This window comes from Littorina saxatilis, linkage group LG1, assembly GCF_037325665.1.
Source record: "Littorina saxatilis isolate snail1 linkage group LG1, US_GU_Lsax_2.0, whole genome shotgun sequence".
Lineage (NCBI taxonomy): Eukaryota > Metazoa > Mollusca > Gastropoda > Littorinimorpha > Littorinidae > Littorina > Littorina saxatilis.
Window position 1 is genome coordinate 22,591,706 of NC_090245.1, and position 71,448 is coordinate 22,663,153.

The 71,448-nt window shown below is 41.2% G+C and overlaps 4 protein-coding genes across 8 annotated transcripts in view; 3 read left to right on the top strand and 1 right to left on the bottom strand.

Moving 5' to 3' along the window:
* The first annotated feature begins 14,242 nt into the window (after positions 1-14,242).
* Positions 14,243-17,222, top strand: LOC138961990 (uncharacterized). Its single transcript, XM_070333713.1, has 2 exons — positions 14,243-14,526; positions 15,005-17,222. Exons 1-2 carry the CDS (start codon positions 14,433-14,435, stop codon positions 16,993-16,995), a joined length of 2,085 nt encoding a protein of 694 aa, XP_070189814.1. The 5' UTR covers positions 14,243-14,432; the 3' UTR covers positions 16,996-17,222.
* Positions 17,223-19,970: 2,748 nt separating this feature from the next.
* On the bottom strand, positions 19,971-28,489 carry LOC138964848 (ankyrin repeat domain-containing protein 50-like). Of its 2 annotated transcripts, none has more exons than XM_070336904.1 (7): positions 27,803-28,489; positions 26,998-27,411; positions 25,111-25,189; positions 24,046-24,177; positions 22,480-22,627; positions 21,974-22,093; positions 19,971-21,354 (listed from the first exon to the last, which is right to left on the bottom strand). In XM_070336904.1, the coding sequence occupies exons 1-7, from the start codon at positions 28,061-28,063 to the stop codon at positions 21,081-21,083; spliced, it is 1,428 nt and encodes a 475-aa protein (XP_070193005.1). In that variant the 5' UTR covers positions 28,064-28,489; the 3' UTR covers positions 19,971-21,080. The 2 variants fall into 2 exon arrangements, with proteins under 2 accessions (XP_070193005.1, XP_070193014.1); XM_070336913.1 differs by having other exon boundaries at positions 27,815-28,469.
* Positions 28,490-28,752: 263 nt separating this feature from the next.
* LOC138964860 (cytoplasmic dynein 1 light intermediate chain 2-like) lies at positions 28,753-53,253 on the top strand. 4 transcript variants are annotated; one of them, XM_070336925.1, is made up of 13 exons: positions 28,753-28,838; positions 32,371-32,444; positions 33,443-33,559; positions 35,289-35,519; positions 36,937-37,127; positions 37,539-37,632; positions 38,190-38,325; positions 38,674-38,785; positions 39,201-39,308; positions 40,125-40,229; positions 42,524-42,626; positions 43,341-43,367; positions 46,375-53,253. In XM_070336925.1, exons 1-13 carry the CDS (start codon positions 28,759-28,761, stop codon positions 46,476-46,478), a joined length of 1,482 nt encoding a protein of 493 aa, XP_070193026.1. In that variant the 5' UTR covers positions 28,753-28,758; the 3' UTR covers positions 46,479-53,253. The 4 variants fall into 4 exon arrangements, with proteins under 4 accessions (XP_070193026.1, XP_070193034.1, XP_070193041.1 ...); XM_070336933.1 differs by having other exon boundaries at positions 40,125-40,214; XM_070336940.1 differs by lacking the exon at positions 43,341-43,367.
* Positions 53,254-61,567: 8,314 nt separating this feature from the next.
* The window catches only part of LOC138964887 (calmodulin-like), a gene marked incomplete in the record, with an annotated part of 27,125 nt that continues 17,244 nt past the window's right edge, over positions 61,568-71,448 (top strand). Inside the window, 2 exon segments of the mRNA XM_070336959.1 lie at positions 61,568-62,112; positions 68,149-68,227. Coding sequence (XP_070193060.1) covers positions 62,074-62,112; positions 68,149-68,227 — 118 coding nt within the window.

A 71,448-nucleotide genomic window follows, 5' to 3' on the forward strand; every position in this document is an offset into this window, starting at 1 on the left:
ATAAGTGTTTCCATTCTTTCTAAAATGGCTAATATTCGTTAATTTACATGACGTTTTACGTGCTAAAATTAGACCACCTGCTCACTTCAACTGAATATATCTGCTAATAGGACCGTTAAGAAATTGTCATAAAAGTTTGACATAATGTAGGGGAAAGTCCCCAAATACCGAACGGTGCCTAATACCGAACAGCTGATTTCTCGAAAACAAGAGGTGACTACTCAAATTGGACTGCACGAGGTGATAGAGTACCGTCCCTGATTATCCTGCACCAAAAATCATGGCGGATAAAGGCGGCAAAAAAAAAACGGTGAGTGATTTTATGATTTTATGACTCTCAATGCTATTTCGACCCACAGCAGACTAGGATCATAGTATGAATTTGAGTTGCTTTTTGTGAAAAGTTATGGTTGAAATTAACAGTGTGATCTATCTGCTTGCCAAATATGTCTGTTTGAAAGCATTCGTCTTAGATCTTGCCTGAGCGCCCCGTGGTTTTAAAATAGTTAGGTAGATTTCAATTACCGAACACTCCATGTTTCAAATACCGAACAGTGTTCGGTATTTGAACTTGTGTGTTCGGATTTTGACTCTCTCTCTCTCTCTCTCTCTCTCTCTCTCTCTCTCTCTCTCTCTCTCTCTCTCTCTCTCTCCCTCTCTCTCTCTCTCTCTCTTCTCTTCTCTTCTCTTTTTATTTTCTGTGCATGTGTATGCCAGAAGTAGATCTAGTTAGTACAGAGTGATGAGCGTTGTTAATACTTGGTGTACCGGTATATTGTGCAGGGCTACATGGTCAACGCAGTCACTGGCAACAGCCATGGCAGCTGTCATAGACAAGAGGCTTGGACTTCGAGCAGCTGCAAGAGCGTATGGAATCCCACCCACAACACTTAAAGATCATCTTGATGGAAAATACGAACATGCCATGGGTGATACAAAACATTTGGGGAGGCCGTCCATTCTTCCCCCAGCAATAGAAAAAGAATTGGTTGACCATATCATTAAATGTGAGAGGATGTTTTTTGGCCTGACCAGATAAGACGTTATGTCACTTGCATACGAAATACCGAGCAGAAATGGAATTCAACATATTTTCAATGAAGACAAAAAATCCTCCGAGCCAGCAGGTTCCTCATCTGAAGAAGCAGGACCCCCCTCTGAACCACCAAGACCCTCCGCTGAGCCTGTAGAACCCCCCCCCCCCCCCCCCCTCTGAACCAATAGGACCCCCCTCTGAACAAGCAGGACCCCCCTCTAAACCAGCAAGACCCCTCTCTGGGCGAACTGGACATCCAGTAGACCCACTTTCTGAGCCACCTAGCCCATGCTCTGAGTAAGACATAGGCCTATTTTTGGCACTTCCAAACAAAACAGTTATCCAAACCAATCCCGATGGACGCTGCTTTTTTAGATCCATTGTCATCGGCAACACTCCTGCGTTCCAAACTGCAGAAAGGGACGGTAATGGGTTACCTTCAGAGTGTCACACGAAAATACAAGAACAGATCCAAGCTGATGCTCTAAGACAAAAGATGACCAGTCACATGCTCAGCAACATTTTTTTTGCTCTCCCTCACCCCTCAACTCCCTTTTCTGTACATAGTCTGATTTCTTTTTGTTTTAGTTCCTTTTATTTGGTGTTGAATGAAATGTGTTTTTACTGTGTTTTTTAATTTTCCATGTACCCTCACGGGGTTTTATTGGAATAATAAAACTTGACTTGACTTGACTTGACTTGACTTGACTTGACTTGAAGGCTTCCGCGAAGTGTCAGCTGCAATAAACTTTGACATGCCATCATCTTTCGCTTTTTTCTCCCTAGAAGAAAAGATTCTTCACATGGCTCATTCAACTGCTTCAGTGGGAGACATGGACATTTCTGCTACAAGTGAGGTGTTGCAGCAGCCCATCCACATCATCAATGCAGAGTCTGGGAACGTTCTCAAATACAACGATGACTCTTTGGCTCAACCAGTGACTCTCCTTTACTCACATCATTTGTTTGTATATTTTGCTGCGAGTCCAGTATATTAGGTATTACTCTTAGTTTATCATCTCGCATGCAGTCACTCCCTGTTTACTCCACCTCATGGGGACAATGCAGGACACCATGACTGCGTCCTTGGGTCAGCTGTTTCAGTGGCGCTGATTTCTCACAATCCCAGTGTTTCACAACAGAAATTAGCGGCGAAACGAAAATCCAGAAAAACAGAAGCTGAACTTATCACGTCAAGTCCATACTTCAAGTAAACTTGAAGAGTGGCAGGCAAAACAAAAACCAACAAAGAAAACAAGCAAATCAAAGCCAAACACAGAGAACACAGAGAAACAGAAAGCTAGAAACAAGAAAACAAGCGTCAGTCATCAGCAGGAAGCTAGCTGGTTCTGTTTTTGTGTGCCGAGAATGCACCTGTGAGGACATGATTCAGTGTTTGATGTGCTCAGAATGGGTACATGTGGATTGCGCTGGAACAACAGAAAGCCAAAGAGAGTACTTTTGCGATGTTTGTCAGTCAAAGTAACATTGGTTTTTGCTGTTCGGATTTTGAACCTCTGTGTTCGGAGTTAGGGAACAGGTGTTGTAATTCCGAACATATTCTAAAAAAAATGAATTTAAGATAACTTTCTTTTATGTTGATTTCTGTCCACAAAAAGTGGTATGAATGTTGCTGATCAATTACTTTATTAACATTCACATTAAAAAACGGTCTGTCTTCTGTTGTTTTTGAGATGATGGCAGATTTGCTTAAGTGTTCGGTATTTGGGGACTTTCCCCTACACCTGGGTCTACACAATTAGATACACAAAAATAAAAATAAATCGATCGTTAAATTTGTGCATAAGTTTACAACGTAACCCCAACCCCATTTATAATTTTAGTACAAAAGAAGGTTGACATTATGACACTCGTTGCGTATGGAAAATACGCTTGAATCTAATGATTTTGTTGTTGTTACATATTCGTTGTGTGTTACATCAAATCGATATTGTTAGGCATCTGTCCGTGTTTCCATCTGTCCGTCCGTTCGTCCGTCCGTCCGTCCGTCCGTCCGTATGTCCGTCCGTCACACTTTTGATCGCTAATAGCTCCTGGGTTTGTGGGCCCGTTATTGTGAAATTTGGAATGACATATACCATTGTTATGGTATATATGGGGTCAACATTTCTACCCAATGGCTACGCGAGTACCGAGGTTGCACACGGTTTAGCGCTCACACGTCATTTCCTTTGCGGCTATACCTCCAGCGTTTCTTGACCGATTCACCACAAATTTCGTGTGGATGTGGATATGCTGATGCTTAAACCTGGCGCAACACTTCAAAACATTGCTTAATAATCGTTGGAGTTGTAACTGAAACAAAGCATGGGCGACAGCTTAATCGCTGAGCGCAACTAGAGGTGTTCGACCCAAGCGTACGGATAGGCATAGAAATTAGAGCGCTTACCTCTCACGCTAGCATAAGGCGTTTGGCTGCCAGTCGGGGCGACATTATTATTAATATTATATTATTATTATTATTATCATTATTACCATTATTATCATTGTTGTTGTTTTTGTTGGCTCAGGTTACATCGGATCGGTCAATTGTTCTTGTTTTTCTCCAAATTTGTCTTCTTAAATGTACTTTTTGGAAGGTGTATTAGGGGAAGTTTATTGGGTCAGATTGTACCAGAATACTCCATTTTCCTTGTTATTATAAAAAAAAAAGAAGTTGGAAAACAACATTTCAGTCTCGAGTATAATATCGAGTGGGTAATATGACGGCCGGGGCCAAGATGTCAGCGTCACACCGGCATGGTTTCAACAAGAGAATGACCGAATGCAACACACACACTACAAACTGGTCATGGTTTGCCGAAACAGTCTGAAGCAATGTGTCAAAAATCGCTGGGGGTAGTCGCTGGTTAAAAATCCCTCATAATTGTTGCTGTCATGCTTTCCTACTAATTCCGGGCCCACCCCCGGCCTCCAGCCCCCTTTCCTCCACCTATCTCTTTTAACCCCGTGTGACGTTTTCATCTTTCGCCGTGGTGATATTTCGATTCTCGGCCTCGTTGATCCAGTATAAACTCTACACTGAACAAAAAAACCACCCTTCGATAGTACTGATGAGCGACCTTGTGTACCTTACATTCATGGGGCCAAATTTGTCCAACCATTTTTTTAATTTTATTTAACTTAGAAATTTGATTCATCCTAAAATGTTTCCCTTCTTACTGAAGGGACGCAACCACTCGGTACACGTTTTCGAATAAATCGATTTTGGGGGTGAAATCTATTACATTTCACCACCAATTTTCTTCACATGCAAGAAAGTGACATGCTTTTCGTCCAAAAATAATTTCACTTCTTAATTTTACCAGGAAACAACATTTCAGTCTTGAGTATATATCGAGGGGGAAATATGTATACAGGCGAAAGATGAAATCGTGACACCCGCTATCTTTTCTTCCCCACCCCCTGGGTCCCCCCTCCCCCTTCTACTTTATTCCCAAAATTCAGCTGAATTACCATGCTAATCAACGTGCTGTTCGGGACCCTTATCAGTTTCGTATACATGTACACACTGTTCTGGGCAACTTCTTGCGCCTGACCAGGTGCAAACAGCTTACACGGCAATCCGTACACGCAATGTAAATCAAACGCTGATAGCCTACAGTCCACAGCCACTTCTTTGTCATTTTTCCTTGTATATCACGTGAGCGCTGTCCGAGACGGGTGATTGGTCAGTCGGCTCAAAATGAAGCAAAGCGTGAAGCCAGGCGTGCATTGCCTCGGAAAGAGCTAACAACCTATGGCTATTGCCTATTACGGAGGAGGAACTGAGGAGTGAACACACGTGCCCGGCCTTGGACAAAGACTTCATCAGCTGCGAGAAGGAAGACTATCGCTGACAGGTCATCGAACGCGAAGAAAACTTTGAAGAAAGTAACAGATTGATAGGCAACTGGGTAAGTTCCTCTGTAGGCTCCTGCATGTTAGATAGGATGCTGATATTTTTAGCCTTTTATTTTAAAACTATCGTGCAAATGTTATCATGGCGTGTGCCGTAAATTGGAAGTTGAGGAAAATGCAAAGTGTGCACCTTGTTCTTTGTTATGAATGACGGCGGCCATTGCATGGATCTCAGTTATCAGCATTATACAGTGATGGAGAACTCATGAACATGCTTGTGCATAATTATACAGGGATGCGAACGGCTTGCCGTATGGGTGTATTTCTGCATGCATGCACGTGTTATACATATATCCCTGCAGTCGTAACATGAATAGTTTCATGCAATCTGTTTGGTTTGTCGCACATTTCGGTTATGTCTAATCACTTCGTTAATAAACTAAGCAGTGAGCAAAGTTGCTTTCAACACGGGTCACAGATGAATAATCATTTGTGTCATGACATAATCATGGAGTAATGGTCATCGGTAGTGTATAATTGTTCTTACAACTTCTAACACTGATTGCTCATCCTAATAGCGCCTATCTAGTATTAGCTGTCGCCGTTTATTTATTTTGATAACCTCACAGTCATAGAATTAAAAGTTCAAACTAGCGCTTGTGTTCATTGAGGTTGACAGTTGGCTTGACCATCCCAGCGAAACAAAAGCAAAACACAGAGAGAGGGCGAGGGAGAGAGAGAGAGGGGAGGGGGGGGGGGGGGGGGGGGTGCGCGAAAACTCATCGCAAAATATAGAAAACAAATAAATATGTTACAGTAAATTGTCAAAACCAGGAAATTTACAAAATCCCTGAAAATGTCAGTAAATTTGTAAATTTCCTGTTTCACTCAGGGCTTTTACAAATTTCCTAAAATGTCTAGGAATTTGTAAATTTCCTGGTTTGGAAAGCCAGGAAATTTGCAAATTTATTAAAAACATATTTCAAGAAAAACGGATGCTTTTTTGATTGAATAAACTCCATTTCTTTAGTTTGGCAGCATTACATTCAACACACTTTTCTCTCTCTCTCTCTCTCTCTCTCTCTCTCTCTCTCTCTCTCTCTCTCGCTTGCTCTCTCTCTCTCTCTCTCTCTCTCTCTCTCTCTCTCTCTCTCTCTTTCACTGTAACTGGTTCTTTCTCTACTTGTCACTGTCTTTCTCTCTTGCTCTCTCTCTCTCTCTCTCTCTCTCTCTCTCTCTCTCTCTCTCAAGGACAGATTGTAAGACTAGGCAACGCCTAAAATCTCCATCCTTCTGTAATAAAGTTTAATCAATCAATCAATCTCTCTCTCTCTCTCTTTCACTGTATCTGGTTCTTTCTCTACTTGTCCCTGTCTTGCTCTCTCTCTCTCTCTCTCTCTCTCTCTCTCTCTCTCTCTCTCTCTCTCTCCCTGTCTCTGACTTTGTCCCTGACTACTTCTATCTATCTATGTGTCTGTCTCTCTCTATCCGTTTTTCTATCCTTCTGTCTCTCACTCTCTTTCTGAGCTGCCTCTCTCTCTCTTTATTTCATTATCTCTCCCTGTAGCGCCCAGTCTCTGTCTATCTTTTTTTGTCCTTCGCTTTCCCTGTAGGCTCTGCCTCTTTCTCTGTGTCTGTCTTTGTCTCTGTCTCTCAAAGTTTTTGAACAAATCGTAGACAATTTGGCACTTTCACTGTGTCAGGGTTTTTTCTCTCCTGTGTTTTATAGTTAGTAAAATCATCCAAATCTGCGTGAAACATTCATCTAATTCACAAAGTTCGAAGAAACCTGAAGAATTTGCCAAATTCATTAAAATCAATGTTCCTGTCCAGTTAATTCATTAAATGATAAAGTGGAACATTCAGATTAAGAACTTCACTAGAAATTAGATTAATCAGACACATTTACTTAGATTATTTTGTTCAGTTTAGCAAACTCAGCAACGATCTGCATGCAAAATACACAAATTTCCAATGAAATTGTAGGGGTAATTCACAATTGTCTTAGAAATTTGAAAAATGTAACATATTTACTAACACATATCTTTCTAGATAAATTCTTAACAATAAAGGAATCAAAATTGAAAAATATTCGTTAACAATTATTTATTTGACAAATGTACAAAGTCTGATTTTTCTGTTTAGTGAATTTATTAGTGTGTCAGAACCAAACTCTGAAGGTCTTCGGTTCACAAGTCATGATCAAATAAACAATTTTTTAAAATTTTAATTTCCTTTTAGAATTTTAGTCAATCTGTTAAAAACAGAATTCAAAATGAAGAAAGTGTACATTTTTTTATTTAAAGAATTTGACAAATTTACTGAAACTGATTTTTCATTGTTCAGTAAATTCATCAAAAAGTAGCATGCTAATTTCAGGAAATTTACAAATTTCCTAGAATTTTTAGGACATTTGTAAAATCCCTGAGTGAAACAGGAAATTTACAAATTTACTGAAATGTTCAGGGATTTTGTAAATTTCCTGGTTTTGACAAATTACTGTAACATATACACGAAACACGTATTCAATTTTTGTTTGTTTGTTTGTTTGCTTAACGCCCAGCCGACCACGAAGGGCCATATCAGGGCGGTGCTGCTTTGACATATAACGTGCGCCACACACAAAACAGAAGTCGCAGCACAGGCTTCATGTCTCACCCAGTCACATTATTCTGACACCAGACCAACCAGTCTTAGCACTAACCCCATAATGCCAGACGCCAGGCGGAGCAGCCACTAGATTGCCAATTTTTTAAAGTCTTAGGTATGATCCGGCCGGGGTTCGAACCCACGACCTGCCGATCACGGGGCGGACGCCTTACCACTGGGCCAACCGTGCCGGTCACTTATTCAATTGATATGCATTATAACTATTTCATAAATGTACTTGATTCGATGACAACAGTGAGGGTTTCTCTTTGCAGAAGCTGCCCGTGTGACGATGTCATCTTTCCCCGTGGTCATATTTCGATTCTCGGACTCGTTGATCTTGTATAATCTCCAAACTGAACAAAAAAAACACCCTTCGATAGTACTGATGAACGACCTTGGGTACCTTTTTTTTTTTTGGACCTCAGTTGCATGCAAGGCTGCTTCAACCCATCTTTTTTGCCTCTTTCGTATTTTTTATTTATTTATTTATTTTTTGGGGCGGTGAGCATATCCTTCTTCATTGGTCTTTTTTTTTCTCAATGAAATTTTAATTTTGCTTTCTTTTACATTACAGGTTACATTTCCATTAAATTACTTTTTAATTCAACAACAATCTAACTAAGGACAATGGGGATAAACCTTTCGTAGCGCAAGTTCTTGTTGAAATACAATTTCCAATGGAATATGCGATTTAGTTTTCTTAAACTTTGCTAATGCACATTTTTGCTATCAATAAAACATGGTTAATTAACGCTGATTCCTGACATTTTTCAATTCCGAATAATACATCTGTTCAACATTTGTTCAATATAAGTCCAAAACCTTCTAATTCGGGGACACTCATAGAAAAGGTGTTCCATGACATCCAAAATATGTGGGCACTCGTTACAGTTTTTTGTTTGACTTACTTTCATTTTATATATGTAATAAAATATTGGTGGGATATAAATTGTGACAAATTTTCCATTGCAACACCGGCAGGCGCACTTCTTTTGTCACCTGTCGTGGCAACAACCACGTTTGTTCGACAAAAACAAAATCTAGTTTTCTTTTCCAAAAATCGATTGCATGAGATTTTTCAATGCTATAATTCTGTTTTTTCTTTAAAGGCACAGTAAGCCTCCCGTAAACCATCACAGATACGGTCCGGTTAGGGTTAGGGTTAGTCTCGTGCGTTTCGATTCATTCAAAGATGCAAAGATTTTCGTTGTTGATACAAAGGGACTTGACGCTCACTTTCTGCACGCTGAGAACGCCACTTCCTACGGTGACGCTGAGAACGTTCAAAAATACCATCAAAATATTAATTCTGCCCTACAGCGTTTTAGTTGGTCCATGATGGGCCCAACCATTTGGTTTCCTAATTTATGTCAAGCCTCTGATGCCAAGAAATTGAGTGAAGCCGACCCGCTTTGAATTTTCAACTGTAATATGACTAAGGAGTTACGCCCCTTATCCGTTCGTTATCAAAGCCTTGTGTAGGGAACGTCATGGCTTTGAGTTCAAAGTGCTACGACCCTTGCGTGACCCTGCTTCCGGGCTTTTCTTTTTTCAAACTTTCACAACTTCGAATTGTACTGATTTTGTCTTGATGAAAAAAGAATTCTTTTATGATTAAAGAATGTTTGTGTAACAAGCTGTCCATTTATTATTTAGATTTTAAAAGTTAGGTCTAGCACAAAAACGCACCACGGTCCAAAACCATTTTGATAATCATCGATTCACGGCTATCGCCAGTTTACATCGATAGAATGAGACCCGAAGGGAAGTAACTCATGTTTGACCTGAGTTCAGGATGGGTCCAAAAAGTGTTCGAGACAATCTGCAAAATTAATTCTTTAAAAATTGCTCGCTCTTTACGTAGGGCACCTAGGATGTTCCCGTTTGGTGAGCGTTCAAATGGAAGTGTGTTTGTACTGTGTGTAAAAGTCTGACAGTATCTGTGATGGTTTAGGGGAGGCTTACTGTCCGGGCGTGAATTCCGGTATTCATAACAGCCGTCCAGCACCTAAAAGAGGCGCCATTGCTGTTGAGGCCAAGTCCACGAAAATAAATTCTTTGAAAATTTCTCACGCTCGACAGAAAGCAGCCAGGATGTTCCCGTTCGGTGAGCGTTCAAATGGAAGTATGCTTGTACTATATGTAGACGCTCGGGGAGCTCTGTGATGGTTTACGGGAGGCTTACTGTGCCTTTAAATATAACTTAATTAACTTGGGTTTGCTTTTAAACACATTCAATTCATCATCAATCATATCTACATTAACTATATGTGCTGGGTTGTCTACAATCCAATCTTTCCATTGTTTTGGAATTGCATTCATCACAGCGTTGTATTCAAAAAAGGTTATTGCAGGGTGTTGCTGCACAGTCATCTGTACATCTTCACATAACAGAAACTGATTTCTTTCAACATTCAACAAATCATTTATAACATTAAAACCTTTCTGGCGCCATTTTACAAAATTCAACACTTTACCTTTAAACTGAATCAGTCTATTATTAAATAACAGTTGATTACCAACATCATTTCTGTCAACTTCCTCCTCGGGTACCTTACATTCATGGGGCCAAATTTGTCCAACCAATTTTTTGTATTTAACTTAGAAATTTGATTCATCCTAAAATGTTTCCCTTCTTATTCAAGGGACGTAACCACTCGGTACACGTTTTCGAAGAAATCGATTTTGGGGGTGAAATCTCACCACCAATTTTCTTCACATGCAAGAAACTGACATGATTTTCGTCCTCAAATAATGTCACTTCTTAATTTCACCAGGAAACAACATGTCAGTCTTGAGTATATCGAGGGGGAAATATGACCACGGGGGAAATACGTAATCGTTACACCGGTGTCTGGTCAAGTTTTGTCTGAAACCAGCTTTCGCACTCGATATTATCTATACCGGCGACTGAAATGCTGTTTCCCGGTCAAATTCAAGAGGTCCACTTATTTGAGGGAGAGGAGCTTGTCAGTTTCTTGCAAGTCAGTGAAGGAAATTGGTGGTAATATTCAATAGATTTCACTCAAAAATTCGAATACTTGGAAAACGTCCACCGAGTGGTAAGCAATGGTTTAGTGATGAAGCTAATTTCTAAGTTAAAGGCACAGTAAGCCTCCCGTAAACCATCACAGATACGGTCAGGCTTTTACACACAGTACAAACACCCTTTCATTTAAACACTCACCGATTGAGAACATCCTAGGTGCCCGGCTCCGTAAAGAGCGAACAATTTTCAAAGAATTTATTTTTGTGTGGTTTATCTTACCCCTGAGCCATCGTGAACCCGTGTGATCCAGTTTCCCTTTTTCAGAATGTAGTCGTCAGTTAGTCATTTGAATGCGACTCGATGTGAGCTTATTTACAATAGCACGTTTTTATGCACGAAACAAACGGCTGTGGTTCACAAGAACTCTAGCGATGGCTTTTGACTGTTGAGAGGAACGGCGATATGCACTGATAAACCGTCGTCTGCTACGACCCTTGCGTGACCCTGCTTCCGGGCTTTTCTTTTTTCAAACTTTCACAACTTCGAATTGTACTGATCTTGTCTTGATGAAAAAAGAATTCTTTTATGATTAAAGAATGTTTGTGTAACAAGCTGTCAATTTGTTATTTAGATTTTAAAAGTTAGGACTAGCGCAAAAACGCACCACGGTCCAAAAACATGCATGTTGATAATCATCGATTCACGGCTATGGCCAGTTTACATCGATAGAATGAGACCCGAAGGGAAGTAACTCATGTTTGACCTGAGTTCAGGATGGGTCCAAAAAGTGTTGGAGACAATCTGCAAAATTAATTCTTTAAAAATTGCTCGCTCTTTACGTAGGGCACATAGGATGTTCCCGTTTGGTGAGCGTTCAAATGGAAGGGTGTTTGTACTGTGTGTAAAAGCCTGACAGTATCTGTGATGGTTTACGGGAGGCTTACTGTCCGGGCGTGAATTCCGGAATTCATAACAGCCGTCCAGCACCAAAACGAGGCGCCATTGTTGTTGAGGACCAAGTCCACGAAAATAAATTCTTTGAAAATTTCTCACGCTCGACAGAAAGCAGCCAGAATGTTCCCGTTCGGTGAGCGTTCAAATGGAAGTATGCTTGTACTATATGTAGACGCTCGGGGAGCTCTGTGATGGTTTACGGGAGGCTTACTGTGCCTTTAAAATACTTTTTTTGTTTTTTTGTTAAACGAATTTGACCCCATGAATGTAAAGTACATTAGGTCGATCATCAGTACTTTGGAAGGGAGGTGGGGTTTTCAGTGTGGATTTTGAATACGACATCTGAATGCAAAAGCTGGTTTCAGTCGAAACTTTGTTTCGTTGTACCGGTTGGCGTTTCTGCCTTTAGTTAGCTCGAAGATGTAGGTAGGCTAAGTACATTCAGTCATTGTACTTTTGTAGTAAATGCAGTTACTTAGATTGATAAACCACATAGCTTCTGGTTTATCAATCTAAGTAACTGCATTTACTACAAAAGTTCTTAGAAAAAACCCACGTTCTGAGAGCAAGGTAGCGTTAATGCATTGGTTGTCCCTTTAGACACAATTGGTTGTTTTAGTTACGGCTTATTTCTAAACGATTAAAGAAAAGCAGTGAGCTTGTGTCTTTTATTCGTAAACAGACACATGATAATATAACAGCATCATTAAAAAGGACCACAAGTTCAAAACTTATGATAAGTGCTCACATAAACATGCCTGAAATTTCATGGCGGAGTATGATCAATGCCACACATTTTTTGAAAAAAGAAAAGAAACAAAAAAAGAGAGAAAAACAATAAGGAAAACTTTGTTTCAATTATCGAACACAATCTGTGTCAATACCAAAAACGAGAACGAAAAACGCAACAAAATATCAAAAAGTAGATGGGCCCCAAGTAATATATTTTAAAAAAACAACAACATCGAACTAAGGTGCCCCAAAGCGGTTTGATTTCTCAATATAGCTTTGGACAACAACAAAAATAGCACTATTTTCAAATATGGAAATGTTTGAATCACCTGTGTCTTGTGTCTTTGTTATGTGGTGACGTGAAAAAAACCCACCTACTAAATCCCCCTGTCCCCAAAATGGGACACTAACATTTCATGCTCCAAAATTAAAATTTACTAATCTGATCGCACAAAAACGTCCAAATATGTTCATAAGACCTAAAAACAAATAGTTTGTAACCTCATTTGTGAACAAATAAAATGTGAGCATAAACGGGTTGATGAACCACATAGCTTTCGTTCGGGGAAAAAAAATTGAATGTTTATGTGCACACGTGTGTGTGTTTTGTGTGCATGGATGGTGTGTGTGTGTGTGTGTGTGTGTGTGTGTGTGTGTGTGTGTGTGACGTGGCGGTTTGTGCGCGCGTGCCTGTGTGTGGTGTGTGAGAGTGGGCTGGGTGGCCGAGTGGTAACGCACTTGCGCTCGGAAGCGAGAGGTTGCGAGTTCGACCCTGGGTCAGGGCGTTAGCAATTTTCTCCCCCTATCCTAACCTTGGTGGTGGGTTCAAGTGCTAGTCTTTCGGATGAGACGAGAAATCGAGGTCCCTTCGTGTACACTACATTGGGGTGTGCACGTTAAAGATCCCACGATTGACAAAAGGGTCTTTCCTGGCAAAATTGTATAGGCATAGATAAAAATGTCCACCAAAATACCCGTGTGACTTGGAATAAAAGGCCGTGAAAAGTAGGCTGCGATCTGCTGGCCGATGTGAATGCGTGATGTATTGTGTAAAAAAAATTCCATCTCACACGGCATTGAATATGTGCGCGATATAAATTGCATTAAAAAAAAATCCCTGCGCTTAGAACTGTACCCACGGAATACGCGCGATATACGCCTCATATTGATTGATTGATTGATTGAGAGAGAGAGAGAGAGAGAGAGAGAGAGAGAGAGAGAGAGAGAGAGAGAGAGAGAGAGAGAGAGAGAGAGAGCGCGAGAGAGCGCGAGAGAGACTCAGACTCAGACCTTTATTACAAAAGGATAAAGGCTTTAGGCAAAGCCTATTCTTCCAACCTGTCCTTTATACAACACATAAAGACAGACGCACATTACAAATATAAATTCAATCATATAAAATACAGAAATACATTGTACAGAATGCAACACAATGTGCATTTAAGGAATTACATAAGGAGAACTCAAAAAATTACAAAATTACTTTAACATAGTTATACCTTTCATTTGGGAATAAGTTGCTCCGATCAGCTACACATCCGTTAACATTAGTACAAAATGTTTAACAAAATAACAATCGAACAAGACATTTCATTCACGAATGATGTGTGAACGAGACTGTCTCTTAAACATTTTCACTGAAGTTGCATTTCTTATCTTTTGGGGTAAGGAGTTCCAGAGAAACGCTCCCGAGAAGGCTAAACTCGATTTGTAGAGGTCTATGCGAGGTATGGGAGGGATGATTTTTTGGGACCCATATCTTTTTGTGGCATGTTTGAAATGTGATTGCAAATATTTAGGACAGTCGTCATTTAGAATTTTATACATGAGAGAGAGAGAGAGAGAGAGAGAGAGAGAGAGAGAGAGAGAGAGAGAGAGAGAGAGAGAGAGAGAGAGGGAGGGAGAGGGAGGGAGAGAGAGAGGCGATTTGTCCTTGCGGGGGGTAGGCCCCTATGCAGTGCCTTGGCAATGCACTTCTACTTAATTTGGTATTTAATTTTGCCTGGCATCAGATTTTTATTATGAGCTCCACGACAAATTCAGAGTAGTTTTGTGGTCCATCTACAGAGTTATTGTTTTATTTTGGAAACATAGGACACTTTCAGACTTGTTCATGTTTCCTTGTTCTCATATCATTGTTTGACAATTCCACACGGACTAAGCGTCATTTAACCTCTTGCTTTCATATTGAAATAACCGTGGATGTGAATGTTATTACAACTTGACTTTGCTCATTTGTTTTCCAGTAACGAACGCACAGCTGTCGTGGCGATGAAGGCACATAAACTGCGCTATTTCCCAGGTAAGCTTACGACTAACCCATCGCCCTCGGTTGATGTTTATCATGGTTACCTGTTTCCTTGTTGTTGTTTGCGTGCGTATATGTGTGTGTTTTCGTAACATCTCTCTCTCTCTCTGTCTGTCTGTCTGTCTGTCTGTCTCTCTCTCTCTGTCTGTCTGTCTGTCTGTCTGTCTCTTTTTCAGTCATTGCTTTCTTTTTGTTTGATTTTGTTTTCGCTATACTCCTATGTTACTCAGGTTAACATGTAGGCCTACATTTATACAACACTCAAGCCTCTTTAGGTCTAGTACCGAATCCCTTTAGTGTAAAGCTGGCAGCAGATTTCTTTCATTTGTTGTGGAGAGAGAATTGTTATCACATTTATTCAAGTTCAAGTTTTCTAATACTTTAATCTAGCATACTATACTCTGTGCGTATTACACACTGATAGACTGCCCTCGCTGTGTTCTCTACCTGTAAAGTGCTGTTCGTTTTGCAGCCGGGATGGACTTGGCAGGGATCTGCAGAAAGCGAAAGGAGGCAGCCGCATCAGCTCGGCTACCAGCGGAGACGATGTATGAAGACTGCTCCCACTGTGTTGCAAAAGTCACGGTTTGTACGTGTGACGGCGGGAAGCAGTGCCTCAGATTAAAAGGTGTTTACAGCGGCTGTAACATCCAGCTGGACACAGACACGAACACAGCAGAAGGGGGCGGCTTATGCTGGGCTATGGGCACAGGAGCCTGCTACGTCCCCATGCTGGAAGAAGGTTACAAAGGGGGTGCAGCTCACAAACAGGCCATCCTCGGTCCCAGCACTTTCAAGCATCTCTGCAAAATCATCCTGATCGACCCCGATGTGCTCGTGTCGCGGGACAGTGCTGGAAACACACCCCTTATGCTGGCCTGCGCTGCCAATGAACAAACTCTCGGCGTCATCGGTTTTCTCTTGGAGCAATGCCCTGAGGACGTCGTCAACGCCCACAACAAGGAAGGCCTGACTGCTCTTCACTTCGCCGTGCTCAACCATCGACCTGGCATCGTGGAGCTGTTGTTGAACAACGGGGCCGACGTCGACGCTGGAGTCAGAAAAAAAGGCGGCAAGAAGTACGGCCTGACGCCTCTGCACATGTCCATGTACCTGTCGTCTGACGACTGCATGAAGCTCCTGATTGATCACGGTGCTGACGTCACAGTGGAGGTGACCAAAGCATGCCACCCGAGCCACGGCGCCAACCTTCGTCGTGAGTGCCTCTGTGGAGGGTGCTGGTCATTCGGCAAGCACGCCTTCTGGTACCTGATGCCTCCTGCGCTCATTGAGACCCACAGGTTCGTCAGTAGGGGCACGGTGTTCAATATCGCCGTGGAGCGTGGCGACACGACCAAAGCGAGCTTCCTGTTGGAACGCTTCACCATGGAAGAATCCATTGACATCAACCTAGCCGACGGGAGCGGAATGACGCCTCTAGCCAGGGCGTGTGCCATCGTCAAGACATCCACGATCAAGCTGCTTGTGAGACACGGTGCTGACGTCAACCTTGTCGCGACGCAGTACAAATCCAACCGGCATGTACCACCCTTGCACATCCTGATGATGCACCACCGCGCGCTGGCTGGTGAGTTCGTCTGCAACTGCTGTGACAAGGTTGTGTTGTGTGAGGAAAGCAGCATCAACGAGGCCTTGGACGCTCTGCTTGCCAGTGACAACGTCAACATTCACCGTGGGAACGGACGTGGCAGGACGGCTTTTCTGGAAGCTGCTGGTCGGGGTCACGACCACGCCTGTCGGGAGCTGCTCAGGATGGGAGCTGATCCTCTGGCGGGGGACTACACGGGCTGCTCGGCGATGTTCCTCGCGTGCCAGCTACAGCCTGAACAAGATCGTCTTGGCGTCTTGGCCTGCTTGCTGAGCGCAGGAGTCGGTCATATATTCGATAAGAGTGTTTCCACCGCAGGTCTGGTCTACAGGAGCAAAGATTGCACCACTCTCACCATGCTTAACAACGCTGGCGTCTTCAGGAGGAAAGATCTTCAAGTCCTGTTGCGTGAGGTCGAAAGCAGACCAGTCCCTGCTACAGAACAAGAGGCAGAAGACGAGGACCAGTATCGTACGAAGGTCAAGGACTTACTCTCTTCCCCCATGTCCTTACTGCACAGCTGTCTCCTCCACTACTCGCGCCGAGCCGGACTGAGGTCTCCAGATGAACGAGTTGAAAAGCTGAAGGAGTTGTTGGCAGATCCTAAATTGGATAGCAAAGACGAGGTGGACTCAGGCGTGTTCTCAGACAGCGAAGAGGAGAGCGATTCCCATGATAACAAGAACTTCGCTGACGTCATAGGGGATGCTGTGCACACCTTTGAAGCAGAAGATGCTTCTGGCCTCGGAAAGAAAACGACAGTGATCGATCCCCTTGGGTCCGAGGCTAATAAGTATGCGGTGTGGAACATGATGAAAGGCAAATTCAGGGAGCTCCATCTTATTAAGATGTAGATTTACCGAGTAAAGCGTGTAGAGTGGAAGTCTGGATGGGTCCGGATTCCCCTCTGAAGCCGAGACCCATTGATTTCAGACTCCCCCCTCTTTTAAGATCTAGTTTTTCAGTTTCACTGTTTACATTACCCGCATAGATTGACCTCCATTTGTAGACTTTTTTATTCAAGACCTGATATTCATAGTTTCTTTTTAATGGTTTCTTTTTTTTTTTTTTTTTTTGGGGGGGGGGGGGGGTGTGCCATGTCTGCATGAATCCGTTTGATGATACATGGCGGTTGGGACCACTGAAGGGACTTTTGATCAGTTGTGATGTGGATGTTGTGCTTTGGTCTAAGCATGGTGATAAGACCAGTCTTTCATTTTGCTATTTAAATTACTTTATATTCTGTATTGGACAGAAGAATACGGACAATGTAATGTATTATTTGTGTGTGTGTGCCATGGCTTACTTAAGTTGAAAAAGATCTCATACTACAGGGACGTAGCACCCGGTAGGGCATGTAGGGCGACCGCCCGACCACTTTTTCCGTAAAAAAGAGAGAGAGAGAGAGAGAGAGAGAGAGAGAGAGAGAGAGAGAGAGAGAGAGAGAGAGAGAGAGAGAGAGAGAGAGATCTACCAACAGAACACCCCACGTAGTATTCACGCGATGGCATAAGGTCGGTTTTTTGGGTTTTTTTGTGTGTGTGTTAGTCAACTGCTGGAATAGGATGACGTCTTATTTTGACGAGAACGTCACACGTGACGAGTTCCGTCAGGCCATAAAAGTATTGGCGCCAATTTAGTGAAAATTGCTTCTTCGTCCGTCTGCTCCCATGAGAAACAATGGAGGTAAGAAATGTTTTGTATATTCTGTGTGTGAAGCTGGGGTCAGACTGAGGGGTGAGTGATTGTGTGTCAACCGTAAGTACGCCATAACAATTGAGTAACACAGTAACTTGTGGGGTTAACAGTGTCACATGAAACAACATGTAGAGAGAGAATTGAACAATGGACACAAGTGTGCATCCTGGTTGTGATGGATCGAAAACGCGCTAAAAATATTCTGACAAATCCCTCTATTTTTCAGTCATCACTCAGGCTGCCAATGTTGATGGCTGGACGGATCAATAAATTGCTTGTTTAGAAGTAAACCAGTTTGTCAATCCTTGCTTTTTAACACACTAGACAATAATGAAGACGAAAGTCATTTGAAGTAAGTGCTCATCACATTCAACGTATCGGAATTTAGATATAAATGTAAGTCGATTGATAATCACTGAAACATTCACCAGCCCGTTGTTTGGTGGAGGATGGAAAGATGATTAGATGGAACTGAGCTCAGAAGGCACGAAATCGCATCATGTTTTCTTTCTTTTTTAGACCATTACAAGGGGACGGGAAGGGGGGGGGGGGCGGTAGTGTAAGCCCCATATTTCCTTAGCTGTCTCAGCATTTTGTCTTCCATTTTTTTCCGCCCTACCACTTTTATTAGGTGTGCTACGTCCCTGTACTATACATCTTTTACTCCATGACAATTTGAAGCAATAAACCTGTGCAGTATGTGAGACGGTTTTCTTTCAGAAAAAGTCCTTCCATTTGAATAAAACTGAAGACAACTCTTTACTTGCTTCCATGCCTGTGTGTATTTGTGTATGTTGAGTGGAGGTCTGGATGAGGAGTCGTACATTTGTCATTTTAAGAAGGATAACACTATTGGCACTGTCTCTGGCCTACAGATTAATGACAACACACACACACACACACATACACCTTTTTGTTTTTTAGCAAGTCACTAATATTTTGTACGCTCCCGACAGCCCGCTCAACTAACAGCAACAGACGGGCGAAGTGGCGCAGTGGTAAGACGTCGGCCTCCTAATCGGGAGGTCGGGAGTTCGAATCCCGGTCGCTGCCGCCTGGTGGGTTAAGAGTGGAGATTTTTCCGATCTCCCAGGTCAACTTATGTGCAGACCTGCTAGTGACTTAACCCCCTTCGTGTGTACACGCAAGCACAAGACCAAGTGCGCACGGAAAAGATCCTGTAATCCATGTCAGAGTTCGGTGGGTTATAGAAACACGAAAATACCCAGCATGCCTCCCCCGAAATCGGCGTATGCTGCCTGAATGGCGGGGTAAAAACGGTCATACACGTAAAAATCCACTCGTGCTAAAACCATGAGTGAACGTGGGAGTCTAAGCCCATGAACGACGAAGAAGACTAACAGTAACATAGGGAAGTAAATGCTCTACATGTAGACACCGATAAGTGAGCGATAAGTGGAACCAACACAAATAGAAGCATTGAAGTGAGCAAGCAGCTTTCATCCTGATAATCGGTAGTCTTTAGTTTCCATATTTGACATCACACACACACAAGCACGCACACACTTCTTCAAACAAACAAATGTTCATATGGGCAACACCACATACATTTTGATCATAACATTATACATGGGTGAAACTTTTCCGCCTCAGGGCGGAAATCCGCCAAGTGAAATTGGTCAAATAAGGAATTCCTTATTTTGAAAATCTTTAAAGAAAAAAAAAAAAAAAAATTTCGCCGGCGATCCGATCCGTATTTTCTTTAACACAGTGACCGGACATCGCTGAGTCTTTGTTTCACTGAGCGAGCGAATTATCGGACTACAGCTTGGCATTTGTTACCATTGTTTAATGTGCAAATTTGTGTGTTTGAGATACCAGGAGAGGCCTACTTTTACCCTTAAAAAGCCTGATTTTTCGTTTTCTTCGTTTTCTTCCGGGGGGCGAAAACCCCCCTGGGCCTGGGCCCCCTAGCAGGGCGTTGCCACTGCACCCCACCAGGGCCTGGGCGGCCCCTGGACCCCGGCCTCATTTTCTTTATTTTCAATTCTGAACAGTTTCACCCATGATTATATTAACAATTGTGCTTAAAAGCATGCTTCAACAATGAAACTAGGGGCACAACTATTAAGAACAACAACTAACAGTAACAACAGAGAAAGTAGCATGATAAGCCTTGGAACTCTTTGATTTTATTTTATCCACAGAACTCTCATTATTCCCTGAAAGGAAATCCAAGAAGCAAAACAGAAGCTATAAGTGAGTGCTCAAGATATGCCATATGGAAAGTGTGGGTTGCAATTAATAAAATACACAAAGGATAGTGTGAAACATAAACAACACCTCAATGTATAGATTCTTAGGAATAAATAAATATAAATAATAAAACATGTAGTGTGTAATAAATAATGTATCAAAAAAGACTCGAAGGAATACAAATTAAATACAGTAACCGTTATACAAGTACACATTTCAGAGACCTACAAGCCCAAGGGTTGCTTGTTGCAGAAAAAGGGAAGCAGTGGTAGGTAGATGTTGAAAAATATCCTTTAAGAAGACACAAAATGTGTCTTCCGAACAAGCGGGGTGTGATTAATGTAGCTGAATTCTGTAAGTTATTAAAACCCTTGTAGACAGCGGTGACACTGAATTTACTAATCAACCTACGATGATTATGGCAAAAATTACCAAAGAGTACCCAGCAATCACAGGGTGTGTGGTCAGGGTCAGAGTCACTCTCAGCAAATTCATTTATTTCACCAGCATCTTCATTATTATTCATTTGCCATTCTTCTACATTCATTATGTACACGTACTCAACAAACACAACAAAAACATGTGGGGGAAAAAATCATGTCTTGATTGACTAGTTGACGACCCTTCCCCACCCCGCCCCCCTCCCCCACACTCTTCAGAGGTTTTTCACGCTGCTCATCAAGAGTATGGGCAACATCAAAACAGTGTATTCATTTTTCATAAAAAATACACACTACATTCGTTGGCACTGAGCATCCCTTTCATATGAGGCTGTAATATTCTCATCAATGACAATCTTCACACTTCACATTTTCTACCAACATCAAGAAATGTGAGAAAAACAAAGACTCCACGAATTAATAGCTGCTTGCTTGTGTTACACAAAATACGCTTCAGAGCATTCAAGCCTCAATCACAGTGCAACCAAGAACCATGCGCAAGAAGCAATGTTTAGGTGGTTTCTGCAGCGTAACAGCAGCATGATATGGTTACTGCAGCGTAACAGCAGCAGGATATAATGTTGTTAGTCGTCTATCACAGCATCTGCAAAGGTCACGTAGTTCACAAGCATGGCAGGCAAAGGAAGCTGAGGGGCACTGCACAGGATGGTGTTGCCCAGACTGTGTCGTACACAGCAGCGTGATAAGTTCTTCAGAGTCTGGGGGGTGGTCCTGAATTCCTGCAGCCAATGCTGACAAGCAGGTTCAAAATCATTGAGGTCCTGCTCGGCCAGTAACCGGGATGGCGGATGACAGAGTCCAGAAGCTAATGCCAGCTCCAACATAATTGGGTGAAACCTAGAACAGAAAACAGATTTGTGCACCAAAGAACAAGAAAGGCAAGTTTGTTGAAAATGTAATTCTTGATGAAATGAAATATGCACTAGTACTTTTACCTACTTGTTTTGGGGCATTTGTGCATTTTTACTAGTTTAGTGAAGATAATTAGGTTCTGCTATTTCTTTAAAATAAGAATGTCTGAAAGAAGGGTTGTACTGGCAAAGAGAGGGCAAAAGTGTTGGGGGTGTGCACATGAGTGTGTGTGTGTGTGTGTGTAAAAGAGCACAAGAGGAAGAGAAAGCTAGAGAGAAGAAGAGAGGCTGTAATACATACCTAAAGCAGTCTATGTTGGTGTGTGAGTGTGTGTCACTGTGTGTGTGTGTCACTGTGTGTGTGTCACTGTGTGTGTGTGTGTCACTGTGTGTGTGTCACTGTGTATGTGTAAAAGAGGAAGAGAAAGCTAGAGAGAAGAAGAGAGGCTGTAATACATACCTAAAGCAGTCTTTGTTGGTGTGTGTGTGTGTGTGTGTGTGTGTGTGTGTGTGTGTGTGTGTGTGTGTGTGTGTCACTGTGTGTGTGTAAAAGAGGACAAGAGAAAGAGAAAGCTAGAGAGAAGAAGAGAGGCTGTAATACATACCTAAAGCAGTCTACGTTGGTCAGCTTACAAAGATTCAAGCCAGAACAGCCTCTCAGTAAAAGTAACATTGTTTTTGGAAGCACTGACCACTCAAATGTATTGTGGAGGAAAGACATCCGCCTGCAAAATCAATAAGATTACAAATGATTCAAGTCGTCAGTGGGGTTTGGGGATGGCTTTCTGAGAGCTGGAAAGACCTACCTCTTGACTAAAAGTATACATCAAAAACCTCATATTCATTTCATGCTGAAAATTTAGACTCGGCTTTACTAAACCACTGAAACCCCTATCACGTGGCCAAAGGTCATCAACATCTCAAAGTTTACTTTTACCTTCTTGTAGAGATATTGTATCATCCCCCCCCCCCCCCCACACACACACACACCACCCAAAAAAACACCCAACAACAACCACACAAAACCCCACAGCAACAACAATAACACACACAAAAACAACAACGACAAAACAAAACCAACAAGTAAACCAAGATAACAACTGTTCCATACCCAGGTGCAGTGAAGGCAAGGTTGGGTCTCTTGGTTACGTCCACACCAGACTTGAGGAAGAATTCCACAATGTCGTTCTTGCCAAGTTCCAAGGCCAGCTGCACTGCGCACTTGCCCTGCTTGTTACGCCACTTCAGGCATGCCCCAGCTGTAACCAAGCAACCACTCTTGTACCAGATTTGTTATGCATACTACCTAAAATACAACAAGAAAATTTCAATTTCATCAAAGACAAATCCTGTAGTTGAAAAAAGACTTTACTGTGAAAAAAATGCTGTCTGGTTAGATTGCCTATCAGTACGAGTGCCCAGCTACGGTAGTATTTCACAGGCTAAACAAACCAATTAACACTTTCGCGACGGGACACTGATAAATCAGTAACCGCGCTGACACGCCCATGGACGGGACGCGCATTTTTCAGTACCAGTCATACAAGGTACAAGACTCGTGATTGCTTCCCGGTTTTTGAAGATTGCAATAAATTGAGTTGTTTCCCTTGATACACGTGGTTTTCTCTTCCGGCTTGATCAAATTAGTGCAGATTTGCGTGGTGTTTTCGAACAAAAAAAATGAATCGAAGGCGAGCCTTGTCACGGGAGGAGATTCTCCGGATGTTGGATCTTGAGGATCCTGTAGATCATGATACATCGTGTCGTTTTAGCCTCAAGAAAGCGATAATAGCAGTGATATTGAGGAAGAAACAGTCCCGTTGTTGCTAGTACGAGTCGGCAAACTACACGTGGTAGGGGGTGATACTGCTAGACGAACATGTATCTCGGAATCGTGCAGGAGCTATGGGGGCGTGGCAGCACTGATAACAATGGATGGCTGGAGCCTTCAAATCCTTTTGGAATTGTTCATAGGTGTACAGTTGGTACTTTGTTGTGAAAATGTGACTTATATTCAATATGGATTACCTAGATATCATTTGGTGAGTGTTACAGTTTTGTTTCATTTGAGTCAGGATGCTGTGAGTGAATGCGTGATTTGCTTGTTTTTTTCTTTGTACTGTCTCCTTATTTCTGTGTACAATGTTAACAATATTTCAGCTAATTCATAGGTTTTACACCTTGTTTGGTTATAACATTATTTATAATACTTTCTGTTAAAAAATAACTTTTAAAAAAAGCAGTGGAAAATAAAACACACACAAACAAACGTTAAAAAACACAAATTATCCCCCTTTCACCCCCCTTTGCTAAAACAAATCGCGTGACAAACTTATAAATAGCACGACTGAACTGGGCATCCATTTTTGAATTAGTACACAAAATTTGGTGGTGATTGGACTTAATTCAAGCTTGCTAGACAGATTTCTTTACAGTTACTGATTTTTGGTAAGTTTCTTGGTGGCAAGCTTGGGCTGGCAGGACGTCAACGCCGTGGCAGTGCTAGTCGCAATAGTGTTAAAGTAATCTTAATAAAAAAATTTAAAATAACAAAACAGAAAAAAAGATAGTTAAAATTTAAATACATGTAAGTGTTGGTGAGCCTAAAAGCACAATCTCAGATACTGGCTTAAGGCCAAGAATGGGGAAGAAAAAGTGCACGGACACACTGACAAACCTTGGACAAGCATTTTGACACACTCTGTGTTTCCCATGGTTACCGCAGCCTGCAGTGGACTCACATTGTACATGTCATACTTGTCGATGTCACAACCCTGATCAATCAGGCAGTGGAGGATATTGTTCTGACCTGTACAGATAAAAAGAAAAGCTCAATTAATCATTTGTTATTCATCACTTATAAACGATGATTGCTTATTTATGTTGACAAGACAAACCAAAGATAGCTGCATTGGCCTTGTTGGAGTAAAAAATATTTGCATAAAGCCTCCCCAAAGTATTTTGGCGATAACAAGGCCAAAAACATAAGGGACAGTAGGTCAGTTACTTTTTGCTTTGATTGAATTTTTAATTTTTTGATTTTAATTTCCTCTGCGCATGTGGCTTTTTAATGGCCAAAAATCATGCCAGCTGTGTTCCCTGGATGTCGGAGCAGAGTAACTTTCCTTGTAAAGTCTGCATGAGTGAGCTGTATCATTCTTAATTATTTTTCTTTTTGAAAGGTCAACAACAACAACTTTTAGGGTTGGAAGACAAAAAAAGGGTCCGCCAGGGAATTATAAATTTGTTTTTCATTGGCCTTATTGAAGCTTATGACAAACACATGTCCCTAAACGGCCACTGACGATGTTAAAACTCAATTTCATGTCATTTCAGAAACAGCACAGCCTTAAATCAAGCGATGGGTCATCGTTTGCTTACACTTACAATTCACAAAATGACATTCCTTTTTGTTAATTCTTAATCTTTACTGAACAATGTATAAAAAATGCGATTGCATTTTGAACAGCAAAACTAACGGTCCATCAATATGACAAATTGTCTAGTGAACTATATATATCCTGTGGTGCCTGTGGTAAAAGGAAATCCTTTGAATACCAGAATTTTCCCTTAATTGCAGGTGGCCTGTTGTGACATGTATACTTGAACTAAAAGTGTCCTTTCTTAGTTGGTTTCCTTTCATCATAGAAGCCTCACATCACAGATATATATATATATCATCAAACCAGGCACATGTTTCAAAGCACATGGTAAGAAAACAGTACAGCAACTAAGTTGTGACCTGTCAGAGCAGCTTCGTACAGTGGTGTCACACCGTACTTGTTGGCAATGTCCTTGTAGCATCCCGCTTCACACAGTATCTGAAAATAAGAACAACCATTTTCCTTCAAAATTATTCCACCATGCCAAAATTAATCAGTGTGTGAGTGTGTAACGTATGTATCTGTGTATATATATATGTGCATAATACAACTTTAAAGTAAAACCTTTTTTTGTTTTTGCAAGTCTTGACTGTAACTTTGGTGATGCAAGTCCTCAAGGGCATAATGAGCGTTACAAGTGTTGGTACAGTGGAACCCCTCACAACGACCCCCCTCTCTAAGGACTACCCCGCCACAACGACCCTTTTTTTTTTAACCGATGTTTTTCCTTATATAGTTGTCACCAGTGTAGCGACCACCCCGCTCTAACGTCTAAGGACCGACCTAACAGCTTGTGTAACGACTTTGTCAGACAAAGCCAAGACTCAGTCAGCGTAACGCATCACTGACAAACCGGTTATAACCGTCCTGCGTAAGCAAAGGCACTAATTAACCGCTGAGAGGTGTGATGGTTGGGTGGGCTGAGTAAACATCACAAACCAATCATCGAGAAAACAAACTCACGTGACCAACACACACCGTTCAATTCAGTCAGAATAGACAGTCTTTGGACAGAAGAGCAGTGGAGATCGACATGACGTCTACAAAGAAAAAAAAATATTTAACTCTCGAAAGTGAATGTTGTGAACAGACACAGAAAGGGAGAAACTGCCATCGCAATTGCAAAAAGTCTTGATGTTGGAAAATCGCAAATTCAAAGAATTATCCAACTCCAAGAAAACATTCTGAAAAAGGTGGGGAAGTGGTGACAAGGCAGTGAACGCACTCACCATGCACTGACATCATACGAAAGCAGCCACTCAAACACAGCACAGAGGCAGGTGTGCAGATGCTTTGTGAGAATAAGCGTTGAAAACCAGTTTGAATAAAAAACCAGCAGATAGAGCCGCATGTCATAATCATTCTTCTTGTCTGGCTTTATTGACTGCATGCCGATCTTGTGGCAGTGACTTTTCACTCTTCAGTCGGACTGTACACAAACCGTGCCGCTCTCACTCTCCCTCACTGACTTCCCTAAGCCCTGACAACTGATCCTTGGAAATTGTTTGGAAGAGTACACCTCTCTATTTCTCTCCAATGCTCTTCCTGCTGACTTCAGTGACACCGGACACCCCACTGAGTTTAGCCAGCTACCCCCCCCCCCCCCCCCCTCTCTCTCTGTCTCTCTCCCCCCAGCCATGTACTGTTTGGTGCTATGGCCAGAGAGGTGTCACCGGCTAATTGAGGCCAGCTGCACTGTTCACTCAGAGCAAAACTAGTTGACTGTGTCTAACTTTTGACAAAGCAACACAACTGAAGGGTTCACAGATTAGGTAACCGACTCACTGGTCAAGGCTGCAGGGAAACAAGAGTATCTTGTCAATGAAAGAGGTTACACACAGATACGCGATGCTGAGAACGGTGGCCGATTTTTTCACTCTCTTTCTCGGAGGGCCTTCATCATTGCAGGGACTGCTGTAAAGAAATGCTTGCTCAGAAACTAACTCTTTTTGCATTGAAACATGCACCAGAACTGGTGGACACCATCGACAATGTCAAACATGACATCGAAGCAGTTTGCTTGAGGAAACGGTCGTCAGCAACTCAAACTTCTCTGTTTTCTTTTTTTAAGAAAATCTGAGGTGACTTTCTTTGTGGCCCCGCCCCCTCCCTCTGTAAGGACCCCCCTCCATAAGGACCGATTTTTGTCAACATTTTCAAGGTCGCTAGAGAGGGGTTCCACTGTATGTATTTGTATATATATATATCACTGTATATGATCTGTGATTTTGCCACAAAATGTTCACCTGCACAATTTCTTGAAAGCCTCTGCGAGCAGCAAGAAACAGAGGGGCGTGGTCTTGACTGCCAATGTTGACATCGCATCCAGCGTCAATCAACTGTCGCACCATCCCACAGTTGTCTCCCTTGACCGCAGCATAGAGCGGCGTTATGCCAACATTGTCTGTCAACTGCACGTCAGCCCCCCAGCCCAACAGCACCTCCAAAACACTTCTTTGACTTGATTCCACCGCCACCAAGAGTGCCGTCTGCTTGTTGAAGTGACATCTGAAGTTGACGTCAGCCCCTGCCTCCAGCAAAGTTCTACAGACATCGGTGTGGCCGTGACGAGCCGCACAAACGAGTGGTGTCTCACCCCTATCGTTGACGCTATCTACAGTTGTTCGCCACTGGTACTGAGGTGTTGGCTCTTGTGATGCCTGTCAGAAAAAGCAACAAAAGTAAAAGGGATGCAAGTCATCTTTTTCTTGCTGTTCTTATTTTAAAAGTGATAGATGCTTACATTTGACATCAAATAAAGGGCTGTAAACTTTAAAGGTTTAATAGATAGGTGATGTTTTAATCATTAAAAATAATACATAAAAGAATGAAGTATGCACAGGATTTGTACAGAATAATATTTCTGAAATGAGGTCTACTTGACCAACACTCCCAACAGGAAAATGTACTGTTCAAACCTCACAAATACCTGCATACTTCTGTTTCGTTGATCACACAAGTACACACTCATATTGACGTGTAAAAAAACACAATCACACACACACACTGTAATATATATATTCAAAATGACAGCTAATGCTGTAACCTTACACTGATGCAAACCTTCTTGATGCAGTGAAGCAGGAAAGAAACGATCTCTTGCTTCCCCAGATGGGCAGCTAGAGTCAAAGGTGTCCAGTAGCCATCACACATGCCAGAAATGTCTGCATCCTTCTCTTCCACCAGTCTTCGGACTTTATCAAGTCCTTCATTATTCTTAATAGCCCGACTTAGTTCCTGTTCAGGTGTAAATGGTGTTATCTGTTGTCGTTTCAGACGTCGGCCAGTGTTCAAGCCTTGATCATGATGCATAATATTGTAGTTGTGTTGAAGAACATACGGAAAAGACGGCTCTTCAGCAAAGAAGAACAATTCCTGAGATTTCCTTTCACTTGTTGGACTTCATTGTGATTTAGGATCTAGAAAATCTCATTCATGCCATCCCTCCATGAATACTGCACTTTATATACCCAATACTTCAGAAATAAACATTGTTACTCTTGTTGCAGAAGACGCTTTTGATATTTCAAGGGAGGTCATTCTCATTGCTCAAAGAAAACTCCTGCATTATTTAACCCCCTTTGACGGAAGAATGGGTAAACTTTTGCAAAAATGCAGATCCTTCGTCTCCCTTCATGTTTTACTCCCACCATGAGCCCCTAGCTTCAAACAAACCATCAGGGAAAAACTTGAGACAAACTAAACAAAAGAACAAATACAAAACAATACAGAACTTTGGGAAACTTCCACAGTTGTGCCCCCTGTATACTTCTGATGCAGAACTGCACAAAAATTCAGCAGTACACATATCTTTCATTTGCTTTATTTTTGAATTTTAATTAACAAAATCATGCAGGACAATTTTCCTTTTGTTACTGTAAAAATAACGCCCTGTTTGAAGTATGTTTACAGGTGTGACATCACGGATGAATCATATCCACATGCATTACGGCAGAGTCAGTCTGCGCATGGGCAGTAGCATTATAATACGGGGCATTGGAAGCAACATGGCGCCCATCGGAAAAGACGACAGGATGGGTACCCCGGTAGCAGACGGCAACAACGACGGAGATGCAGAGAATCTATGGTGCGTGCAGATGTTTTCGTGGATGTTTTGTACATGATCTCTTTCTTTATACGCATAGTTTGATCGATAGCTTGCTGCGAAATGTGAAATAATTAAGCGAAGGGCAAATAAGGCAGCCTTGGAAAGTTAAAGCCTGCGAAAAATAATGAACTCGCATTCTTCAGATACTTGATGGCTTGATAACCGTTTGACTGTATTACAGCACCAGATATTATTGATGCGAGCAATCTGTACATCGTCCTTCGGGTCTCATGGAAACAGTGTTCTTGCCTTTGCACTGGAAATGGAATGCTGGTTAGCTTGCTACTAATGCAAGTCAATTAAACTGTTAGTCTCGTCTGCAACTGGTGTATGCAACTGGTTTGGCTAGTTGCTCACCTCTTGAAACTGAATTTATTGTTTAATGTTTATTCACACTGATTGCGTGATGATTCATTGCTGTGATATTATAAAGTATTCTGTGGTTCAACAGCTGGTTCTGAACTATGGTTGCCTGCTCATGTGCAGGAACCTTTACATAGGACTCTCCCAATCCTATCTTCTCTCTTTCTCTGTCTGTCTGTCTGTCTGTCTCTCTCTGTCTCTCTCTCTCCTGCCCTCTTTTGCATCTAACACACGTGCACACATTCACACACAAACAAGGGTATGCAAAATGTTTGCAGACCGTAGTAGTTAGTACTGCAATAGTTAGCCATTTGGGCAAGATTTGCCCCCTGTTTCTTTGACACGAGAATTGACGCGTGGGGCGAGGAAGAAGCGTTTCTTGGGCAAATCTTGCCGTGATAAACGCTAGGATTTGGCGAGAGAAGTTTAGCATGTCTGTTCGAGCTACGCTGGGAAAAATGGCCGCTGCACTGCTGCCAATCCAATTGGCTGTTTACCGACCAGTGCAGACGACCCTTTTGGTAATGTCAACGAATTGTGTTTATTTTTTGTGTAGCTAGCAATCAAACGATTTCATATTCACTCTAGCTGTCTTGCTTAGTAAGACTGAGAGGCTAGTCGCAAGCCATTCTCGCATGAAAGAAACAGGGGGACCGAAATGGTCAGTTGAAATCTTCGAGCCCAGATTTGTTTTGATAGACAAAATGTTATAAGGTTCCACTTCCAGCGTTTCGGTTTTGAATCATCCTTCATTCTATGCATTAGAAGTTAAAAGAAAAGAAGCGATTAGTTTGAGTGCAAGTTGGCAAAGTGGAAAAATAATCATTTAATGATTAATTATGCAACAGTTAGGCTCAGATTCTAAGGCAATTTACATTAGAGAGCGCGCTAAGCACGCGACAGGTGCGGAATAAAGTTAGCGCAGGACAGTGCATTCACATGATATCTCTTGACCTCAGTGCTGACCCTTGCAGGGATGTCGTTAGGCGTCAGACATCGGACATAGACCGATTAAAAGGCTTAAATGTCCGATTCACATAGCAGCATGACGGTCAGATGTCCTATCGTTTTCAACTGAGCGCGGTCATTGTCCAATGAGAACTCCATTCCTTTGGACAGCACGTTATTTGGTAAGTTTCCTTTCAAGATAGAAATCTTCAAAAAGCGACCGAGCGCTTTTGCGCACAGGTGCACTGAAGTTGTGCAGTGCAGATCTTGTGTTTTCCTAACCGTTTGCGGTAAGCTTATGAGCCGTATTTGGGTACACCTGTCTACTGCACACTAACGTTAAGAGTACGGGAGACAACTCCAACTGACCAAGGCTCGCGTCTGCTTTAAATTGTTTTAGGTTTAGAGATGAAGCGCAGCACTGGATTATGCCACCGAAAAAAAACTAAAGCCTTCCAAAGAACAGCAAAAGCTGAACACGTTTGGCGTTTCAACGGCATGGTGTGCTACATAGGCCCAAGAACACATTCTGGATAATGACAGTGCCAATCATAGTGTCGCCGCTGAAACCTCCACAATCACGTAAAGTAAAGTTTCGTCACTTGTAGATGATGTTGGTACAGCAGGAAATTCGCAGAAATGGTCTTTTAATAAGGTTAACTATTCATGGCTGACCCTGTCAAGTACTACTGTAGTTGGTCATACCACAGGCGGTAGGTATCGTTCACTGCACCAACATTATCAAAATAAAAAATACAGTAGTTTTTATTTGATAGTGTTGATGCAGTGAACGATGGCTACCGCCTGTGGTAGTTATAGATTGTGACAGCACAGAGACCATAGGCAACCTGTTTTGTCGAATCTGTCAAGAAAAAGCTCAGTCTGGAAATCATGCAGTTTGTGTGCCAATCAAAGTAAGAGTGCTGAAGTTTTTGGTTGTTTTTTAGTTTGTTTGTTTCTTTCTTTTTCGTGTGTGTCCTGTTTGAAACTAAAGTAATAAAACAACATACGCTCACAATGTTGGTGCATATACTGATGTGTGTGTGTGCACATGTTTTGTGTTTTGCACGAAATTATGATGTCCTATTAAAATTTGCGAAAGCAGTCAAATGTCCTATTAATACCGAAGAGCTCAGGACATTTGTCCTATAGGTATGAATTTGTGGCAACATCCCTGCCCTTGTCATAAGACTCTAAGGAATGCAATATGGCTGATACCAGAGTGCAAGTGTTTGCTTTTGTGCATCCGGTTGCATTAGAAAATGACAAAACGGTAATTTCCCGATTTAGCACCCTGTAACTGAAAGCTTCGTCGTCACACTTAATGCATGTCAAAATCGTCACTCTTCTTTTAGCTTATGACGTAACTTCAACGACCGGTCAATATCTGGAGTAAGCCGATCGACCCCTTCAATTGCCATTTGAATAATTATGTCCTTGCTCCGCATTTGATTTTGAATCAAAACTTTTGTTTCCTCATTTAAGCAGTTACCTCCCCTGCTGCTTGCTTCCGCCATGTTTTTCTGCGATAAAATGAGGTGCTAAACAGGGCCCGGCATGCGATATTCTTACCCGCGATAGCTCTAAATCTAGAGTCTATGTGAACATCCTGTCTCGCGCCTATCATGTGCCTGTTCCGGGATAGGTGTGTACTGTGAATTAGCTTAAAGTATCCTTGTTCCTTCCCCCAACCCCATGTGTATGATTGTACATGCATTTTCTATCAAAGCAAGCCCCAACAGTTTCCCATTTCATTCAGGTAATCGTGAGAGTAACCTTTTGGTTTACTGGTTAATGTCATACATAGTTACTGCTGACACAGTGACAGGCAAAATATACAACTCATTGCTCCATGAAAATTGAAATAACAACCATGGCTTTGATTTAGTTAACATTACAATAACAAGCTCTAGATATATCAAGATTAGAAAAAACACTTTAAAGTTCAGAAAGTTTTAGCTTGTCTGTGCCAGGGTTTCTTTCTGGCCTTGACAGGACGTGAAGTCGTGTTGGGATTGCATACACTGTGAGTGAGTCACTTCTAATACACTTCACTTCCTTCTCCATCACCTTTTTGTATTTGTTCTTCTTCCTTTATTTGTTATCTTCTTTACCTTTTTATTTTTTGTATTCTTGTTATCTGTGCATTCAAATGCTTTTGATTAATGTGCTTTGCTTGTTTGTTTTTTCCACTTTCTAGGGCCAGTATCTTGGGTGAAGTGCAATCCAGTTCAGGATCCAAATTATCAACCACAAGATCTCTTCTGGTGTTGGGTAAGTTCTGTCATTTTGTAGTTAATAAGACTGTAAAGACTAGCAGATATGTCATTGTCATATGCTGATGGTGACAGAAACATGCACAATGTCATGAGTGGGCAGTATGTTCCATTTTAACTTTTAACTTTATAAGTTACTGGATTGGGTACATTATCTTTGTCATGATTTTATTCAATGAAGCTTGAGACTAATAGTAATAGGGACTAGTCTTTCGGATGAGACGATAAAGCGAGGTCCCTTCGTGTACACTACATTGGGGTATGCACGTTAAAGATCCCACGATTGACAAAAGGGTCTTTCCTGGCAAAATTGTATAGGTGTAGATAAAAATGTCCACCAAAATACCCGTATGACCTGGAATAATAGGCCGTGAAAGGTGGATGCAGCGCCTATAGGCAGTCGATCTACTGGCCGATGTGAATGCGTGACATATTGTGTAAAAAATTCCATCTCACATGGCATTAATAGGTAACATGCGCCTTGAGTCGCCTTGTGTGGTGAGATACGTGCGCGATATAAATCCTCGTAAATAAAATAAATTAAATAAATAAATAAAAATAAAATAAATGAAAATAAGAGACTTTTTGTGTCAGTTTAGCTGCCATATGTATCTGCATGTGACAGTATCAGTATCAGTATGGCACATGAAGACTGAACATTATAGCATCTGAATGCTTTTGACATTCCTTTCCAGCTAGCTGCATGTTGTGACATATTTTAATATAAAGAAAGTATATTAACTTTGTTCATCTTACCACAGTCACTTCGTTGTTTAGATAAAGAAAGTATGTTACGTCCCTTGCTTTTAACTTGGATCAATATAGTATGCATTGTGATTATTGTCAAAGTGTTTACTTCGCAACAGGAGCAGACACTGATTTTTTTTTGAGAATTCTGTGAATTGTTGTTCATTGATACTACCCTGATGCTTTTTAAGCACTGAACGCACACATTTTCAACGGTTATATCATTATATTATATTTCTGTTACTGCAGGGGATAATGAATGTGGCAAGACTACCCTGATTGCAAAGCTGCAGGGTGTGGAAGACCCAAAGAAAGGAGCAGGCCTGGAGTACTATTACATTGATGTCCGTGATGAATACAGAGATGGTGAGTTTCACTTTCAGCTAGGGACATACTTTGTGTGCTTGGTTTATTAGGCCAAAAAAAAAATAGGTCTGTTTACGGTAACATAGGCCCAAAAAAATAGGGTCGGTAGGTCGGGATTTTTTTTTTCATTTTTTTTTTTTTCAAAAAAACCATATTTTTACGTTATTTTGCACAAAAAAAAACAAAGGATTTTTTTTTTTTTCTCCCCAAATGCCAAAAATAAAGTCTAGGGTCGCGCGAAAAAAATAGGGTCGGTCGGGTTACCGTAAACAGACTATTTTTTTTTTTTGGCCTTATCATTTTTTTGTTTATTTCAATTTTGTCTTCCGATCCTGCTTGTGTTTTTATTGTTTTGGACCAGAAGTCTGTGGTTAAGCTACTTCCTGCCCAAAATCTTTCCTGTTGGTCAACCTGATAATAGTTGGATAGGACGCAGTTTTGATGTGCCCACTTGGTTTTTGAGTACAGCGTAATTTTCAGTTGAACTAATGGGAATTACTTTGTGCACAACTAATCAGAGGGCCAAGAATGGAACTTGATGAGAAAAACATGCGCATAAACAATTTGTTGTGTGCGCATCTTCAACAAACAAAAATAGAGCTTTAATTAACAATGTATTGTTCATGCTTCTCATTGAGGGAATGAATGGCAAACTTAACTGTTAGTGTTACTTTCCATTGTACTTGTAGATTTGGTATAGTATACTGAGGTGATTTGAGCTTCCATAACCCTTTTAGAGTGCTCCAAATTTTAGGGCTCTAAATCTGAAAATGCAGACAATATGAAGAATCTAGCCAAAGTGGAACCCACCCCCCTTTTACAACCTAAAAACGTCTTAGAGAATCGGGTCTTAAAATGGAGGTAGTCTTAAATCAAAGGAGGTTCCCACTGTATTGGTTTCAGCTGAAGAATCAGTGGATAAAAGTAAAACTAGTGTTCTTTTGTCCTTATTTTTGGAGAAGATTAGTTAGTATGCTGTTAGGTTATTTCTCCATGTCATGAGGTTATTTCTCCATGTCTTGATGCTGTCATTGCTATTAGATTTGCAGTGTTGTAGTAGTTTTGACTTGCATCTAGCTTTATGACCTTTGGTGACAATTGAAAGGGCCTTGGGATAATTTATGTGAGGTGCAAGTGCAACAGCTGATTTGATAAACAAACAAAAAGTTAAGTGATATTGATAAAGACACGTATGAATTGTCATTTGCAAGTACAATTTTGCAGAAGCAATTTGCTTGATATTTTCTACTGATGTTCTCTGCATCATTTTTCCTTTGGATTTTTGTCCTCGTAGTTTTACATTTCTGTGTCTTGTTCCAATTACATGCACATCATGCTGAGCTGAAATATTTGATAAAAATGATGGTAGAGATTGCAAGATAAAATAGAAACACTGGGAACATAAAAAATAATGACGCAAACTTGCAGCACACCTAGGTTTACCTTTAGAGTATGACACAAGTGTGCTTTTACTTGTGTTTTTAGCATGCTTCAGACATGATTAGTGAATAAATAATCTGAGAGCTGCTGAACTAGAAGATTTTACAACAGTGGCATTGTCAAAAGTTAAACTTGATCTCTATATAGATCGGTTGGCTGATCTTAACTTTGAATTGAAGTTTGATGTTAAAGCACCACTTATTGATGTTCCAGTAATATTTTATTACATACATCGGCTTTCTTCCTGTGTTAAATGCTGTTACATATTACGCCATCTTTTTTTTTGCAGAGCAAGCGCGATTGAATGTTTGGGTGTTGGATGGTGACCAGTCTCACACTGGCCTCCTGAAGTATGCTCTGACGGAGGAGAATTTCGAGGACACAATGGTTTTGCTGGTAGCCTCCATTGCCCAGCCCTGGTCCATCGCGGAAAGCCTCAACAAATGGGTCACTGTGCTCAGCGAGCATATAGACAAGCTGCGCATACCCCCTGAGAAGATGAGAGAGTTTGAACAGAGCTGTGAGTATCCGAATGGTCGTTTTTGGCAGAGGGCAGGTGCTCTGTCAGTGTGTGTGTGTGCGTGTGTGTTGAATATTATGCAAACTGAAGTTGCAGTGGACGTTCTAACAATTCAAAAATTCAAATAGTTATGATTGCTTGATCAAGAAAGTGGTTGAAAATGCCTATAGCATGTTTCATTTGTTTTGAGTGCGGGGAACAAGTTGAATTGGAAGTTAGGAACATTGAGTGATTATTGTCTTTATCACACTCACAGATTAAGCGGTTGTGTGCAGAGTACACTACTCCTGCTGTTGCTAATGTACTGTGTTACTACTACTACAGCTGCTACATTTGCCAATAGTACAAAAAAAGCAACGACAGAAAAACAACAAGCAAACAGTGTCAGTGGATGCGCTATGCCAAGTTTATTCAGATTGATTTTTGGTCTTGCAAAAGTTGCAGCATGTGTAGGTGTATTATGAAGTCATCATCCCTGCCTCAGTGCCTGTGGCTGTGACAGACAGCAGCAGTGATTGTAATGAGGAAAAGAAGATGCAGGGATACATGTTGGCTTGGCACAGGTGTGGTGACGATTAATCAATCAAGCCCAGGGCTGTGAGATCAGGGGAGGCAACTGTTGTTATAGGGAGGCAACTGTTGGCATAGCTTTTGTCCTCTGGTAGTCTCCCCTTCTTAGAAGGCTGACACTGTTACACTGACAGCTTGGCTCAATGAGCCAGACGGATATATGGCTGTAATGGATATTGATTTTTCCTGGCCTCAGTTTGATTGTGCACAGCAGTGCACTTTGGCTGGCCTTGGGACTGGGAGACTCCAAGAGGAAAGGGGGTGGGTACAGGACGGAAGGTGGGGGGGGGGGGGGGGGGGGGGGGAGTAAAGGCAAAGATAGTTATTGAGTTTGTAACATGAGATGATGGGGTTTGGGGATGGGCGGTATTAAGCCAAACAAATGTACTGACTTTGGGAAACATGTCGAATGGGGTATAGTGTAATTCATGTAATTATTGTGTCTGTATTGTCAATGACCTGAGTGCCATACTTGTTCTTTATAATGCATATGGGTTGTTCGTATTTCAGTTGTTCAGAATAATAAATTCAGGTAGTAATGAAGTCATCTGAACAGCTCAGCCATAGCTACTCTAAGGTGATACTATGTTTTTGACTGATGACACAGGAAAATAGAATCATGAATTGTTGATTTTATTCTGTTTGAAAACTATATTCGTATAGCACTAGCAGGCTTTTTTCTTTTCTTTCAAAATAAAATACTTCCACGGATTTGGATTAAAAGATTGAACTGTTACAATACTCTCTTTACATCGTCTTATTCATGGAAGTTACCCATGTTCTTTTTGTGGAATTGCAAGTCAGTGTTAAATGATGCCAACAAAGAACTGTTCCCTTTCTGTTTTAGTGGTACGGTTCTTCCAGGACTACACGGAACCAGAGGAGAGCCAGTCCAGTACGCCTGCTCCGCCCCGTACTGACACCAACCCGTTGCATCCAGCTGCTCAGGCCTCAGATGACGAAAAAGTCGTTCTGCCGCTAGGAGAAAATGTCCTCGTACAGAATTTAGGAATTCCAATTGTAGTAGTACTAACAAAGGTTTGTGTGTGTATTTTGCAGACTTCAGAGCTTTGTGAGATTTGTTATGTGTGTCCATGTAGTTTGTTTTTCAGTGTAGATACTTGATGTTGGTAAATGTGCCTTTTCAACCTTTTTCAGTGGCTTATGTTAATTTTCGATTAACGTTTTATTGAAGAAAATGTAAGTATTGATTGATACAACAAAACCTAGATATACTTACTACCTGTTATAAAAAAAAATTAAAACGGGGCAGAGTGCAGATCTTATAACTGGTTTTTCAATAAATGGTTTCATCACAAATATCTGCACTTAAATGTATCTGCCTATACGGGTAGTTTAGAATTTAGAATGTAGTCTTTTCTGAAGTCCCAGCTGTTCCTTTGATGTATGTATGTCAAAATAATGATGGTCAATCTCTTTCTGTTGCAGTGTGACTCGATGTCAGTGTTGGAAAAAGAACATGAATTTAGGGATGAACACTTCGATTTTATTCAACAATTTGTGCGGAAGTTCTGCTTGAAATGTATCCTTTGCTGTTTCTGGAGTAAAAGGGGAGGTAAATGTGTGCTATATTGCTGTTATGTTTAGTGTGCCAGCAAGAAAATTGAACAGATCTGTTTTTAACAGTTCAGCACTGAGGCTACGGTCATTTTTGTTTGAGGTACATGTTTATGATATTTATACTTTCAGCAGAAATGATTTGAACAAAGACTATCCCCAGGGAAATATAACTTTAAGTGGAGAGGTATGGGGTATAGATCTACATGGTGATCTTTCACATGTCATGTAAATAGGCCACTCAAAGGCTAACTCACAGAGTCTGGTTTTCAATTCCCCCTGAGAACCTGCATTCAGTTATATTGGATCAATCTTGTTTTGATAGCCTTTAGTTGCTGATAGGGACTTGAAAGTGTGTGTATTTCCACAAGTAAGGAAGGTAGGGACATGAAAGTGTGTGTATTTCCATAAGTAAGGAAGGTAGGGAGAGGTGACAGGATGAGAAGTAGGGAAGGGGTGTGGGATGTGTCTTGTTGTTTTTGAAAAACTTAGTAGCTGCTACCATTCCTTAACCGTTCTGAGTTGGTGCTGCTTTGTTCTACACATCGGTGAAAGACGAACGAAACTGCGAGTTGCTGTACCGCTATCTAGTCCACAGGATATATGGTTTCCCCTTTACCGCGTCAGCCTACGTTGTCGAGAGAGACAGTGTGTTTGTGTAAGTCTCCAACAGATTTGTGTGTGTGGTTCATTTACTAAGATAAGTGTGCAGTTGGTAAAAGTTGTGTGGTAGATGTTTGATTGCATCTGTTGTTGAGGAAATTTAGTGCTGAGCATTTCTTACAAAGGGATGGACTGTGGATGGTTAAAATGGCATAAAATGTGGTAAATGCTGGGTCTTGCTGATGAAAGAATTCTACTTTACTTAAAGTCTACTCCTGAATAATAACAATATAAAGTTTTCCTTTATGGGAGTCCCATCAATTGGCTCCAGGCGCTTTACAATTTCATTAAATGACTCTTTGAACTTTTGTGATGATTGCATGCTAGTTTTTCTGCCTTGCAGACCATGTGGATGGGACAACGACAAAAAGATTAGCATATTGTACGAAAACATGGCCTCAGTCAAACCAGAGGACTCATTGGAAGACGTCATAGTCAAACCAGTGTTACGAAAGGTAAGTCTGAAAAAGAACATCAGTGTTCCTATGTAGTGCTAGGAGAGCTTTAGATGACTGTAACTTTTTAAAAGTGAAAGTACCAGTGCATTACTGTTTTTGTTGAGAATTTGTTCAGTCTTACAATATGCTTTTCATCATGAACAAAGAATGTCAGGAGTGTGTGTGTGTGTGTTCATGTGTCTGTGTGTGTTGCTGTGTGTGTGTGAGAGAGATGAGATATAAATCTTTGCATAAGCATACAAGCAAGCTTTTTGAAACCAGCCCTCAACCGGAGAGGGACTACTCTAAACCACATGTAAAGATACAGTCATGTAAAAAAAAAACATAAAAGAGAAAACAAAATAATAGGCAAGAGAGATTATCATTAAGGGTTGCGTTGAAGACTTGAAGCACGGTGAGTTGTGTGTTGCAGCCAGTGCAGCGTGACGCGGAGGTGGTGGCAGAAGATGAGCAGATGTTCCTGACGAAGCTGCAGACGGTGCTGGCCAAACAGGCTGCTGCTGGGGGAGGGCCTGCAGGGGTAACACATCCACCCTTCTCTCCCCTTCCTCTCATTGTCATGCTATCATATCATTCTAATCTAGTCCTTCAATGGGCACTACAAAAAAGATCTGTAGAACAGGAAGTAGGATCAACAACATCTCATTGTGCCTTCATTTCTCCACCTTTGGTCTCTCGTGGATGAAACTTCCTATCAGGAAATCTTTTTTTTTTTTGTATGTGAACGCTTACTTCCGGATAGATTTCCTGATTTTTTAAAACCTCCAAGAAAGGGAAATAACATAAAAAATACACGTATTTGACATTTAATTCTTAGGCCAATGTTTTTCCAGATTTTAAAGTTTCTGATGTTTCATCCATGAATTATTCACTTGTGTGTGACTTTCTCGGAAAAAGCAGTTTCCTACATGCAGCTGTTCTGTGTGAACCACTAAATGGAATAAGGATTTTGGGCTCCCACAGTTTTTTTTATTGAACATTTTCCTGTTTCGCTCAAGGATCAAAGTGTTCAAGAGAAAATTGTCACAAGTCTTTATAAATTTAATGTTGTGGTACTATTCTCAGCAGGTTTTGAGTAATAACCTTACTGACCCACTCTAATTAATAGACTTCCATCCTGAACGGTAAAGGTTGTTTTCAATTTAAATCAAATCTAAGACTGGGATGTTGAAATCTTTTCTTTTTTTTTCTCCCTGTTCTTCACTTCTTGTCTCTCTGTTTGAGCACTAGATTTCTTCTCAGACATGATATTTTTGGTTTGAGGAAGCCTTCAGTCTAACACTTTAGTTTTGTATGACGACTAACGGGACACTGTTGACAGAAAATATCATTGCAGGAAGCGGCCGCTCCTCGTCCCTCTCGACCTCAGACCACGCGCACCCCCGAAAGGGCGGGCGGTGCGCAGACATCCCCGATGCGAGGAAAGGTACCCCCAGACCATGTACGCATGTACCTCTTGCTTCTTTGCTTGCTAACACTAACTCTTAAGACCTACTGTTAGCCATCCATCCGAGAGGATTTAGCAGATATTGTTGATACGGCCTCTTTATGGTCCGAAAGACATTATATCTCTCCTGTGTTTGGTAAGATTGATAGAGAAGCAGTAATGTCAGGATGGGGAATTGTTTATAAGCTTACAGTGAAATGAGTTGTGTTGAGAAAAAAAAAAGAAGAAATCAATGTTCTCATTATTAGCATTGAATCAAGGTTTTGTTTGTATTTGTCAGTAATTTGCTCGTTTTAACTGTCAGGGATTTTGAACAAATCAATGCAACATAAATGATTTGAGTAATTTACAGCATTACAGTGGTCATTCATTTCCAAGCTACTTAGCACACAATTAAATATTCTATAAGAGTTGGAGGGGTTTTATGTGCCTAGGGTTTTATGTGGCCGAGTGGTAACGCACTTGCGCTCGGAAGCGAGAGGTTGCGAGTTCGACCCTGGGTCAGGGCGTTAGCAATTTTCTCCCCCCTTTCCTAACCTTGGTGGTGTGTTCAAGTGCTAGTCTTTCGGATGAGACGAAAAATCGAGGTCCCTTCGTGTACACTACATTGGGGTGTGCACGTTAAAGATCCCACGATTGACGAAAGGGTCTTTCCTGGCAAAATTGTATAGGCATAGATAAAAATGTCCACCAAAATACCCGTGTGACTTGGAATAATAGGCCGTGAAAAGTAGGATATGCGCCGAAATGGCTGCGATCTGCTGGCCGATGTGAATGCGTGATGTATTGTGTAAAAAAATTCCATCTCACACGGCATAAATAAATCCCTGCGCCTTGAATATGTGCGCGATATAAATTGCATAAAACTTTTTTTTTTTTTAAATCCCTGCGCTTAGAACTGTACCCACGGAATACGCGCGATATAAGCCTCATATTGATTGATTGATTGAAGGTGCAATTTTAAAAAGTAGTAAAGTTCAATATTTGTGTTATGCTGAAGTCAGCCACAGTTCACTGGTTTTAATTGTAGATGGAGCCAAGATGGCGCACCTTGTAGAATTGTAGTGACCGTTCTGGTAGTTGCACTGTTAAATATCATAATGAGCAATATTGGTTATACATGTATTTCCAAAGATGATTGTCAGCGTTTGGGTGTAGGGGAGTCTAACAGTAGTGATCCTTTTTTTTTATAGGTAAGTTCGTGCAAAAATTAGCACCATGATCATATTTTTATTGTACTCTTGAACGTGCCATACGGAGTACATATATTCTACCAAAACACATATTTGAATTGTACCCTTACGTTTAGCAGAGAACATTCAATGTAACCTACAGCTAGCAAGGTTTGTGGATGACTGTAGCCAGAAGTGTATACATTTCTTTTTTCTGAAATATCTGATCTCTCTTTCACATCTACCGAAGTACTAAACAGGTCTCAAAACATGTCTTATTTTTCTTGCTCATACTTTTTTTCTTTCTATAATATTCCATACAATTATTCTATCTGAATATCATACCTCTCTGTTACTATGCAGCAACTTGCCTTCAGTCTTTCAACTCGGTGTACGCCTTGCCACGAAGTAAAAGCTGCACACTATTTTGCTTGATGCACGGTTGTCAAGCTTTCTCTTTCATTCTATCAGCTGGTCTGCTTTGAAAAAAAAAAAAGTTCTTGGAGAAGAAATCACAAAAGTAATGCAGCAGAATGTCTGTGTGTATATGTGTGCGCTTGTGAGCCAAGTCATATCTGTCAGCTTCAAGTAAATCTGCACAGACTTCTGCAAGTTGCATTGTTTTCACTGAACATGGAAACAGTCAGCGGTCCAGCCACACAGTCACGCTTCCTTTTTTAAACGAGTTCAGTACAGGAAATAAGGTTTTGACCTTGATGTCAACTATCATATAAATTATGATTCTTTAATTCCCTTCAGATTTGTGCAGTACAGTGGAACTATAAAAATACAGTATGAGAAAACCGGGTCTTAAAAAAAAATAGTCTTAGAATAAAGTAAAATTTCCAGAAACTATCAACAAAAGATCTGAAAAAAATAAGGCCTGAAAGGGGGCCTCTTTAGAACATAGTGAGAGAGACACAAAGAGAGAGACAACGACGAAAAAAAAGAAAGAATAGCATTTTTTTCAGATTTGTACAGCCCTGATCTAGAAGTGGAAGAAAGAAAATGTATGCCTAACCAGCAGGTTTGATGTAAAGTTGTGTAACTAGTGAAAAAGGGGTGACAGTTTTGACCCATGACTAAGGCCCACATGTTGCGTTGATGTGTACACAGGACGGCAAAGCAGGACCACCGGGTCAGGCCACAGAGGGCATGCTGGCCAACTTCTTCAACAGTCTGCTGAACAAAAAGACTGGAGCTGCTGTAGCAGGAAAAGGTAGGTCATCAGTGCTTGGAGTCATCTGCACACACACACACACACACGCGCGCTCACACAACACACACATGCATATTCACATAGACAATGAGTGTAACTGTAAAGCACAAGACAGAGGTGCATGTGAACAGACTTCCAGCAAATGGATAAATGTTAAGTCTTTAGGGGACAGAAGGCAGCTCTGAGCTTGTGATCTTCTGGTAACGGGCTGAGATGAATACGGGTCAACAGAATGGGATCTATTTCACACTTCCTTGTCACTGTCATGTCTCGTAAAAGACCTGTCATTTGCCAGATCCCTTGGTGGCTGATAAGTTACAGTCCCACTCACCTGTGTAGCGTTACTCTTGTTGCTGCTAGCTTTTGATGGGAAGGAAGCAAGCAAAACTTTCTATCAGTGTGATAATAACGTGCAAAGTAAGAGTAAAGTAAGAAATAAAGTAAGCGAGGAAGAGCGATGATGATCCAGTGATAATGGTGGTGCTAACATTTTCACGCAGAGTTTTGTAATTCTTATATTCTCGAACATGCATCAAGAGAAGCTCAAAGAAAAGCTGAGCTAATAGTATAAAAATTCAAGCCCTAAAAGATGAAAAATCTACCATATCTTTGACAGTTACAAGTAAAGAAAGCAGTTAGCTTACTGATTAGTTACCATACTAGGAATAAGAATTTGTCACAGTATTGCTTTGTTTTGGACTGAATTGCTTGCAGCATTATCGCTGAGAAGAACACTGTCAGGTACTTCAAATTGTTGAAATTTGTTGTTTTCTTTGATTGTTGCTTGTTCGTTCACTCAGATTTTGAAAACTTTAATTCAAAGTCATAATACTAAGATGGATTTCCATGGTTCAGAATTGTTAATGTCATTACATGTAAAAGCACAGATTTATATATGAAACAGTTCTTTTGGGAACTGCCTGTGATTGAAATTGTTGCGTGGGTTTTTATTCATGCCTACATGGCCGGTTGTTTTGCTCATCATATATTATTGTTATTCAGTTGCGTTCGTTCGTTTGAAGTTGAACAATTCAAGAATTCTTTTACTGCAACAGTGCGGAGGATCTAAATATTCACTACCTTTGGATATGTATTACATAGCTCAAAAAGTAATATGCATTGGTTTTTGCTGGTGTTTTAACATAGAGGGGGGAATCGAGATGAGGGTCGTGGTGTATGTGTGTGTGTGTCTGTCTGTCTGTCTGTCTGTCTGTCTGTTTGTCTGTCTGTCTGTCTGTGTGTGTGTGTAGAGCGATTCAGACTAAACTACTGGGCTGATCTTTATGAAATTTGACATGAGAGTTCCTGGGTATGAAATCCCCGGACTTATTTTTTCGATAAATACCTTTGATGACGTCATATCCGGCTTTTTGTAAAAGTTGAGGCGGCACTGTCACACCCTCATTTTTCAATTAAATTGATTGCAATTTTGGCCAAGCAATCTTCGATGAAGGCCGGGGTTTGGTATTGCATTTCAGCTTGGGGGCTTAAAAACTAATGAGTGAGTTTGGTCATTAAAAATCGGAAACTTGTAATTAAAATTATTTTTTTATTAAACGATCCAAAAACAATTTCATCTTATTCTGCGTCATTTTCTGATTCCAAAAACATATACATATGTTATATTTGGATTAAAAACAAGCTCTGAAAATTAAAAATATAAAAATTATGATCAAAATTAAATTTCCGAAATCGTTTTAAAAATTATTTCATCTTATTTCTTGTCGGTTCCTGATTCCAAAAACATATAGATATGATATATTTGGATTAAAAACACGCTCAGAAAGTTAAAACGAAGAGAGGTACAGTAAAGCGTGCTATGAAGCACAGCGCAATCGCTACCGCGCCAAACAGGCTCGTCACTTTCACTGCCTTTTGCACTAGCGGCGGACTACGTTCAGTTTCATTCTGTGAGTTCCACAGCTTGACTAAATGTAGTAATTTTGCCTTACGCGACTTGTTTTTACATTTAGTCAAGTTTTGACTAAATGTTTTAACGTAGAGGGGGGAATCGAGACGAGGGTCGTGGTGTATGTGCGTGTGTGTGTGTGTGTGTGTGTGTAGAGCGATTCAGACTAAACTACTGGACCGATCTTTATGAAATTTGACATGAGAGCTCCTGGGTATGAAATCCCCGAACGTTTTTTTCATTTTTTTGATAAATGTCTTTGATGACGTCATATCCGGCTTTTCGTGAAAGTTGAGGCGGCACTGTCACGCCCTCATTTTTCAACCAAATTGGTTGAAATTTTGGTCGGGTAATGTTCGACGAAGCCCGGACTTCGGTATTGCATTTCAGCGTGGTGGCTTAAAAATTAATTAATGACTTTGGTCATTAAAAATCTGAAAATTGTAAAAAAAATATGTTTTTTATAAAACGATCCAAATTTACGTTTATCTTATTCTCCATCATTTGCTGATTCCAAAAACATATACATATGTTATATTCGGATTAAAAACAAGCTCTGAAAATTAAATATATAAAAATTATTATCAAAATTAAATTTTCCAAATCAATTTAAAAACACTTTCATCTTATTCCTTGTCGGTTCCTGATTCCAAAAACATATAGATATGATATGTTTGGATTAAAAACACGCTCAGAAAGTTAAAACGAAGAGAGGTACAGAAAAGCGTGCTATCCTTCCCAGCGCAACTACTACCCCGCTCTTCTTGTCAATTTCACTGCCTATGCCGTGAGCGGTGGACTGACGATGCTACGAGTATACGGTCTTGCTGCGTTGCATTGCGTTCAGTTTCATTCTGTGAGTTCGACAGCTACTTGACTAAATGTTGTATTTTCGCCTTACGCGACTTGTTTCTTCTTAGGGGGGAGGGGGGCAGGGTGTTGTTAGAAAAACAGAAACTGATTGCAGTTTCCTGAGTTCTTGTTCATTGATTTTCAAACTGTGTTTTGAAAAATTGATACATTTTGTGGGTTCTTGCCAGCAATGTGAATTTTTAGTAATTTTCAGTACAGTGGTACCTATGTATAACGACTTTGAAAATGTAACCGAAATTCGGTCGTAATATGGAGGATTGCTTTATGTCCGGGTCCGTCAATGATCAGGAATGACATGGGCATTTTGATTGATGCCACCCAAAAAGTAATGTTATTCTTTCCTTAAACGATTATGGTAAGCCGTTTTCTATTCAATTATTTACCCACAGATAGTTGTCTTGCTTGTTTAATGAAGCCCTGTAACTACTCGTGGGTTAAGGGTTTGCAAATTAAAACACACTGAGGTCAAACGAAAGTATGCGGTCCCAAAGCATGCACATCGATCTCGATACAAACAAACAAATAAGTTTTTATGAATTGATATTATTGTAGAATTGTCAGCAATTGCAGAGCTAAACACAGTCAGTAACATTCAGGTAGGAATCATTACTAATGTAATAACATGTATGAAACACTCAAATTACCTTGGGAGGCAAAGCCCTACAAATTTGGTAGAAGTCCACGCACAAAAAGCTATGTGAAATGAAAGGTTTGCAAGAGCATACCAGGAGACAACATCAGTCAGACCTTATCGCAATCAGCTTTCTGAAACCCCAGGGTGTCATGGCAGTCATTGTACATTTGAGCTTTGAATAGCTTACTGCTTAGTGTACAAGGCTGGCAGACAACTGCTGTGACAAGAGGAACTACTGCACCACCCTGTCATTCAAGAGTGAATACTAATTGTGCGAGTTGTATGGCACTGGGCAGGTTAGACTTAACATTTGGGTCAACTGTGTGTTGCAGACAAGGCGTCGGTGACAAGGGACGCTGCGGCAGAACTGGAGAGACTGCGCGGCAAGAAGGTTCCAGAGGCCAACTCCAATGACACAGGGGCGTCTGGATCCTGAGATGTGATGAGCCGCCTGTGCACTAGCTCTGCACCGGGCCAGAACAATATTGCTCGACACTCATCCAGCCCTGTGCCAGTCTTCACTTCATCGTTTCGTGGCTTTCATCATTGCAGTCATCACTGCCATTCTTTGCACTGTCATCGTCATTGCAGACTGGCTGAACATGCGGGTACTGATGTCATCCCACAGATGATGTCCTGGACAGCTCTGCATGCTTGTGGTTGAGAGTAGTAGGAAAGAGAGAGAGAGAGACTATTTTTGGCCCTTGTAAAGAAACTTGTAGGTTCAAGACTGAAGAAACTCCAAGACTGCTGCTGTGTTTTCCTCTCAACTGATGGCCGGTCCTCAGATCACAATCAATCCATTCGTGTTGCACCTCAACCACGCTGCCCCTCCCCACTCTGCAGCTTGCTAATCCCATCTTCCTCCCTCCCCCCGACCTCTCCACCCTTCTTTCCTTTCCCTTCAAACCACCCCTCGCCTGCCTCCCTTGCTATAGATAAAGCTTTTGCCATCTGGACCATCTTCTGAACTCAGGTCAACCAGAGTAGCGAACAAGATCATGATTGAATTCAAGTGTTCAAGCTGTTGACTTGTTGTTTTCTTTCGTTGCTTCTTTTCCTTTTTTGTTTTGTTACGCTGCCTTTAAAGAATTAACAGAGCTGTCAAGAGTTACGAGAGTAGGAGTAATGTGGTGGTAGTGTCTTGCCCATGGTTTAGGCACCGGGTTAGCAGAGCAATAGAAAAAGCAAGGAATGTTTGTGAAGTGCCAGTGTTGAGATCTGAGGCCTTCACAGTCACCTGGGGAGAATGTCTGTTCGGGTGAAATGACCTACTCCAACGAATGCGGGCAAGAACTGCAGTAGATGCTTCCTTTTCAAGAAGTGATAGACTGACTTCCAGACTTTCTGTTGAATTACCATCTCTTGATTACTTTCCGTGATGGCGTTCCTGTGTTGTCGACCATGCACCACAGCGGCGTAGTTGCTGCCTCTACGTTTTTCGTTTGTCAAGTCAGCTTTTTTAACTGATGTGTTGTTGAATTGTGCTTGCCTTTTCATTGACAAATTATCCTGTCATAAATTCATTGTACAGAAATTATAAAGTAACTTAAATGAAAGACGGTGTGCGTATATATGATATGAATATATGTATGATGTAATGAAGCTTATTTGCCGTTTGGTTTGCCATGAAGATGCATTTCACCAAGTCTTTTCCCCTTGGCATTACTGTAGTTTTTGTTATGATTTGTTACGTCCGATAGCCATCGTTGTGTGATGCTTATTTTTTGTTATGTTTTGTTTTGTGAAAGGGTATTGTTTTTTTCTAACAAAAGGTGCTTTTGTTTGTACTTATGGGGATTTAACATGCACGCATGAACGTATTTCAGAATTAACTATTCAGACTGACATGGCGAGGTAGAAAATTGAATGTAGCCGAGATGAGCGTATGTATAGGCAAGTTCCAGAGCGAAATAAGAAATACATGCACTGACGTAGGTGGTTGCTGAAAGGCAGATTTTGTAATCTTATGCATGCAGTGTTATTGTTATGCAAAGAGATGTCCCAGCACAGTCGGATTGCAGCGAGATGAAGGGAAAGAGGGTGGAAGGAGCAAGTAGTGCAGCGTAGTGAGTCACACAAAGTTACTACACCTCCTGTCATCGACTGTCAAATCGCAACAGCTGTCAGTCCTGCACCTAAACGAATGGATTTTTTTTATAGATTCAACCAAGCAGAACTTGTACGCAATGGCTTGCAGATGTTCAATGTTTGACTGGCGTTTGCTTTTACTGAAGATGGACGTGTAGGTGTGGAATATAGTCATACCTGTTGCCAGATGTGTTGCAGTATATTTGCTTGAATTCATAGTAGTAAAAGTCTTGGAAGGCAGACTGTGTTTGAAAATAAACCTCTTCATTATTTGTATGAGTAAAGGAGATAAAACAATTATTGATTGAAAAAAAGCCTTAACGTCTTAGCAGGTTGCAAATTGTGTAAAGTTGGAGATAAAGGAAGAATAAATGGTGATAACAAAAAAACAGCCTAACACTTCGTTTGTGCATTTGTGAAAACTCATTTCGTTTATGTCATGTGTTTTTACTTTGTAAAAGTGAAGCAGATAGAGGAAGATTGCAAAACAAACATTCAACACACCTGACCCAAATTAAATGTTAAGGCTGAATGCCCTGCTTGCACTTAAGTTAGTAAGAAAATTTGGCCGGAGTTCAGCAGGAGAAAAGTAGACTGGCTGGACAGTCTTGTTGAGTTTGGATTCAGGTACACTGTGATAAACATACTTACACGTCTTGGGAGGGAGGGAGAGAGAAAGAGGCGTTTGGATTTTGCTCGTCCAGACTCGTTCGTGTAGGCAATTCAACTGTTATATATTAATTTATATGTGCATGTTCCAACTTGTTCAGCTTGAATAAGTATGAAAGCGAGACTGGTGATGTAGATTACTGTAACTATAGCATAATGTACAGTTTTTCAGTTTTATAGATTGCTTGAGCGGTCGGCTGCTTACGTTTGTCGCACTTGTATGATGAATTTTTTCTAGTATCTGCGCGAAGAATGTACTTGTTTAAAATTGTTTTCGCAGATGCTTCGCTCTCATTTCAATGATTTGTCCAATGAAACAGGAGATATGAATTGGCCATGCAAAAATGTGTTGCACAAATTTCATTATTCTTTGATTAATAATTCCTTGAAGTCATTTGACATAAGTAAATTATGTATCCCTGGGGTCTGTTGTCCTTCACGTTTCTGTTGCCATTTAAAGTGCCCTAGCTTTAGAAGTGACTATCTTCAGAATGTTATTCTATCCCATGGTCATTAGTATTTTAGGGTTATTCTCTCTTTCATGTGATAACTGAAAATCCCCATTGCCCCTGAAGCCAGCACCCATCCTACCCTTTTTTCTCAAACATATTTTTGGAAGATTAATTAGAAAAAAACACAGTAAACACCAAGTTCCAAAGACTTTCGGGCCACGCCCTTCTTCAGTGAAATGAATGAGAATGTAAGTAAACAATGACCAATGACGTAAAATTCTTGATTAAACTTCATATTTCATATTTTTGGAAGGGAAGAGCTATACAACTTGTGTATCATCTAAAGAGAGTTGCTGCATAGTTATGAAACTTACATAACCCTGAATGAGGATTACCAACAGTCTCGCTTTCCTATCTCATAACAATGATCTTCTGTAGTTTCCACCTCTTCTTACTTTTAGTGTTGCTTTGTTTGTTAAAATACTCAAAACTATTTACATAATTTTGTATGACTCTTTTATCAAAAATGCATTTTGCAGATATAAGTGAAAAAGTATACTGTTTCCCTCTTTTGACTGTTAAACTGTAGAACATTTCTGTTGTAGAATGATCTGATTAGAATTTACTGATCATGGAGATGGGTGAAAAACTAAATTCCCAGTATAAAAAAACCCATGAAACTAAAAGAAGCCAGCATAGTAACGGCTCCGAAAGTACAGTAGATTACATAACTAACTGGTTTTGGGACAGAAACTTACCACAAGTTATTCCATGAGCTGCGTCTTAGTCTCTGTAATTCTAGTGTGCAAATATGTTGTATAAACTGCACTAAAAAAATACATGCACACTAGAGAGTGTGTTCTGTTTTGCCAAGATTTGGGACAGATAAACCTCTTTAGCAGTGTAAATGTGTGCATGAAATACTCCATCCATACTGCCAGAGAAAATTGTTGTCTGTGACTCAGACTTTTGTTTTATCAATCCTTTACTGCACAAAACCCTCTTTTGCTCATTGGATAGAACGGTTTCATTCCTGCTGACGGGTTGTACAACATAATGCATGTCCCGAAAGTGTGTAAAAATATGAATGCTTTGCCTAAATGATGACTTGCAGGGTTTTACAGACTGTCTCGAAAGTGAGTAAAAATATCAATGCTCTGCCTAAATGACGACTTTCAGATTTGTACCTACTGTCTGGACATGGATAATATGCATAAGAGCTATCACATCAGCAGGGATGTAACCTATACATAGTACATGTTATGGGACAGACGTATGTGATGGGCTTTAGGCCTTTTGACAGAAAAGTGTGAAAGAAGCATGAAAATAAAATGTATTTGTTTCGGTTGAACTTCACCCCAGCCCTTTTCCTTTTTTTGCCATGACATTTTCATTGACATTATCGTTCATTACACCCCCCGCGGGTTTGGGGGAAGAATTTACCCGATGCTCCCCAGCATGTCGTAAGAGGCGACTAACGGATTCTGTTTCTCCTTTTACCCTTGTTAAGTGTTTCTTGTATAGAATATAGTCAATGTTTGTAAAGATTTTAGTCAAGCAGTATGTAAGAAATGTTAAGTCCTTTGTACTGGAAACTTGCATTCTCCCAGTAAGGTCATATATTGTACTACGTTGCAAGCCCCTGGAGCAATTTTTTGATTAGTGCTTTTGTGAACAAGAAACAATTAACAAGTGGCTCTATCCAATCTCCCCCTCCCCCCCCCCTTTCCCCGTCGCGATATAACCTTCGTGGTTGAAAACGACGTTAAACACCAAATAAAGAAAAGAACGAATCGTTCATTACGGTATAAAGCAACAACTATTTTTGTGTCCTCAATATTAAAATGTGCGTTTCTTTGTTAGAGGTTTGAGATTGTGTGCAGAGTGTTATCTGGTGTGTGGATCTTACAACAAAGTAGACAGGGAGGATGAGTCAGTCTGTACTCTTACTAACATTGCTTTGATATCATTGAAAAAAATAACATGCAAACAACTTGAGAAGGAATTTGCAAGACAAAAGAACAAACTTGAAAGATGAGACAAAAAGGAAACTACATGCGTCTTGTTTTGTGGATCAGTTTAAAAAAAAAAAGTGTTTCGTGTACATGTTTCACTGGTGGTAAACATTCAAGTGGTGTCTGACTGATTTTGTCTCTGCATATGATATTAACAGTCGGGTACACATTGTGTCTAAATGTGTCAATATTTTCAGTTGACTTTAATCAAGCTGTGGCTGCCGCAGTCAGTATAGCAATTTTGTTTAAAGTCCTCCAGCAAAACTTTTTGTGTTCTTTTTTGTGATGAGTCTTGCTTTTACTTCAAGATTTTGACATGTGCAACTTATCATACCAGGGAGAAATGAAAACCAACCTTTTTTTCCCATTGAAGTATCTGTGAAGTGTTCGATAAATGTTAATTTTTCTTTCTTCTTGAAGTTGAAATCACCATGATGTTCTACCTGTGCTGTATCCCAAAGTGAAGCAATTTCGTGTTTTCCCCATTTGCATATCCATTTGTGTGCTGCCTAGGTGTACATTATATGCATTCATCTGTGCCAAGGCCTCAGCAACATACATTTTGTCACTGTTCTAGAAAGAAAGCGCTACTTGGCCAAGAGACTGATAAGTTTATATTTTTGTCTGTCCTTCTTACTTAGATGCTAGGATTTGTGTTTCTTGTTTGTGTTTAAAAGAAAAAGGGGGGGGGGGGGGGGAGCAAAACGGTTAAAAAAAAAAGAGGACAGTTTCTTGTTTGCTTTGTGGAGTATTCATCTTGTAATTTAAGTCTTAATTTTTTGATTCCTTGAGATGCCCTTTGAGCGCATGGGCTGATAATATTTTTCATCCATAAAGTGGGTGCTGGAACGCATGATTGTTTACTGTGCATCCTAAAAGGAAAGCAAATTACATGCATATGTATAGAGTGTCAGATAAAAGACAAAATAGTGCGGAAAGCTGAGCTCTGATGGCTGGGTCAATAAGGGTGATCCTCTCGGTTTATCTCAAGTTCAAATTCTGAGCTTAAGATACCATTAGTATTGTGTGTGTTGAACATATTCTGTGAGATCATTCCTTAATTCTCCATACCATCCTGAAGTCAGTTGATGAAATATTCATGAAGAAAATACCAAGACTAGATTCTGCTGTGTATTCTTTTTGTTTTAAGATAGCAGGGTCTACTCAAAAATAATTCATTTAATACAAAATACAGTTAATTATAGACTCGTGTCATTTTCATTAACTGAAGGCGGTAACGAAATACATTAAATTTGAAATTTGAGCAATTACGTTTCCAGACCAATAACGACAAGAACTTTGTACTTGAAAGGCCAACAAGATAAGAGATTTGAACTGCAGAGGTTCATCCACATTTTCATTTTCTTTCATGAGCACAGTTTGATTCGTTGAATGCACGACCTGTAAGTTTTCGCCTCCAGGAAACCTTGAACAGTCTTTCAAGCGAAACTGTCCCTGCGTTGTCGTTTTTTATGGAGGAATAACAGTCCAATTGTAAACCACTACGAGTACTTCCGCCTGCATTCTCCTTGTCTTGTGTGTGATTTTTGCAACTGTACATTATACAGAAACTCTACGAAGAAAACTAATGCTGACGGCTCCATGGTGAGTGTATGTGTAAGACTGAGAGGGAGGATGAATGTTAAGTGCGTGCGTTTGTTGTTGGGAGATTTAAAGTACAAATATTGATTTTTTTGGTCTTTTTCCTGATTAGTTAGGGGTCAAGCATCACATGACTGTGGTCACGAGACGATGAAAATCCTAATTTCATTCGTCGTTGTGCCATTGTGTTTTCATGTGTGAAGTTCTGGGTTTTCTTTCTTGCCTGCTGCATGCATCTGAACATGATGTCTGACATGTTATTCAAGACCAGAGAGAGTCGTGCTACAAATAAAACAGCCGACTCAGTTACACCACAACTGAGCAAGACTATGTCTGCAGATCATGTAAGGGTTGTTGCAATAAAGTCTTTAAACCATTACAAGTCAGGAGTTGTGTTGTATGTCGTGGTGGATATTCTCTGTGTGTGTGTGTGTGTGTGTGTTCATTGTTTTCTCTGTTGCATAATAACGCAGCATGCTGAATTTGGTTCATTTCCTTTTTTGACTCACATGCGAAGCAAAAGTGAGTCTATGTACTCACCCGAGTCGTCCGTCCGGCCGGCCGGCCGGCCGGCCGTTGGATATTTCTTGGACTCTATTCAGTCTATCAGTACCAAATTTGGCAAGATGGTGTATGATGACAAGGCCCCAAAAAACATACATAGCATCTTGACCTTGCTTCAAGGTCAAGGTCGCAGGGGCCATAAATGTTGGCTAAAAAACAGCTATTTTTCCCATTGTTCCCATTTTCTCTGAAGTTTTTGAGATTGAATACCTCACCTATATATGATATATAGGGCAAAGTAAGCCCCATCTTTTGATACCAGTTTGGTTTACCTTGCTTCAAGGTCAAGGTCACAGGAGCTCTTCAAAGTTGGATTGTATACATATTTTGAAGTGACCTTGACCCTTAACTATGGAAGATAACTGTTTCAAACTTAAAAATTAGGTGGGGCACATGTTATGCTTTCATCATGAGACACATTTGGTCACATATGATCAAGGTCAAGGTCACTTTGACCCTTATGAAATGTGACCAAAATAAGGTAGTGAACCACTAAAAGTGACCATATCTCATGGTAGAAAGAGCCAATAAGCACCATTGTACTTCCTATGTCTTGAATTAACAGCTTTGTGTTGCATGACCTTGGATGACCTTGACCTTGGGTCAAGGTCACATGTATTTTGGTAGGAAAAATGTGTAAAGCAGTTCTTAGTGTATGATGTCATTGCTAAGTTTAGTTATTTGACCTTGACTCTGATGGTCAAGGTCATGTAAAGGTCAAGGTCAAGCATGTGAGTCGTATGGGCTTTGCCCTTCTTTTCATTTTTAATATCTGATATATTTGCACTTGTCTGCATGTGCATGTTGATGACATATTTTCCCACTTAAATACTCATAGTGCAAGGGTCTCTCATTCGAAGCTTTCTTTGTTTCTCCTGTGCCCTCTTTTGTATACATTAGACATACATCAGCTTTGTGCCTCTCGCACTCAGTTTGCTATATCAGAGACATAGATGAATTACTCATTCTTCCAAAAGGTAGAGTGCATAGACAAAATACCCACTCACTTTCTCACCCCTCTCACGCTTGCTTACGCAGATAGGGTCTATGTCGACCAAAAGAGTGGGATTCCCTGTAGGTGGAGTTCCTGGAGAGGGATTCCCTGTATACAGGGAATACCACAGGATTTAGTTCCTGTAGCGTGTCGCTGATATCGCTGAAAGTCACGTGATGCTTGGCGACATCAGTAGAATTTGATGTTTTTCAATCTTTTTTGATATTTCTTAGAAATTCGAGTATGGTTTGCAAGTTTTATTGAAAAACTGCACCCTGTGGGGAATCCCCCTCCAGGAACTCCACCTACAGGGAATCCCACTCTTTTGGTCGACATAGACCCTATCAGCCTTGCTTACTCGCTCTTGAGCTCAGGCAGACTTAGAAGGGGAGAGATGGGGAGCACACAAATATTCGCACTAGCTTTCACACGACCTGAATATTCACAGCGCTATCCATAATAGAAAGTGAAACGCGAACCATTGAAGCAAAAGTAATTATGCAAAATGAAAGAAAAACATCCAGTCTTACGCGAGCAGGGTCAAAAGTTAATCAGTGTTTGGGCTGCACCGCCACGTCCCGTGCAAAGCAAAGCTAACATTATCTGCACGTGTCTATTTTCACCCTTCCACTGATTCAGTGCTAGCCAGTTCTCCAGGTATGGGGGAGTTTCAGCATGTATACTGTATATATATATACACGCCTTGTCGTTATGTCTTCAGTCGTGAAAGATGGGTGCGTAGAGAGGGGTACATTAGTCCCTTCGTGAAACTCAGCTCCAGGCTTTTCCCACGTTGTTCGGTTTTGTCCATTTTGGTACCTGACCTTTGGTGGGCACAATGTACCAGATGCCGGAGAAAAACGTCTGTGGGCGTTTTCTTGGTACAGTACTACTTCTTCTTTGCTCTGTCTGTCTGTCTGGATGACCATCTGTCTGTCTAGTCTGTCTAGTCACTGAGTCTGCCCAGTGTTTCTCTCTCTCTCTCTCTCTCTCTCTCTCTCTCTCTCTCTCTCTCTCTCTCTCAGAGTCTCTCTCTCTCTCTCTCTCTGTCTCTCCGACTCTCACTCATCACAACGCAGCAAACATTATCAATTGCAAAGTTCCATGCACTCCAATAATTATGTCGACGATCGGACCTGAATCTGCAAAATCAGTCTGGGGCCAGCCGTTAACACTGAGATCAGTGGTGCATGTCACATGCTTACAGTGGCCGAATCTCCCTTTCAGTGGCCGAATCCCCCTTTTCAGTGGCCGAATCTCCCTTTCAGTGGCCGAATCCCCCTTTCAGTGGCCGGAATCCCCCTTTCAGTCAAGTCAGTCAAACTGACCTACCTCCAAACATATCAGAAATCCAGGTCTTAAAAAGGAGGTAGAATTCGAATAGAGTGAAATTTACAGAGGTTATGAACAGAAAATCAGAGAAAGCAAGGCCTTAAACAGTCTCGCTGTATTTCACCAGGGACCTATATAGGTCTATGATTTCACCAAGAGCTATCGAAGGCCTGCGATACGTACTCCATATGTTCACAAGGGAAGCAAAATCTTCAGCAATGCACCGCGCCTAACCCTGCAGTACAAAAAGTGGGTGGAAAAAAACACACGGAGCCTGCAACACAGCACCAAACACACTGTGAATGCTGTGTGCTACCCACCAGAAACACCCAAAACTCCGTAGTTTGTTGCGTAGTGGTGTAGTAGTTGTGTACGTGTTGTAACATTCTAGGCTGCAGGTGTAGTTCCTTAGTCTTCAATGGTGAGTTGTGTTTGTGTGTGACTTCAATGTCTAATCAAACTGTTGCAGCCCTATAGTCTCAGCATAGACCAAATGGTCTATATATATAGTCTCAGACACTAATCATAATGGATTTTCCATCCCCACTCAAGCTCAAGGCGGCAAGTTAGCAAAGTATTCAGTTTATTGGCCTGCGGGGACTCCCTAGGCCGCCGCAGGATAGCGAGCTGAACTGAGTAGTGGAGTACTTGCCCGTTTCATAGCCGTTATCAAGTTTTAGTTGTTTTTGTTTTGTTTTCAAATGAAGAACATTGATATTGTTAAAATGGGCACTGATTTCATGACCAACCCCAAGTTCTGAGACTGAGATGCCACATCATGTGACGCCGCAATTCAGTATTTCACTCATGAGCCCGGTGATGGATGCTGCAGCCACTGCATCCTTTTTACATTTAGTCAAGTTTTGACTAAATGTTTTAACATAGAGGGGGGAATCGAGACGAGGGTCGTGGTGTATGTGTGTCTGTCTGTCTGTCTGTCTGTGTGTGTGTGTGTAGAGCGATTCAGACTAAACTACTGGGCCGATCTTTTCAGTGAAATTTGACATGAGAGTTCCTGGGAATGATATCCTCAGACGTTTTTTTCATTTATTTGATAAATGTCTTTGATGACGTCATATCCGGCTTTTCGTGAAAGTTGAGGCGGTACTGTCACGCTCTCATTTTTCAACCAAACTGGTTGAAATTTTGGTCAAGTAATTTCCGACGAAGCCCGGACTTCGGTATTGCATTTCAGCTTGGTGGCTTAAAAATTAATTAATGACTTTGGTCATTAAAAATCTGAAAATTGTAAAAAAATTATTTTTTTTGTAAAACGATCCAAATTTACGTTCATCTTATTCTCCATCATTTTCTGATTCCAAAAACATATAAATATGTTATATTTGGATTAAAAACAAGCTCTGAAAATTAAAAATATAAAAATTATGATCAAAATTAAATTTTCGAAATCAATTTAAAAACACTTTCATCTTATTCCTTGTCGGTTCCTGATTCCAAAAACATATAGATATGATATGTTTGGATTGAAAACACGCTCAGAAAAATAAAACGAAGAGAGGTACAGAAAAGCGTGCTATCCTTCTCAGCGCAACTACTACCCCGCTCTTCTTGTCAATTTCACTGCCTTTGCCATGAGCGGTGGACTGACGATGCTACGAGTATACGGTCTTGCTGCGTTGCATTGCGTTCAGTTTCATTCTGTGAGTTCGACAGCTACTTGACTAAATGTTGTATTTTCGCCTTACGCGACTTGTTGTTCTTAGGACTGAGCATCAGTCGATTTGTAAATCCTCAGTTTATTTTATTTAGGTTGTTTCCATGTACACTTATAAGGCGATTGCAACTTGCAGATGAAATCAACGAATCATGAGGCAAAAGAAGTGATTGAATAGTAAAACAAACAAAAAACACAACGTGGCAACCATTTTCAGTAAATTCTGTATCAATTTGTTGTCAGACAGTCGCTGACTTCATCAGGATGGTAAGGAATGATGGCACGTGATTGAATATTGTAATGTCGTTTGTGCCTCAGTTCAAATGTTCCGAATTCGGGCCACGTTGTTCTCTTTCTGTAGCCATCAGTGTCATTATCTTTTCCGTCGTCGTAGTGGTCATCATCATTGTCGATGTTGTTTCTTTTACTTCTTGACCAGACCGGACAAATGTTGCATCAAAATGTCTTGACATTCAGGTCGAAATAACATGACTTGCGTCAGGCCGTTTTCAGCCCGTTGTTTCCTTTAATAATTCACCCCCCGCCCCCCATATATTATGTGTGTACCAGCCAGTCCACTCTTCTTTATTTTCTTTTGGATTGTTGTTGGTGGTGGTGTTGGTGTTGTTGTTGTTGTTGTTGTTGTTGTTGTTGTTGGTGGTGGTGGTGTTTTAGTTGTTGCTGGGGCTCCCGGTGATAATCACTAGATCATTTCCGCCATCAGCATGATCTGACTGATTTAGACTCGAGTACCAGGCATTCCACTAATACATCAACACTAGCTTCTTTGTTAGTTTGTGAATATCTGGTCACATACCGATCTTCTGGGTGCGCAATTTTGTACAATTGAAACCATATGGTCTGACCGGCCAGGCTTCTACATGGTCCATAAATCAAAACTGACAAAGAAAGGTATGTTGTTGGAACGTGTAATTATTGACAAGAAAAACGTTACGTTCTCTTATGCATCGGTCTTTTAAGTGCACAGACAAACACTAATTATACAAAACTTATCTGACAAAACGGCTGAGCATTTTGTTAGATAAGTTTTGTCTAATTAGTGCACGGTTTGTGCATTTAAAAGACAGCTGGGTACGGGTCGATATATCTGTGAACGTGACGTTTTGGGGTTTTGTCAATAATTACACGTTCCAATCAACATACCTTTCTTGGTTTTTTTTATTCTGAATTTTGGAACATTGGCAGTCGATCAGTTTGTTTCTGGATTTGTACATGGTCCAGATGAGAGCGTCCTTCCACAAACTTGCTGAACAGCCCGACCTGCCCTCTGAACGTACAGAGTGGAATATCAGTTATTGCTGAACGCCATGGTCTGTTTTGCAGACTTAGCCTACATATTATGTGCCAATTACGAAATTTTGCCAGCACAAAACGCACAGACACAGACACACAGACACTTACACAGACATACGGCTCACACACACACACACACATACACACACACACACACACACACACACATACACACACACACACACACACATACACGCACGCACGCACACACACACACACACACGCACGCACGCACACACACACGCACACACACACACTGACACACACACACACACACACATCCTACCACACACATAACAACAACAACAACAACCTTCACAACAACAACAACAACAACAACCTTCACAACAACAACAGCGACAACAACCTACACTGACTCAGTCTGCACAGAAAGCAGCCATGCTACATGTAGATTTGTAGCCCGTGTCAAATATCCCATGGCATTGAAAACATATGGAGAAAGCAGTGGAGATTAACATGATAGTTTACATGAACAGTACCATATCTTTACAAGTCTTCCTTTGAATGTAAAGCGGGTACCACACGAGTCGACATTTAGGCTGCTCTTTCTTGCGAAATTCTATTCTTCGAAAACGTGCACGTCCCGTGAATGAGAAATAAAAGATTTTAGGATGAGGCACAATTTTAAATTTAAAAAAGAATGGTTGAACGAATTGACTCCATGAATGTACAGTAAGCCTACCTATAACGAAGCTCGATCATCAGTACTATGGATAGAGAGGGGCTTTTCAGTGTGGAGTTTATACAAGATCAACGAGGCCGAATCAGAAAGCTGAACGAGCGGGAAAGCTACACCGGTCAAGGTAGTCGATCGTCGTCTCACTGCGTTGAACTTAAACCCACGGGGAGAGTGAACAAACCGAAGAAGAAGAAGAAGAAGAAAAAGAAGAATAAGGATACCAACAGCCACAGGGCAAAAATCATGCCATAGTTCTAAGCGCCTTACAAAATATACTCACGGAATAAAATAACTTAACATGTTTTAAAATTTAATTAAATTAATATCTCAAAATCGGAAAAAGTTGCAGGAGAGCAGGATGGTACGATCATAGAACCATCAATTCCTGAGAAGAGGAAAAAAACCGGAATGTTCTCGGTTGCTTAGTTTTTTCACAATTGGTCCTCAAAGACGCATGGTGTCATTTTGGAGTTTACTAGACTGACGCCTAAGCTTGCCGACGCTGCCGACAGCCAGTGCACGCTGTGTGTGCTGTAAACAGGTAGGCCTGCACTCTTTGACTCTCGGGGCACGTCTACCCGTACTTGAAACCTGCAAAAGGTCTGCTGCTGTCAAGCTGTCACATTTGTGTTGACCCCAATACCAGCTGTTGATTTGGTTAATTGTGGCATTCATCAGTCTGATATTGTAAAATGATAACTTACCTGAGGAAAATGATTTCTCTGGGCCACGCAAGGGTCAGCGAATCGTTCTCCCACACGTCGGTAGACACGTCGCCTGCCATCATGATGGAATAGTTGACACCTGCTTTCATCAGAGAAGAGAACTTGGCCCCATTGTCGCAGGTTACGCTGACGAAGCTGCTGTCTGCACCAGGCCAGGCGGGCAGCGCGGTGCCTGGGTTGCAGGACGGGCCGGACAGCAGGACGCCTGGGTCGAATGCCATGTTCCTTCAGACGGTTCCTGACGACACGGGGGCAGATGCGGCGAAGTCCTGGGATGGTTCTGGCAGTAACAGTAGCCGGGTGGAATCGATTACGCAGATGCTGCACCCTAATGAAGCGGTCTTGCTGAGGATTGGTGACACGGGGCCGTCCTTGGCGAGGCAGGTCTCGAACGTTACCGTTGTTTTGCTGGTACCTTCTTCGCCACAAGGCAACTGATTGCCTGGTCACTCCGAATCTCCTAGCAACATCAGTATAAGTCATCCCTCCTCTCAACATCCCTATTGCGACGAGTCTATCGTTCACACACGTTCGTGGCATGGTGAAAGAGAAAGACAGAGTGGACAGTTTTGGGCAAAGAGAAAGAAACATTTTAGTGAGTTGTTCTCACTCACAAACAAACGGACAAACCAAAGGCAGTACTTTCATGCAATATTCGTGGATCAGCAGCAGACCTTTTGCAGGTTTCAAGTACGGGTAGACGTGCCCCGAGAGTCAAAGAGTGCAGGCCTACCTGTTTACAGCACACACAGCGTGCACTGGCTGTCGGCAGCGTCGGCAAGCTTAGGCGTCAGTCTAGTAAACTCCAAAATGACACCATGCGTCTTTGAGGACCAATTGTGAAAAAAACTAAGCAACCGAGAACATTCCGGTTTTTTTCCTCTTCTCAGGAATTGATGGTTCTATGATCGTACCACCCCGCTCTCCTGCAACTTTTTCCGATTTTGAGATATTAAATTTTAAAACATGTTAAGTTATTTTATTCCGTGAGTATATATACACAAGTAAACAATTCTGTATTAAACGACACAAGACCAATCAGTCATAGAACAAAAGATTGTGAACCAAAAATCAAACGAAAATCAACTCCACATACACACCACAGCCCTCACAACACGAAAGTAGATTTATGTATCACTTGCAGTGGTGAGACGAGCAAACCCGTTGCGTTTAGTTCAGCAGAGTGGTAATTCGTTACAGGCCTACGTCGAATCTGACTGGGCCTCTGGGAAGCTCCCTGCAGTTTCAAATCTCTGGCAGCGTGGCGGCGCGCGAGAACTGATTTGTCACTGAGTCGGGCTTTATCTGTCCGAAACGGTCTGGTTCATTGAAAACTTAGGGAAACGTGGAATAGGTACAGTGCAAGTTCAACGGAGAGTCAGTACCTGCTGGGTGAAACATAATAGAAATAGACAGAGTTGTTACGGTGGAACCAGCACCTGATCTGTTTTGTCCAGTGAAGTGGTCTATCAGGACAGCCAAGGTTTTGAGTCAGTCAGTGCATCTAATGGGTATTTACCTGGAACGAGTTACTACCAATTACTAACTAATTCTGACGGTATTTGCCAGCAGGAACCGGCTTGAAAACTAACCAGCCAGGCCAGATTTCGTGTTAGCAGTCAAGGTGCATCACGTAGCCTGTTTTGTTCCGCTGTTGGCCATTTCCCGGGTCGTACGTGCAGAAGTTCTGACGCCTGTCAGTGTCTCTTTGGTGACTTTGGTTGAGGCTGGAGACATTCTTCAAGGACCTTGGGTGACGGAGCTTTCTGTTTATTCTGTGGTTTACTCGACTGACATTTGACTGAGTAGTAGGTTACGTACGCGTGCTGTCACCAGTGAAGTCTTTAGCTTTTGTGAATTTATTTGAACCTGCAGATGAATTCCGCTACAAATCAGTGATGGAAAAACGGTTCAGTCGACTTGAAGTTTCGGATGGCGTAAGTACTTCTGCGTAAGCCTAAAGTATTACTTTGTCAGAACACAGTCAATAATGATAACGAAAAAGAGTGACATTCAAACAGTCTGCGTAAGTATAAGTATTACTTTGCCAGTACACAATTGATAATGATAAAAAAGGAGTGAAATTCAAACAGCCTGCGTTAGTAAAAGAATTACTTTGCCAGTACACAGTCGATAATGATAAAGAAAATGAGTGAAATTCAAACAGCCTGCGTTAGTAAAAGAATTACTTTGCCAGTACACAGTCGATAATGATAAAGAAAATGAGTGAAATTCAAACAGCCTGCGTTAGTAAAAGAATTACTTTGCCAGTACACAGTCGATAATGATAAAGAAAATGAGTGAAATTCAAACAGCCTGCGTTAGTAAAAGAATTACTTTGCCAGTACACAGTCGATAATGATAAAGAAAATGAGTGAAATTCAAACAGCCTGCGTTAGTAAAAGAATTACTTTGCCAGTACACAGTCGATAATGATAAAGAAAATGAGTGAAATTCAAACAGCCTGCGTTAGTAAAAGAATTACTTTGCCAGTACACAGTCGATAATGATAAAGAAAATGAGTGAAATTCAAACAGCCTGCGTTAGTAAAAGAATTACTTTGCCAGTAGGCCTACACAGTCGATAATGATAAAGAAAAGGAGAGAAATTCAAACTGAGTCATTGACATTGGTCAAAGTTGTCCTGTCTGATTTGAATTGTCATTGTCACGGTCTTGATCGGCATCTTTCTTTCTTTCTTTTTCTTTCTCTTTTGTTTTTTGTTTCTGTCTGGATCTGGATCTGGATGCCCAATTAAAATGTTGTTTGTGGGCCGGGTTTATTTCGTAGGAGCCGACTTCACCATTTAAAAGACCTCTTCCTATGTATGGTTGTAAATTGCTCAGTCCCATAAAATATGTATATGTACAGCCTGGTTTTACAAGTTTAAAAACAGAAGTTGGGTTGCTTAGGTCTTGGTTTGAACCCACTGCCCCCCGATTGCTGACGACTGACTTGTCGCCGGGGAGAAGGCGGCAGTCAGACATGAATGCTGGTGTTTACAAGGAACGAGGCTCTGTTTCGCTATTTTTTCTTTCGTTTCCACTCAGACAATTGTTTGTGCCTTGTTGCAGCAGCACTGCAGGCGCAGTGCGGCTGCTCTGGTTTATATACCTTTCGGGACCGCCACTCAGATTTCTATGAGCCCCTCGACACTGTTTACAATCCAACCCGCCTTGTTATTCCATGGAAGAAGCATAGGCCTACCTTTTCCAGATAGAAAACTATCACTCGAGCCGCTTACAACTGGTCTGTTCGGCAAACGAATTGAAAATTCTGCTCTTGGCTTCAAGCCAAAACTTTATTTAAATTTGAAAACTGAAAAAAGACCGCCAGAAGGTCTTCCAAGACAATACTCAAGGCTACGCAGACGGTCTGCAACACTATCAGATAGAGAGAGAGACAGAGACAGAGACAGAGAGAGAGAAAGAGAGACAGAGAGACAGAGACAGAGAGAGACAGAAAGAGACAGAAAGAGAGAGAGAGAGAGAGAGAGAGAGAGAGAGAGAGAGAGAGAGAGAGAGGGGGAGACAGAGATGGAGAGAGACTCAGACTCAGAACTTTATTACAAAAGGATAAAGGTTTTAGGCAAAGCCTATTCTTCCAACCTGGAAGAGAGAGACAGAGAGGGAGGGAGAGACAGACAGACAGGGAGATAGAAAGAGAGAGAGAGACAGAGAGAGAGAGAGAGAGAGAGAGAGAGATAAATACAGACAGACAGACAGACAGAGACAGATAGAGAGATAGAATCAATAAAACCACACGGAAGAATAAGAAAGAGAACCCCAGGATTGCTGCACACGTGATTCTATTTGTTGTTTTTATATTTAGTCAAAACTTATATTTAGTCAAGTTTTGACTAAATATTTTAACGTAGAGGGGGGAATCGAGACGAGGGTCGTGGTGTATGTGTGTGTGTGTGTGTGTGTGTGTGTGTGTGTGTGTGTCTGTCTGTGTGTGTGTGTAGAGCGATTCAGACTAAACTACTGGACCGATCTTTATGAAATTTGACATGAGAGTTCCTGGGTATGAAATCCCTGAACGTTTTTTTCATTTTTTTGATAAATGTCTTTGATGACGTCATATCCGGCTTTTCGTGAAAGTTGAGGCGGCACTGTCACGCCCTCATTTTTCAACCAAATTGGTTCAAATTTTGGTCAAGTAACCTTCGACGAAGCCCGGGGTTCGGTATTGCATTTCAGCTTGGTGGCTTAAAAATTAATTAATGACTTTGGTCATTAAAAATCGGAAAATTGTAAAAAAAAATAAAAATTTATAAAACGCTCCAAATTTACGTTTATCTTATTTTCCATCATTTGCTGATTCCAAAAACATATAAATATGTTATATTCGGATTAAAAACAAGCTCTGAAAATTAAATATATAAAAATTATTATCAAAATTAAATTGTCCAAATCAATTTAAAAACACTTTCATCTTATTCCTTGTCGGTTCCTGATTCCAAAAACATATAGATATGATATGTTTGGATTAAAAACACGCTCAGAAAGTTAAAACAAAGAGAGGTACAGAAAAGCGTGCTATCCTTCTTAGCGCAACTACTACCCCGCTCTTCTTGTCAATTTCACTGCCTTTGCCATGAGCGGTGGCCTGACGATGCTACGAGTAAAAATGTAATGGCATTGCGTTCAGTTTCATTCTGTGAGTTCGACAGCTACTTGACTAAATATTGTATTTTCGCCTTACGCGACTTGTTATTCTTTATTCGGATTGATTCTTATTTGTCGGACTGTTTTTGTCCGTTTCTTTACTCATTTATTTATCCATTCAATTATTTATGTGTGTTTTTACAATTATCCAGAAGTTTATACTTTTATTTATTTATTCATTTAAATTTATTTTCCCTTGAATCAGACCACAAACACAGTCATTAGAGTGATACATTGTGTTTGGTTTATATTTCAAGCTGAACAGCAGTATTTTAAGTTTCTGCTGACGTCACACGTTATCTTGGACGTTCCAAGGAAATTGTTTTACTGTCTCTGTTTAGCTTCGGGTAGGCCCCTACTAGACACCGACTGCTGCGAATCCTCTCTCGGACACAGGAGTATATCCCCTGTAGCATATTTCTAAAGCCCCCTGTGGCAGATAATTCCTAAAAATAAAGTTCTATCTGGCAGAAAGTGCAGATATTGAGAGAAACTACACAGCCCCGTGTGGCTACACCCCCCCTTCGGTGAGATACTGCGCTGCAGGGAAGCAAAGGAAAAGGTTTTGGACGGTGTAATTAGCTAAGCTTTGTGGGTACAGTGGAATCCCCCTTCTAAGACCTCAATTCAGAGAAAACCAGGGTTTGAACACTTTCTACTCCACCTATGTTGACCAAGGTGTTTTTTTTTTATCCGAGACCAGCTGTGCTGCAGCAGTAACAGCAGGTTACTCAGAATTGTAGTAACTGTGTAGTAACTGTGTATTAACACGCTGGAATGCAGGCGTTAAATGGACGTTACAGGACTCGGAAGCGGCGACTGAAGCTAACAGTCTGAGCGGATAATATATCTGTACCTGGTTAGATAGAGCCATATGAGTGGGTACGGATATATCCGTTCCTGGGAGACAATGAGTTAAATAGGAGGGAGTCTTAAAATGGGGGTACATTTACAGAGGTTATGAACAGAAAATCTGAGAAAACAGGGAAGGAGTCTTAGAATGGGAGGGGTTTTAAAATGGGGGTTCCACTGTCTAGGACTGTTGATTCCACTCTTCGTTCTGAGGTTATTAATTAATTTTTATTCATGTATTTATTACTTAGTTAGTGGAAGAATCTTTTGTAATGTATGTTTGATGGTGTATGCTTTTAATTAAGCGTTGTTGACTATGAATGTAGATGTAAATGCTTGTATAACTGTGTTTTAATTTTAAATGTGTCAAGCGCAAAGTGCATAATTGTAAAGTTATGATGTTGCGCTATATAAATGCTCATTTATTATTATTATTATTATTATTATTATTATTATTATTATTATTATTATTATTAGTGCCAGTACTGAACATTCGCAGAACGTGTGCAGAAATGAGGATACAGGTTTGGTGCCAGTACACTACACTTGTTGGTCAGTTGTCAAATTAAGGGTCTATATATTTCAACAGCCTGCATGTTAATATTGGTTATATAGGTGGTTATTCTTTTTTTTTCTTTTTTTTTCTGGTGAGTCACGATGGTATTTTTCATTGATTTTCGCTTAGTTCAGGGACAATCTTTTGTAGTATCTGCGCGAATTTTTCTTTTGTATGTGTGAGTTAGTTTTGCTGTTGTTAGCTCAAAAGCCGAATGGACCTAAAGCCAAATACAAACCTTGTGAAACCTTGATGCTTTGGGAGTACTTAAGAATGCATCAGAGTTCAAGCCAGCAAACTAAACAAACACACAAACACACAAACACACAAACAAACAAACAAACAAACAAACAAATGAATAATTAAATAAATAACAAGTGATAGTATGGAACAAAATCAAAAAGAATAATCCAGTTTTCATGCACAGAATAGAATCAGAATAAAACAAAACCTGCATGAAATATTGACACCCTCACTGTTGCCTTCCATTTATATTTTCTTCTGACTTGCCCTATCCATCCCCAGTCAACTGAAAGCTAAAGGAAATATTCATTTTTGGTTTGTTAATTTCGGGTTAACTTCTTGCCCTTTGGGCAGTTGAACTGAACTTGTAATTTGGTACCATTCTTTTTGTGTGTGTTCACAATCATGTACACCATCCCACCCAGGCTTTTACATGAGACAAGACTATCCCTCCATGGCCACTTGGACACATACTTAAAATCAATAGCCTGCCTGCGTTCTGGATCTTTTAATGAATTAGAATAGAATAGCAGATTGGTGGCAGTTACGAATTTAGTTCATCAAGAAATTCCCACCCCACACAGAAAGCGGCTTCGCAGTTGATTTTTACATTTAGTCAAGTTTTGACTAAATGTTTTAACGTAGGGGGGGGAATCGAGACGAGGGTGTGGTGTATGTGTGTGTGTGTGTGTGTGTGTGTGTGTGTGTGTGTGTGTGTGTGTGTGTGTCTGTGCGTGTGTGTGTGTAGAGCGATTCAGACTAAACTACTGGACCAATCTTTATGAAATTTTACATGAGAGTTCCTGGGAATGATATCCCCGGATTTTATTTGATTTTTTTCGATAAATGTCTTTGATGACGTCATATCCGGCTTTTTGTAAAAGTTGAGGCGGCACTGTCACACCCTCATTTTTCAATCAAATTGATTGAAATTTTGGCCAAGCAATCTTCGACGAAGGCCGGACTTCGGTATTGCATTTCAGCTTGGTGGCTTAAAAATTAATTAATGACTTTGGTCATTAAAAATCTGAAAATTGTAAAAAAAAAATTTTTTTTATAAAACGATCCAAATTTACGTTCATCTTATTCTTTATCATGTTCTGATTCCAAAAAACATATAAATATGTTATATTTGGATTAAAAACAAGCTCTGAAAATTAAAAATATAAAAATTATGATCAAAATTAACTTTCCCAAATCGATTTAAAAACAATTTCATCTTATTCCTTGTCGGTTCCTGATTCTAAAAACATATAGATATGATATGTTTGGATTAAAAACACGCTCAGAAAGTTAAAACGAAGAGAGGTACAGAAAAGCGTGCTATGAAGCACAGCGCAACCGCTACCGCGCCAAACAGGCTCGTAACTTTCACTGCCTTTTGCACTAGCGGCGGACTACGTTCAGTTTCATTCTGTGAGTTCCACAGCTTGACCAAATGTAGTAATTTCGCCTTACGCGACTTGTTGGTATGTGTCCAAGCGGAGGGCTGGTCTTATCCCGTGTAAAAGCCAGAACTGATAAACTGCTAGCTTAAATGATGTGTTAACACGTGAGGGGGGGTACACGTATACATGAATCCTTATAACGAAACTTGTAATGTTAATGAACACTTTGTTTGATTTCATCTATGGTGTTTTGCATTGTTTTCAGGCCGCGAAGGAGAAGGTCCAGCGGAGGAAACCCAGACGCTTCACAAAGAAACACATGTTCTCCGATGAGAAAATCCATGGTAACTCTAATTTCATCGCATTTGTTATTTGGAGGAACATGTTCCAAAGTTGATTTTTAGCAAAAAAGATTAAAACTTATAAGATCGGATGTTTTTATGCAAAGCAACAAACCCACAAAAGCTCTGATTGATTGATTGATTGATTGATTGATTGATTGATTAATTGATTGATTAATTTGATCGGATTGATTGATTGATTGATTGATTGATTGATTGAAGAATCGGACTGAGAAAGCGAAAGCTTTGACCCAGTTTGAACTCTGGCTGAGATTTTTTTGTTAAAGAAAAAAAAGTCTGTACACTACACCAGCGTGTGGGGAGATCGAGGTCACTGGGCCTTTGTAATGTTACGTCGATATCTCCCGTGAGGCACGGACGGACGTTTCTCGCCCAGTTAACGCTCGGTTTGATATGTGTTCTGAGATATCAGTTCAAATGTGATCAGTCTTTGCGTTGACCTAGTCCTCCTGCTCCCTTCACTCAACTAAATACTAATACAGCTCTTTACTGGCTGTCCAACACGTGCTTTTGTGCCGAGTGTAAGCTTCCAAATAAGCAGAGTATGCTTGCAAAGCAATGCATACTGTACGAGGTCAGCGCAATAGATCCCAGGGCCGATGGATCCAAGATGAAAGGGTCTGTAGACCCAATGTCTGATAGACCCTAGGGTCGATGGATCCAAGATGAAAGGGTCTGTAGACCCAATGTCTGATTGACCCAAGGGCCTATGGATCCAAGATGAAAGGGTCTGTAGACCCAATATCTGATAGACCCAAAGGTCGATGAATCCAATGGTCTGTAGAATCAAGCTTCGGCTCAGATAGGATTATGATCCTTATTTTCGTGGAGCTTCACTGGGTCAATGGATTCTTGTATCCATCCACTCTTAGACGCAAGGGTCGAAAGATTCTTTATTGAGACGCATTTGTTTGATCGATCCTTGGATCAAAGGGCCATCGGATACATGGATATGCAACCAACACAATGCCAGAACGACCTCTGAGCTGATACAGCCCTGTCATGACTCAAGCGAACCGTGTGTGTGTGCGTGTTTGTGTATGTAGGGTCTGCTTACTCTATATCAATTGAACTAGCTGTCCACACATACACGCAGACCTCACCTGTTGGCAAGGCGTGTTTCTGTCCACTGATTGGTCAGCCTTTATTCATTTGGCTACAACTGCTGCTGTTGACCACGTGTGATGGTAAATCCGCCCCCCCCCCCCCCCCCCATACACCGGTGTAAGACGGCTTGGAGGTGGACTTGAAAAATGGGCAGGGCTAATTGCTTCTGAGAGCTAATGAAGGAATCAGTGTCAGTTGAGCAAGTGAAGTTCACAGGTGTGGCTTCACGAGTGGCTTGAGTGAGTTGTTGGGAGGGGGGGGGGGGGGTGGGGGGGGGTGGAATGCGGGAGGTGGCAACAGAAGCGTGAAGGGGGATGTGATGACGGTGGGAGGAAGAAATCATTCTACTCAAGCGAGAAGGAAAGCAAGTGCACTCTGTGTTTGTCTGTCCGTCTCTGGCTGTCTCTCTCTCTCTGCCTCTCTCTGTCTGTCTCTCTGTGTCTTTCGCCCCCCCCCCCCTCTCGCTCTCTCTCTCTCTCTCTCTCTCTCTCTCTCTCTCTCTCTCTCTCTCTCTCTCTCTCTCTCTCTCTCTCTCTCTCTCTCCCAAGCACGACATACCATTAACGTTTAAAAAAACAAAAACCTTCGCAAACCCTTGTTTCTTGACATTGCGATGAATCTCAGAACACAATGTTGTCAATCGTAATCGGCCAACACTATTTTCCAGGAGTATATAAATTACATGAAAAACCGTACTGCCTGTATTGTTCTTCCCCAAAGACTTTTGATAATGGTTATCGCGGGTCAACATACCGTGGCGTACATGCAATTGTGCTAGTCTTGTTACTTTTCGAAGGCTTCCGAAAGTAATGTGAAAAATGGCAATCGGCCAATATACGTATCACACATACCGTACTCACAGTGCCAGTGGTGCTCGTGTTGTTGTTGTTCCAACACAATGTGTATAATGGTAGTCGACCAATATATCACATCGTACACACAGCGCCAGTGGTACTAGTGTTGTTGTTGTTCCAACTTAAAGTAATGTTGAGAATGGTAATCGGCCCATACAGTTGATACAGTGGAACCTCCCGTTTAAGACCCCCTATCTAAAACTTCCGTCCTTTTAAGACCTTGCTTTTTCAGATTTTTTGTTCATGGCCTGTGTAAATGTACCCCCATTTTCAGACTCCCTCCTTTGTAAGACCTGATTTTCTCAGACTGTTGGAGGTCTAAAAAGAGGAGTTCCACTGTAATGGTTGTCCGCCAGCAGATCACTGTAATGGTTGTCCGCCAGCAGATCACTGTAATGGTTGTCCGCCAGCAGATCACTGTAATGGTTGTCCGCCAGCAGATCACACGGTGTTTACACTGGCCCAGTGTTGTTGTTGGCAATAGTCACAAGACAGCGTGAGGGCCAGTAAAGTTTGTTTGTTTGTTTGCTTAACGCCCAGCCGACCACGAGGGGCCATAAAATATCAGGGCGGTGCTGCTTTGACATATAACGTGCGCCACACACAAGACAGAAGTCGCAGCACAGGCTTCATGTCTCACTCAGTCACATTATTCTGACACCGGACCAACCAGTCCTAGCTAGCACTAACCCCATAATGACCGGCACGGTTGGCCTAGTGGTAAGGCGTCCGCCCCGTGATCGGGAGGTCGTGGGTTCGAACCCCGGCCGGGTCATACCTAAGACTTTAAAATTGGCATTCTAGTGGCTGCTCCGCCTGGCGTCTGGCGTCTGGCATTATGGGGTTAGTGCTAGGACTGGTTGGTCCGGTGTCAGAATAATGTGCCGCTGGGTGAGACATGAAGCCTGTGCCTGTCTTGTGTGTGGCGCACGTTAAATGTCAAAGCAGCACCGCCCTGATAATTATGGCCCTTCGTGGTCGGCTGGGCGTTAAGCAAACAAACAAACAAACAAAACCATAATGCCAGACGCCAGGCGGAGCAGCCATTAGATTGCCAATTTTAAAGTCTTAGGTATGACCCGGCCGGGGTTCGAACCCACGACCTCCCGATCACGGGGAGGACGCCTTACCACTAGGCCAACTGTGCCGGTCGGCCAGTAAAGTGAGCGAAGCGAGAAACGACCTACATGAGTTTGTTGCGGTCACAGGCACGTGAACTTGAATACGACTCTTACTACGGGA

What these genes read in the sequence shown, in the direction of transcription:
- LOC138961990 (XM_070333713.1), top strand. Translation starts at nt 14,433, where the DNA reads ATGTTATTACAACTTGACTTTGCTCATTTGTTTTCCAGTAACGAACGC. An exon ending in TAAACTGCGCTATTTCCCAG is followed by an intron (nt 14,527 to 15,004) that starts GTAAGCTTACGA and finishes TTCGTTTTGCAG; the next exon opens with CCGGGATGGACTTGGCAGGG.
- LOC138964848 (XM_070336904.1), bottom strand. Translation starts at nt 28,063, where the DNA reads ATGCATCATGATCAAGGCTTGAACACTGGCCGACGTCTGAAACGACAA. An exon ending in CTTGCCTTCACTGCACCTGG is followed by an intron (nt 22,094 to 22,479) that starts GTATGGAACAGT and finishes TTGATTTTGCAG; the next exon opens with GCGGATGTCTTTCCTCCACA. An exon ending in ACCAACGTAGACTGCTTTAG is followed by an intron (nt 21,355 to 21,973) that starts GTATGTATTACA and finishes TTTCTGTTCTAG; the next exon opens with GTTTCACCCAATTATGTTGG.
- LOC138964860 (XM_070336925.1), top strand. Translation starts at nt 28,759, where the DNA reads ATGGCGCCCATCGGAAAAGACGACAGGATGGGTACCCCGGTAGCAGAC. An exon ending in GAGAGAGACAGTGTGTTTGT is followed by an intron (nt 38,326 to 38,673) that starts GTAAGTCTCCAA and finishes TCTGCCTTGCAG; the next exon opens with ACCATGTGGATGGGACAACG. An exon ending in TCAAACCAGTGTTACGAAAG is followed by an intron (nt 38,786 to 39,200) that starts GTAAGTCTGAAA and finishes TGTGTGTTGCAG; the next exon opens with CCAGTGCAGCGTGACGCGGA.